General features: G+C 34.1%; 4 protein-coding genes across 5 annotated transcripts in view; 1 reads left to right on the top strand and 3 right to left on the bottom strand.

Annotated features, from left to right (window-relative positions):
- Positions 1-645, bottom strand: part of LOC130625167 (uncharacterized) — a 1,254-nt gene extending 609 nt beyond the window's left edge. The window contains exon 1 of the mRNA XM_057440234.1: positions 1-645. This exon is cut by the window's left edge and continues 609 nt beyond it. Within this exon, the coding sequence (XP_057296217.1) occupies positions 1-645 (645 nt within the window).
- Positions 646-11,226: 10,581 nt separating this feature from the next.
- On the top strand, positions 11,227-11,733 carry LOC130625165 (uncharacterized). The gene has a single exon (XM_057440233.1). The coding sequence runs from the start codon at positions 11,227-11,229 to the stop codon at positions 11,731-11,733; it is 507 nt and encodes a 168-aa protein (XP_057296216.1).
- Positions 11,734-25,036: 13,303 nt separating this feature from the next.
- Positions 25,037-49,630, bottom strand: LOC130624945 (uncharacterized). 2 transcript variants are annotated; one of them, XM_057440006.1, is made up of 29 exons: positions 47,900-49,630; positions 45,752-47,819; positions 44,948-45,105; positions 44,113-44,330; positions 43,486-43,710; positions 42,693-42,807; positions 42,140-42,326; positions 40,941-41,223; positions 39,503-39,857; positions 38,427-38,724; positions 37,469-37,716; positions 37,229-37,344; positions 36,685-36,901; positions 35,689-36,000; positions 35,159-35,311; positions 34,185-34,436; positions 33,704-33,936; positions 32,953-33,135; positions 31,892-32,168; positions 31,469-31,647; positions 30,964-31,148; positions 30,231-30,412; positions 29,669-29,775; positions 29,115-29,289; positions 28,388-28,516; positions 27,334-27,510; positions 27,000-27,068; positions 26,596-26,825; positions 25,037-25,377 (listed from the first exon to the last, which is right to left on the bottom strand). In XM_057440006.1, the coding sequence occupies exons 3-29, from the start codon at positions 45,096-45,098 to the stop codon at positions 25,255-25,257; spliced, it is 5,379 nt and encodes a 1,792-aa protein (XP_057295989.1). In that variant the 5' UTR covers positions 45,099-45,105; positions 45,752-47,819; positions 47,900-49,630; the 3' UTR covers positions 25,037-25,254. The 2 variants fall into 2 exon arrangements, with proteins under 2 accessions (XP_057295989.1, XP_057295990.1); XM_057440007.1 differs by lacking the exon at positions 47,900-49,630 and having other exon boundaries at positions 45,752-47,821.
- A 44-nt stretch (positions 49,631-49,674) lies between these two features.
- Positions 49,675-67,966, bottom strand: LOC130624946 (uncharacterized). Its single transcript, XM_057440008.1, has 14 exons — positions 67,610-67,966; positions 57,411-57,557; positions 57,030-57,239; positions 56,039-56,707; positions 55,615-55,827; positions 54,754-54,930; positions 54,165-54,278; positions 53,802-53,912; positions 53,125-53,148; positions 52,909-53,022; positions 51,760-51,837; positions 51,187-51,414; positions 50,813-50,932; positions 49,675-49,817 (listed from the first exon to the last, which is right to left on the bottom strand). Coding segments are annotated over exons 1-14 (2,274 nt in total). The 5' UTR covers positions 67,677-67,966; the 3' UTR covers positions 49,675-49,815.
- Between the last annotated feature and the right edge of the window lie 4,123 nt (positions 67,967-72,089).

The raw sequence follows: 72,089 nt of genomic DNA, 5'->3' as shown, positions 1-72,089 counted from the left end.
TGGTACCAGTTTCTCGACCTTTTTAATTACCATCCGTTCCGGTAAAAACAGGAACTCGTTATGGGTGTCGTGTAGCCTCTCGGGGTAGTCGATGTCAACCTCTAAAATGTATCCATACTTGTTCTTTTCAACGAGCTTCTCGATTCGCGTTTCTGTAAATGCCTCGGTATTGGACACCCGTTTAAAACTATCTGTTGGTAGATCTTGACGCATGGCCCACCCATAGAGGTTGTTCGCATCCAAATACTGCAGGTAGGATGATTCAACCTCTGGATCGTACTGCTCTCCCATGTACTTATTATTAGCCCTCGCATAACAGTGTACAGCCTGGGTTATACCTCCCCTGGTACCCTTCTCAAACATCAATAGCATGTCGGGGTCTGTGAGGAGCTCTAACCTAATTCCAGTATACTTGAGTACTGCCTTCCATGCCAGGCCAGGTGCACCGTAAAAGTGCGCGGGATCAAGCTTGTAGTTCGTCAGGCACACGTCTCGAAACGTTTCATAAACGTCGGCCAATAGCAGGACGTCTATGGTGAGGTAGATGTCATGGTAGTCGCCCATGGTGACGTCATCACCCTCTGGGGTAATACAGTTCCATACCTTTCTAGCATAGGTATAGTCATTATCGCTGATGCCCTTCATATTCAGCTTGCTGTAGAATGCCTCCTTGGGAGGCAACCCAATCTCCTCAAATCGTTGTCAATCATCCATGTATTCATACGGGTACACGCCTTTTCGAAGCATCAGCCTGAAAACATCATCTTTGTCGATGAATTTTGCCATTGATGGTACGTTTGCCTTTACCTGGTCCCGATTAATGTGCTTCGTGGTAGTATTCAAATGGCAGTTTTTACACCAGAATTTTGACAGGAATGCGAAAACTTCGAAAGGTCTTTGCATAGCATGCTGATGTTCTTGAGGGGTATAGTCTTGCCCCGGCTGATCATATAGATTTTTGATATCTGGTAGATAGTCTTCCTCGGCCTCTTTTTCCACCTCTTCGTGAAGCGTAGGTCTCGCGTTGGCTGTTCTATAGAGATCCATCACCTTACGCTTGAATGTCACATATGTTTTCTTGACCCCCTCCTTTATAGGCTTGGCAACAGCGTCCACCAGCCAATTATACCATCCTCGCGATAATTATATAATTATTGTTGTTCAGAGAGGTCCATCTCAGATGGGGGTAATAACCAATTGTGCCATTCCCTAATTTTACCCCGTTTAGTTGGACGGATCTTCGCCATCTCCTGAGTCTCAAAGAGGTCCATATCCTCAGACGTTATAGGTCTAACTGGTCGTATGGCCTTCCTGGATGGCATTTGTTGTATGTCCTCCAATAAAGAAATCAATTCAGCCTTGCGTAGCCTGTAATACCCGGTTAAACCACGACCTTTTTCAAAATCTCGTAGTTGTTTCACAGTGTATGTATTCATTTCTTTATTGCAGATAGCTTTTTAATTTGTCAGACGATTTCATCTTGCTCAACTAGCGCATCTTTACTGCGCATGCGTTTATTTTTGATGACGTCGTTATTATGTAGGGGTATTCCCCTACTAGGTGTGCTTGAACTCTTTTTACTCGTTTTTGTATGATAGGGACTTTACCTCCGTTATGCATGACTCAACAAGGTATATTAGGGACTTACCTCTTGAATTCCATGGCTAAAGCACCGCATGGTATTGGATGATCGAGGACTTGTTGGGTTTAACCATGCGTGCGCGTGTGCGCGATGTGCAACTGCACCAGAAGGAAAAATTCTCTCTCTCTGGCTGCAAAAAGGCCACATCACAGCCTTTAAAGACCTGTAAGCTTAGTTCACGGTGTTATAAGGTAGTGGCGCAATAGAAAACAATTTGCGACGTCGTAGTGCGTTGAGATTGGAAGGACTTGACCGTTTGGAACATGCGCAGGCACGTGGAATCATGTGTTTTACGTGTAAGGTCTTCATTAAGCGGCAAAAGGCCACATCACAGCCTTTGATGGTGTGTAAGCGTACTTCACGGCGTTATAAGGCAGTGACGCAATAGAAAACAATTTGAGAGGTCGTAGTCCGTTGGGATTGGAAGGACTAGATCGTTTGGAACATGCGCATGGCCGTGGAATTACGTGATTTACCTATAAATCCCTAATTGGGCGGCAAAGGCCATAGTACGGTCTTTAGAGGCCTGTACAAGTAGTTAAAGGTTTTATAAGGCCATGGCGCACTGGAAAACGAATTGAGACGTCGTAGCACCTTAAGAGTGGAAGGACTAGACCATTGCAAATCGGCGCAGGCACGTGGAACCACTTGATTTACGTATAAGGCATTTATTAGGCGGCAAAAAGGCCATATCACAAACTTTAAAGGTCTTTAAGCGTAGTTCACGGTGTTATAAGGCAGTGGTGCACTGGAAAACGACTTCGGACGTCGTAGATCATTGAGATTGGAGGAACTACTCTGTTTGTAACCAGTGCAAGCACGTGGAACCACATGATTTACTTGTAAGACCTTAATTGGGCCACCAGGCCGGATCACGGTCTTTACAGGCCTGTACGCGTACTTGAGGGTGTTATCAGGCAATGGCGCAATGGAAGACGACTTGGGACGCCGTAGTCCATTGAGAGTGGAAGGCCTAGATTGTTGGGAAGCTGTGGAAGCACGTGGAACTACCTGTTTTACGTGAAAGGCCCTTATTAGGCGGAAAAAGGCCACATCAGAGCCAAGGTCTGTAAGCGTTGTTGACGGTCTTATAAGGCAATGGCGCAACAGTAAACGATTTCGGACGTCGTAGTCCGCTGAGATTGGAAGGAATAGAGCGTTGGGAACCTGCGGAGGCACGTAGAACCGCATGTTTTGCGTGCAAGACCTTTATTAGGCGGCAAAATGCCACACCAGAGCCTTTAAAGGCCTGTAAGCGTATTTCACGGTCTGATAAGGCAGTGGCGCAATAGAAAACGATTTTGGACGTCGTAGTCCGCTGAGATTGAAAGGACTAGACTCTTGGCAACCTGCGCAGGCACGTGGAACCACGTGACTTATGTAAAGTTGTGTTGTATGTCTCGATTTGTCTCGATTTTTTTACAGACCGTTCGGTATTTTTATCAAAAATAATCCCGTAGGGAAATAAAAATTTAATTGTATGCTTATATAATATGGTTAACGATCTATTTTTCTACGCATTCGAATTCAACGTTTGACACAAGTGAGAAGCCAGAGTGAGCTTTAAAAACAACAACAATTTACTCAACTTTTAAATCAAAAAATCAAGGCGTTGACGTATTTTTATCAGAAGATTGTGCTCAATTTTCAACTTTCAAGTTTTTTCAATCACACGTTCAAGTTTTACACGCTGTTTATTTTTGCTGTGGCAAGCTGGTATGTTTATACAATTTATTACGCTTGAATCTCAATCTATAAATTTCATTCTAAATTGTAAATATTTATTTGTTTAGTTTGAACAACATCATTTGTGTTACAACATCCGCAGCAAATTTGTGTTTAACTTGTGTGTAAGGTCCTAGGTACTCGTGAAACCTAACATTCAAACAGCACGAAACTACTTGCGTTTGTATTAATTATCCGAAATTTTGTAATGAATGAGGCGAAGTGACCGTTTAAGCGCTAAACCAAAACTCAACTTTAAAACGTTTTCGCAAACTGGTGAGAAAGTGTCAACAAGTAGAAATGACTTATCTAAGTTAATGCGTAGCATTAAACTTGAAGATATGACGGAGTCTGAAATTTCATTTAAAAAAATCATTACGACATAATTAATTAGCGTCAGATATAGACGGTTTTATTGATGAAAATGCGCTTAACGAATTATCCTCTGCTAACGACATTGAATGATCTATTGAAAAAATCGATGAATTACGATCAAAATATCGCCTTCAAAATTTAGAAATGAAATCAATCTCTAAGGATTATGATGAAACCTTTGGGAAAGAATTTGGTGCGTTTGTATATAATATAAAACGATTCAAGCAAGCGGCAAATTTATTAAAATCTAATTTGCGACTCAGAGAAACAAACAACAAATTGGCTTTTTCTAAATTTAACGAAAGAAAGTTTTCATTCATGTTGACCGATGTTAATAGGATGATTAGTATTATTGAAGATATTATTTTGGTTTGTCTGTTCAGTATTCATTTTACTGTGGAAAGTTTATCATTTCTTAAACATGATAGTTTAGTAGGCAACGTTTCGGGAGATCCTTCTCCCATCATCGGGCAAAGTAAAATGATGTTGCGCATGTATTTATATAATTGCAGAGGATCGAAATTCATAAAAGTTAACCAATCAGAAACGAGCTGATAATTACAGTTAATTACGGTAATTAACATTTTCGGACCTGGATGTAGGCAACTACTTCTTCTGTAGGGCTGGTAACCAAATCTCAGGAAGTTGATACGAGATGCTGTTTATGTGTTTGTTACGTTCTACACTGTTAATGGTTTCTTTAATCTTCCTGGCCCTTGTTCTAAATTCTCTGTCAATGATTTTCTTCTCATCCCAATTAAACTGATGACTTCTGCTCCAGCTGTGGTCCGCAATTTCGTTTTTCTTCACATCTCCGTTTCTCACTGCGCGCATATGTTCTTGTACTCGTTGCTTAAACTTTCTTTTTGTTTCGCCTATATACACTGCATCACAATCTTTACACGGGATTTCGTAAACAACATTGCTTTGTTCTTCCAGGTTTATTTTGTCTTTTGGTTTAGACAAAGTGCTTCTTAGGGTGTCTTTAGAGGTAAGAATGCATTTGATCTTGTGTTGCCTTAAAACTCGACGAAGGATCTCGCTGGTACCTGGTACGAAGGGTAAGATTGATTTTATTCTTTCCAACAGGAAACACTCTCTCATGCATACAGGAGCGGCTGTAACTGGGTTGAGTGATTATCATTCCTTAGTTTATACAATGCTTAAAACACAATATGTCAAACTACCACCACTTAAAATTAGTTACCGGTGCTATAAGAATTTTGATGAAACTTATTTTTTAGAGGATATATCTCGGTCTATGACCAATATCTGAAATTATGATGATTTTCATAGTATATTTACATCTTTATTAGATAGGCATGCTCCATTGAAAACCAAGTTTCTCAGGGCAAATAATAGGCCCCATGTCTCTAAAACTCTCAGAAAGGCGATCATGAAACGTTCGCGTCTTAAAAGGGTAGCTAACACTTCCGGGAAAGACGATGATGTGAGAGCATTTAAAAAACAAAGAAACTTGGTGGTCAATATAAATAGGCAGGACAAGAAAACTTTCTTTTCCAACTTTGGCCGAAGTAATATGAGTAAAGGTTTTTGGAAATCGGTAAAACCTTTGTTTAATGAAAAAGCCAAATATGGTAAAAAAAGAATTACTCTTGTTGACAAAGATATAATATATAATAATGATAGGGATATTGCAAACATATTTAATGAATATTTTAATAAAAATACTGACAACCTTAACATGCCACACATTCCTCAAGCTCTTTCATCCGAGTTTGATGCTGTTCTTGCTGCAGTTGAGAAGTATGCGTCTCACCCTAGTGTCCTCTTCATTTAATCGAAGAAACAGAGATACATACTTTTGAGTTGTCTCCAATTTGTGAGGATGTCATGTTTAAGGAAATTCTTGCGTTAGATGATAGCAAGAAAGTCAGTGGTTCGATTCCAACGAAGATGCTTAATTTAGCTGCTAGATATTGTGTTCCAGTACTTACAAAATGTTTTAACAGTTCTATTATTGACAGTTCTGTTTTTCCTAGTCTTTTATCTTTGGCAGAGATAATCCCTTTATATAAAAAGGGTAGCTCCACAGACAAGGTAAATTATAGACCTATCAGTTTGTTACCAACTGTTTCCAAAGTTTTTGAGAGAATTTTAGCCAAACAACTGTTACCATTCTTCAACACCTTTTTGTCTAAATATCTTTGTGGATTTCGAAAGAGTTACAGCTGTCAGTATGCTATTTTAAACATGCTTCAAAAGTGGCAAAAATGTCTCTCAAAATCTGGAAAAGTCGGTGCAGTTTTGATGGATTTATCCAAAGCGTGTGATTGTCTCCCTTTTGGTCTTTTAATTGCAAAACTGGAGGCATATGGCGTTGGATATAATACATTAAAGCTTGTACGGAGCTATCTATCAAACAGGAAACATCGAGTGAGGTTAGGCTCCTCGGTTAGTGAGTGGTTAGAAATTTTGTTAGGAGTTCCTCAAGGCTCTGTCCTAGGACCGATATTATTCAATGTGTTTATTAATGATTTGTTGTTCCTGTTATTAGAGGGTGATATCTGCAACTTTGCCTACGACAACACCATTTTTAGTTGTAAGAGTAGCATTACTGCTGTTCTAGAAGGTTTGCACTCTGACATAGTCAAAGTGGTAAACTGGTTCAAATCAAATCGTATGGTTGCAAATCCAAGCAAGTTTCAGATGATAATTCTGGGAGATGATGTTGGCAATATCAGCGTTCAGATTGGCTCATCTTCTATTGCTCCATCAAAACAAGTCAAGTTACTAGGTATTACTCTGGATGAAAAACTTTCATTTTACCCTCACGTAAAAGGGATGTGCAAAAGTGCTTCCTCAAAGCCAAAAGCACTCCTGAGGATACGAAATTTTCTCAAACAGGATCAGATTGATTTATTATTTAACTCTTTTATTTTACCTTGTTTCAATTATTGCCCCCTTGTATGGATGTTCTGCAGCAAACAGACACACAATCTCATTTCGGCAACCCATAAAAGAGCGTTGTGTGCAAAAACTGGTCTGGTGCAGAAAACCTATACAGAAATACTGGAAATATCTAGTATGATGCCTATCCATGATAGAAATCTGAAAAGCCTTGTAACTGAAGTTTATAAGTGTCTTCATGGATTGAACCCTGAACTAATGTGGGATATTTTTCGAAAGAAGGAGACTACTTACAGTCTTAGGCGTGGTACTGTACTGGTCATTCCACCTTCTAAAAGCAGTATCGGGCAGAATTCTTTTCAATTTCGCGCTAGCCTAGCCTGGAATTACCTAACTGCGTGTGTCAAAAATGTGACAGATCTAAAAGAATTCAAATCTGTTATCAGGCACGTTGAAATATACTGCCAATGTAAACTCTGTGCTGCTCATTCGGGGATCAATCGATGATTTATTTTAGTATTTTATTTGTATTTTTATCACTTAGAATTTACATGTTTTAATTTGATAGTTGGTGTAAATTAGTACCTTGTAACTATATTGGATCCAACTTTAAATAAAGAAATAAATAAATAAAATAAAATAAAGGAATGCTGATGCGATAAATTGCTCTGATGTTTCCTTGTTGTCTCCGTTGCATCTTCTCTTCATTTTATTTTCTACTTGCGTGATGACTTTATGACTGTATCCATTTGTGATTAATGCATTTCTTACACGTCGAATTTCTATTTTTCTCTCCTGTTTGTCACTGACTACACTGTTGGCACGATTCAGTAATGAAGATATGACACTTTCTTTGCAAGATTTCTGATGGTTTGATTCGAAGTTAGGGTACTGGTCAGTGTGTGTTGGTTTACGATACACTGAAACTGAAATGGAACCATTCTTGCGTTTGACCAAAGTGTCCAGGAAAGCGATACTTCCATCGTGTTCAAGCTCAACAGTGACACTAATGACAACAGCATTAGTCACATCAGACAGACGTCCAAAGGTTTGGAAAAGATTTGTTGACGACGTATTCGCCATAATCAAAAGATCTCATCTAGAAGAGTTCCATGAACACATCAACGGCCTACATCGACAAATCAAATTCACTGTTCAGCTTGAACACGATGGAAGTAACGCTTTTCTGGACACTTTAGTCAAACGCAAGAATGGTTCCATTTCAGTTTCAGTGTATTGTAAACCAACACACACTGACCAGTACCTTAACTTCGAATCAAACCATCAAAAATCTTGCAATGAAAGTGTCATATCTTCATTACTGAATCGTGCCAACAGTGTAGTCAGTGACAAACAGGAGAGAAAAATAGAAATTCGACGTGTAAGAGATGCATTAATCGCAAATGGATACAGTCAAGTCATCACGCAAGTAGAAAATAAAATAAAGAGAAGATGCAACGGAGACAACAAGGAAAAAACAGAGGATTTTATCGCATCAGCATTCTTACCCTTCGTACCAGATACCAGCGAGATCCTTCGTCGAGTTTTAAGGCAACACAAGATCAAATGCATTTTTACCTCTAAAGACACCCTAAGAAGCACTTTGTCTAAACCAAAAGACAAAATAAACCTGGAAGAACAAAGCAATGTTGTTTACAAAATCCCGTGTAAAGATTGTGATGCAGTGTATATAGGCGAAACAAAAGGAAAGTTTAAGCAACGAGTACAAGAACCTATGCGCGAAGTAAGAAACGGAGATGTGAAGAAAAACGAAATTGCGGACCACAGCTGGAGCAGAAGTCATCAGTTTAATTGGGATGAGAAGAAAATCATTGACAGAGAATCCAGAACAACGGCCAGGAAGATTAAAGAAACCATCAACAGTGTAGAACGTAACAAACACATAAACAGCATCTCGTATCAACTTCCTGAGATTTGGTTACCGGCCCTACAGAAGAAGTAGTTACCTACATCCAGGTCCGAAAATGTTAATTACCGTAATTAACTGTAATTATCAGCTCGTTTCTGATTGGTTAAATTTTATGAATTTCGATCCTCTGCAATTATATAAATACATGCGCAACATCATTTTACTTTGCCCGATGATGGGAGAAGGATCTCCCGAAACGTCGCCTACTAAACTATCATTTCAAGAAATGATAAACTTTCCACAGTAGGATGATTAGTGACATGTTCCAGCAAGTTGATGTTGAGCAATGTAGCATATCAGACTCGGAGTTGCTTCAAAGAAAGGATGAACTTCTAGAGATTCGCAAGAGAATAGATAGAATCACAAGCCAGTTTCAAGAATTATTAACGCAGGAGGAATTAAAAACCACAGAAGCAAGTTATGTGAAAATTCCACATTCTATAAACTTAACCGACATGTTAAAAAAGGAGCTGGAGGCTCGACATTTAGAAAAACAGAAACTGTTTAATACAAGTCAACTTAACATTACATTAGCTAAGTTCGGAGGTTATAATTCTGCGATGGATATCTACACTTTTCAAAAAAAATTTGAGAAACTGTATTTATGTGCCATACCTAAAAACTATGTACCTGATTTTCTTAAGAATAATCATCTGGATTAACCAGCTCTTTCATTAGTTAAGGACCTGGAATGTATCGATCAAATATGGGAAAGACTTAAAGCTGCATATGGAAACGCAAAGTCATTATTGGATCGTAAGATTGATGAGGTCACTAATCTTTATGCCCTTTGCAAAGCGAAGGATCCTGAAAAGTTGATTGAAGGTTTAAGTAAGCAATCGCTTTAGCCGAAACTCATCACATCGAAAACAAATTATATCATAAAAATGGTATTGAAAAGGTGTACAAACTTTTGGGTAACGAAAGAATGACCCGGTGGATTTGTAAAACATGTGAGGACGATCTGGACGGAGAAGATTGCTGGAAGCAATTGATTATATTTTTGGAAAAGGACATCAAAGTCCAGCAACAAAAACTGATGATTCAAGAAACAAGAGATAAGAAAGAAACAAAAGCTGACATACAAAGCAAGAAAGACGGTGAAAGATACAACAAACGTGGAACTCACTACGGTGAGAGAGTCGATCAAAGCAAATGTTCTATTTGTGGTGAGACTGACCATATATCAACAAAAGGACCAAACGGTATGAGATTAATACAGTATTTTTTTGCAAAAAGTAGGCTGAAATGACCCCATACAAGCGTTTTTCAGAACTAAGGAGAAAGGGATTCTGCATACAGTGTTTATTTCCTGGGGCTTTTCAATCAGAAGGTAAACATAAGAATGGTGCCTGTCAAATTGACTTTACATGCAAACATATTAGCCATCAGAAATACCCTACGAAAAAGCACGATTTAGTATGTCACGAACATAGGGAAAGTAATGAAAATGAAAATTTACTAATTGAGTATCGAAACAAATGCATTCTTCGTCAGCCTGTTGACCTCCCTGTATATTCAAAAGAAATTAAACTTACATTTCATGCATCTTGTAAACCAAATCAATTTTATAAGGTAGATCAAGTTCCAAATGATGCAATTACTGATTCAACAGTTTACATGCTTCAAACTATCAAAGTTAATGGTGAACGATTTAACCTGTTTTATGATACCGGATGTGGAGATCTAGTTTCAAGATATGATGTGGTTCAAAGGATTGGGAATCGAGCTGTTCAAGAATTCGCTGGTCCTATACAATTAGGAGGTGTTGCAGAAGTGAAAACACAATCGAATTACGGTATATATAGTGTAAAAATACCGCTACACAATGGTACTGAAGCATTAATGTCTGGAGTATGTTTACCAAAAATAACAACATTTCCAAAGTATCCTCTGCAAGGTAAAATGGAAGATGATATACGTGCCTGTTATGTGGAAAGTGGTGGTGATGTAAGAAAGCTGCTAAAACTTCCCCAAGTTTGTTGGTGGAAACACAGATTTCATGATAGGAGCCAAATACTTAAGGTATCATCCTTTATTAACATTTTAACTCCCATCAGGACTGTCTATATATCGTTCCTTCTTCAGAAATGCAGACGGTGGAAGAGGTGTAATAGGAGGTCCCCATGAAGTGTTTACTAAAATAGAGTCAACGTTTGGCAACTCAAATCAGCTTTGTAATTTTCTAACTGAACAGTACCAACTTTATAAATCTGGTTACCATGTTACCTTAGATAACAGCCTGCTAGGAAATAAATGCAGTAAAGAATTCTTTAATGATTCAATGCTTGATGTGATAGATAACGAAGATGACAGATATTCGTACAACATGTCAACGGTCAAAAGGTTGAAATTATTCAATACGGTGGAAAGTACCGTGATTACCTACAGGTGCATAGAGTGTCGAAACTGCAAAAAATGCAAAATCCACGACGATATCACACCAATGACCATAAAAGAGGACATCGAGCAAGATGTGATAAATAAGTCTGTTACAGTCGATATCGTCAACAAAGTCACCTCAGCGTATCTACCCTTACTACACAAGCCAGAAGTTAAACTTGCCCCAAACAAGCATCATGATCTTCGCGTATATCAACAGCAAATAAAGAATTTGGATAAAAATCCTCAAAGCAAAGCCGACATATTAGAATCGGAGAACAAAATGTAATCGTTGGGATTTATGGAGTATGTGAAAAATCTAACTTATGAGCAGCAAAAACAGCTGAAAGATAATCCAAATCAAAATTTTATACCTTGGCGTGTAGTATGGAAGCCCAACTCAGTAACAACTCCATGCCGATTAGTATTCGACGCATCACGACCAACCGATACCGGAATTAGTCTGAACGACATACTCGCCAAAGCATCAAACAATATGAATAAGTTGGTCGAAATCGTTATTCGGCGGATGTCACACAAAATTGCATTTCATACTGACATCAGGAAAATGTACAACACAGTGCGTCTTCACGAATCTCATTGGTGTCTTCAACGCTACATCTGGCAACAGGATTTAGACATTACCAAGATACCTGAAGAAAAGATCATCAAAACACTAATCTATGGTGTCAAGTCTAGCGGAAACCAATCGGAGAGAGCTTTACGAGAAACTGCAAAATTATCTGCAGACGAATACCCGGAAGTCAACCAAATTGTGCAAAGGATATATATGTTGATGACTGCATAACCGGTGCCAAAACTCAGGAATTAGCCTTCAAAAGAGCAGATGAGTTAGAAATCGTTCTAAATCGTGGTGGATTTATATTAAAGGGAGTATCATTTTCCAATAGTAAACCACCAGAGAATCTTTCAGATGATGGTGACCAAATCAGCATTGCTGGAATGAAATGGACCCCGAAGGATGACACAATATCTTGGTGAATTAAATTTTTCTAAAAAATCACGTGGGAAAAAGTCATCATCCGAATCAAGCAAAACCATTCCATACCGATTAACAAGACGTCATTGTGTCGCCAAAGTAGCTGAAGTATTCGACCCGACGGGAAAGATCACTCCGATAACATTTGCTATGAAAATCGATCTCCATGAATTAGTTAGAAGAAAGATGAAATGGGATGAGGTCATACCAGACGATCTGCATCACATATGGATCTCTCATTTTGAAATGATGGGAGAAAATTATTTCAATCAAATACAAACGAGCAGTTGTACCAGAAGATGCTATCAACTTGAATATATCAACAATTGACACTGGTGACGCAAGTAAGATTGTAGCGTGCGCAGCGATATATGCTCGATTTAAAAGAAAAGATGGTACCTATTCGTATCAACTTGTATTCAGCAGATCTAAGCTTGTACCAGAAGAGATGACCTTACCAAGAGCCGAATTACTTGCTGCAACATTAAATGTACATACTGGTGAAGTAGTAAAAAGATCATTCCAACAACTTCATAAAAAACATTACAAATTCACCGATAGTCAAATAACGTTGCATTGGATTCACTCCAATCAAAAGCCTTTGAAGCAGTGGGTGAAAAATAGAGTCATCGAGATCAGGAGATTTTTCCAACCACAGGATTGGAAGTTTGTGCAGAGCGAAAATATGATTGCAGACATCGGAACTCGGAAAGGTGCGAAAATAAAAGATGTGGACCAAAATAAATCAGTAGAAGAAGTGAAATTGGACAATAACGAAAGTCCGATTTACGGAAATAAATGATTTTATCCTCGGATATAATTCAATTCCCATATTCTGATTTAGATAATGGTGTTGTTGAGAGGAAAACTGAAGTTTTTAATTCAAAGCTGATAGCAAAAAGAAATGTACCAACTGAAGTGCTGGAGAGGTATAAGTTCTCTGATTACCTTTTAGATCCAAACTTCACGAGATTCAATACCGTTATAAGAATTGTTGCTTATGTCATAAGATTCATTCGAAATTTGAAGGAAAAGATGAGAAGTAAGGTAATACAAAATAAATCGATTCTTCTTTCTAATGAAGAAATTAAAGAATCAAAGAATTATTTCCTCAGAAAGGTTACACTTGAAGTAAAAGAGTTAAGGAATCAAGGTACAGAAAGATAGCTAAGGAAAGAGGAGGTATCTTGTATTATGTCGGTCGAATGCTTCCTTCTGAAAACGCGAATAGTGTTGGAACACTCCCGAATGTCATGAAAGATTTAAGCACTGCTACATTCTGTGTGCCTATCATAAATAAACATTCACCTCTAGGGTATAGTATTGTGAATGAAGTACATTGGTATAGTGACGTTGCAAAACATTCTGGAATTGAAACTCTGTACCGCTATGTTTTAAAATTTAGCTATATTTTATATGGCAGGTATTTGATAAAATTGTTTCGAAAACAATGTGAGAGATGCCGATTGCTGAATAAGAAATCCATCGACGTTGCCATGGGCCCAATCTCAAACGCAAACATCACAATTGCGCCTGCATTTTATGTTACACAGGTAGATTTAGCAGGACCATTTCCGTCTTACTCAACACATCACAAGAGACAGTAAAAATTTGGATGGCAGTATTTTGCTGCGCTACAACATAGCCGTTAAGATCAAGGTAATGGATGACTATAGTGCGGAAAGTTTTATACAAAGCTTCGTAAGGTTTGCATGCGAAGTAGGATAACTCGAAATTTCTACTACCGGACGAGGGTAGCCAAATTTTCAGCAGCTGTTCGTCCATGAAACTTAACTTTACGGACATAAAGAATGCGTTGCACTTGAAGATGAATGTTCAATTCAAGACGTGTCCAGTAGGTGGTCATAACTTTCACGGGAAAGTTGAGAGGAAAATCAAAGAAATTAAAGCTTCCATCGAGAAAAATGCTCACAATGAGAGATTATCAATTTTACAGTGGGAAACCTTATCGTCAATCATCTCAAACACGATCAATGATTTACCACTTGCGCTAGGAAATTTCGTTTCCGACTTCGAGCAGATGGATTTAATCACACCAAACCTACTGTTATTAGGCCGAAATAATGACCGCAGTCCAACCGGAGGATTTGACTTGGTATCAAAACCTAAGAAATTGTTAAGAGAAAATCAAAAGGTGTTCGAAGGGTGGTTAATATCACACGTGCCCAAATTAATGCATCAACCAAAGTGGTTCAATAGCGATCATTGTATAAAAGTCGGCGACATAGTGCTATTCCTGAAGCAGGAAAATCCCCTATGTTGTACTTATCAATACGGAATGGTGACGTCAGTTACAGTCGATAAAGATGGAAAGGTCCGTAGATGCGACGTGAAATATCGAAATTTTAGCGAAAATGTAAACCGTACAACACAGAGATCTGTTAGAGACTTAGTATTAATCCATGCTATCGACAAATTAAGCGTAATGGAGGAATTAGCAGAGTTATCCCATACGGCCATGTTAAAATCGTTAATTGTATCAACAAATCGAGCAATTCCGTTGGCGGAGTGTAAAGCTGTGTTGTATGTCTCAATTTGTCTCGATTTTTTCACAGACCGTTCGGTATTTTTATCAAAAATAATCCCGTAGGGAAATAAAAATTTAATTGTATGCTTATATAATATGGTTAACGATCTATTTTTCTACGCATTCGAATTCAACGTTTGACACAAGTGAGAAGCCAGAGTGAGCTTTAAAAACAACAACAATTTACTCAACTTTTAAATCAAAAAATCAAGGCGTTGACGTATTTTTATCAGAAGATTTTGTTCAATTTTCAACTTTCAAGTTTTTTCAATCACACGTTCAAGTTTTACACGCTGTTTATTTTTGCTGTGGCAAGCTGGTATGTTTATATAATTTATTACGCTTGAATCTCAATCTATAAATTTCATTCTAAATTGTAAATATTTATTTGTTTAGTTTGAACAAAATCATTCGTGTTACAACATGCGCAGCAAATTTGTGTTTAACTTGTGTGTAAGGTCCTAGGTACCCGTGAAACCTAACAACTTTCGTGTAAGGTCTTAATTGGGCGGCAAAAGGCCGTATTACAGCCTCTGAGGAGGGGCGAGTGTGAGATATATTAGTTGTTAAACCTTGTTCCACTTTCTTCTAGCTGGATACCATTTTGTTTTGGTTAAGTCTACACCAGTTGAGTCTGGTACCCAGCTGTCCTCAGTTCCTATCAAGTGCATTTTAGTATTCTGTGCCTAATTGAGCTCACATCAGGGAGGCTAGGCCCAAGTAAGGAAACCTATATATAGAGGCACAGTAAGCAGTGCAGGCTGGTTGGTTGTAACAAAGCAATGTGTGTCAAGAAAGTATAGATGACAGGAAAGTAGTCTTTTATTTGGACACACCCTCTAACACTTTACAGTATGGTCAAGTCTGTTCAAGGAAATTTTCATTAAGGCAGTGACAAATTTGGTGAAAGTGCTGGTACTCAGTGTGTACTATGATGTGTAGCAAATGCCATGCATGCTATCATTTGATCAACTATTCGCAAAGCTTCACTCTGGACTGATTGGGATTTAGACCATATTTTGGATAACGGTGATTGTTATATAAGTCACTTCTTACAACTGGTGCTATTTTTTTTGATCAACTCCCAAACTCAATTTCTATATAGGGAACTTAATTTATTATATTTGTGTGGTATGCAATAGGTGCTTGTACAAAAAAAATTTCTCGTATTTATTTTTATTGTGAAGTCATATGCCCGGATTAATATATTTATCAAAACAGATCGTTTGTACAAGCACCTATTGCATACCAGACAAATGTAATATGGTCCTTCCTTAATCATATTCTTAAAAATGCTTTACTGGATCGTTCTTTGAATTTCTCACTATTATTTGCATACATTTCTTTTCTTTTTGACAACACATTGTCACGCTAACTCTCGTAATACTCTTTTCGTTTTAATTTTATGTTTTCAGAGTTTAGAATGTAGTGCTTTTTCTGCTCATTTTAATTATTTCACATTCATCTGCATAGTGCTCTTTCCTTTTTAATTTTATTTGCTCCTGTCCCACTGAATAATATTCTTTCCTTTTCAGTTTTATTTGCTCCTGTTCCGTGGCATAGTATTCCTTATTCTGTTTTCGTTTTCTAGATTTAAAGTTTTGGTAGTAGCATATTGCTCTCTTAACCTTTGTGTAACTTGCTCCTTTGAATTTTGGTATTTTTCTCTCCTCTTTTTTCTTTTAATAGAAGCGGAAATCTGAGTCAATTGTTTTTCACTTATATGAACCTTAACAGGTTGTAACTCATATTGAAGAGAAGACTTGCTTTGTTTCGTCAAATAAGAGTCCTTGATGTAGCTCTCCACATCAGTAATATTTTTAAACTTTAACAACACAGAATAACCATCTGCAGTAAATGAACCATCATTTCCACGACTATGGGAGTCAAATATAGAAAAGCAGGACTTGTTATATAAAATTGATGTTGTAAAACCATCTATCATAAACATCATCCTACTACATTCTGCAAAGTTCAAAAACTTATTTTGGAACCAAGTTAGTTCACCATGTAAATTGTCTATAAAGGTTACAGATAATTGAGTGCCCTCTATAGCAATTGAGTTTGGGAGTTGATCAAAAAAAATAGCACCAGTTGTAAGAAGTGACTTATATAAACAATCACCGTTATCCAAAATATGGTCTAAATCCTAATCAGTCCAGAGTGAAGCTTTGCGAATAGTTGATCAAATGATAGCATGAATGGTAATTGCTACACATCATAGTACACACTGAGTACCAGCACTTTCACCAAATTTGTCACTGCCTTGATGAAAATTTCCTTGAACAGACTTGACAATACTGTAAAGTGTTAGAAGGTGTGTCCAAATAAAAGATTACTTTCTTGTCATCTATACTTTCTACTCTCTGCAGGAGACACCTCCTTGGGAGTGTTCATACTAAATTGTGACAATATAAACGAGAGGGTAGCTAGCTAACTAATAATGTAGCCTATGTTGATGTACTAAAAATATGTACAGCTATATATACTGTAGTCTATGCTGACAGAAACCTACTGAAACAACACAATGGTATAAACTATGTAAGATTTTGCTAATTAAAGTGTTTAAATAATTCTTTCTTTATCAAGTTTCGGTTATGTAGTTTCAATATGTATTTTCTTTCAATATGTATTTCCCTTTAATGTGTTCTTTCTTTCAATAAGTATTCAGTAATTTTCTTTGGTCAGCTTGGGGCAAACTGACAGAAAGGAAAAGATCTTGTGCCCCACCTGAAACACAACGAAATTCAGAAGACCCCTGGCAAAAGAAAGGGGTTTAAGAAAGCCGCTTGGCAAAACTAGACACAATGAAGAGAATATCTTATTGAGCAGTTGAATAATTATACTAACCCAACCAAATATTTTTCTTCGCTTCAAAAAAAAAATTTCGCTTGGCTTTGCAGCGTGGTGAACAAGCTGGAGTATAATCAATATGGCGCGCTTGAACACGGTCACTTAAAACAACGATTGACTCCTGGAGCTCGGTTAAGTTGAATATATTCCGTCTCGTTACAAAACATAACTGGAAATAAAAAATTTGAAGAAGTATCTAGCATAGCTCATCAAAAAATATTTAATATCAACTTTGTAACGCAGTTTTCATTTTTTCCCAATTTTACGAATATCAAGATACGCACGCAGCCGGCGTAAGAAGAAGAAAAAAAAGACCGCCCGTTTTAATAAGATCTCGGATGTAATCCGAAATCTTAATAACTCGATAGATAAAACATGTCCTAGGTTTAGGACCGAATGCTTTATCCAGCCCACAGAAATAAACATAACATATATAGCTCTTTGTACTTTAAACAGTTATTTTAGAACAAATGTGCCCCTGCAGCGCTGGCATGTTACTACTTTCTGGATTCTAAGACAAGATAACTAATTTCGATGTTCAGAGTGGACTTCGTGCTGACATCAGCTTAGTCACTTTTCACGAATTCTGGGGCCTATTTCGGTGTGCAGCCGTGCTAGAGAATGTGACTAGAACCTTTTCAACGCTGTCTGCCTGGCCTACATTTGTGCGAAAGGACCAACTTTGAAGTCTGCCGGATGGAGCGCAGTGACTTTTGTCTATATTTGAAAAATGAGAAAAAAACTACCTTTGTCCCAATATTTTTGTCCAAGGTTGCAGGTGGCTCAAAATCACAAAATAAATGTTATATTAAAATGTGACCATCCCCTATCCTCAGATATCAGAAGGTATTATCTACCTAAAAAACCTGTACATCTATTTAAAAAAAAATGTTTCTTCCTTCACTTGTATGGTATTTCTTTGCATTGTCTCCAGTTCCAGATTTCTTAACTAACCATGAAGTTCAATTGCGTCGCTTTCACAGTTTCAGCGCTAGCCAATATTATGGACAACGTCGAAGAGTCCTGGGTAATTTCGAAAAAAATGTGGTTTTACCTTAGATTTTTAGATTTCTGCTGCTGATATTAGCATATTTTAGTCCTCGAGTGTCGAATTTACCAAGCAAAATAGTCCTGCAGTCTAACAAAAATTTTTTACTTCTTTATTCTAAATAAATAACCTATGAATAAATAGTTTAAATATATAATAACATAACACAGTTTAGTAAACATGTAAAGAGATCATCAACAGTTAAAATGCAATAATTTATAATATATTTATATATCTCTTCTAATATAATAAGAACGAATAAATATGCAATAAATAAAACAATAATAAATAGTATGAAACGTTTCTTAACATTAATGGCCTGCAAAAGTATCTATGTTTCGATGGGTCTTTCCTAAGTTTTTTCGAATACACAGATCGGCAGGTTCGAATTCCTGAATAGACGAGCTAAAGCGATATTTCCCATTGGTACACTACCTTCTATTTCTATTTCTTGTTAGAAAATGTCCCAATGGTGAATTAAGATGTGAAATTTTTAACACATATTTTGATATTACAAGAAATAATTTTTCAAGCATCAAAAAATTACCTCCAGTAAAGTCCACTTTGCAGGTGGTACTTTATACAATAGTTTACCTTTATATATATGTGATATTAGCTACCAATACCTTAGATTTTTAAAATCCTGTTTCCACATTCTTCAGCTGATGTTTTACCTTAATATGTAATGTATTTTATTTTATTGACCACAGTGTTTTTCTTTTTGTGACACAATGGTTATTCCGATTCATTTATTTTTCCTTCACACTATCATTAAATGTCATCGCCACTCCATTTTTCACTTTCTACGTTCTCAGTTTGATTTTAACTAATTTTACTAACTTTTTATCATATATTTAGTTTCACAATATTTATTATCAACAGGAAGAACGTTAGTAGCAATTTTACTGTACATATTGTTTGTATATATGACTGAAGTTTCTATTCTGTGTAAATAATAATAAAATAAAAATAAAACTGGTATATGATTATAAAGTGATACACTTCAAATGAAGCCTCATTAACATCGCTGGCATCCTTGATACCGCCCTTCAAGACTTGTCAGATGACTCACGCAACTTATAGCTTCTAGAAGACGCATTGCATCCTCTATACCTCCTCAGTATGCAACAACTTTAAACACTTTATTTTACCAACACCGTACTGCTCATGCTGTCGCAACCTGACAACAAACACAACTCGAAATTTTGCTACACATTTTTTTTTAGAAGATAGCATTGTCAGCAAACGTGAAAAGGGTGGGTGGGAGCTTTCGGAACAGTACCATTCCATCAAATTTCGGTGGAGTGGTTTCAGGACATTTATTGACAACTGTGACAGAGTTAGGCAACTTAGTAAACAATTTTGAGTTAACTGTTTTCGACAGACATGCGTCAGCATTTGCCAATGAAAGTGATGGTTTCAACTAAAACGTAAAGGTGTCCCTTATGCTAACCTGATTTTCGGCCATGTGAAATGGATTTGACCGGTTATATATGACCTCGCAGCAATCCTGGACTATACTTTTGTCTTACAGCTCCCTTGACTTACCACAGCAAAGTTACAACGTTGAAACTCGGTGTGAATGCCAGGCACTGCTTCTGTGAGATTCTTAAGAAGAAATGACATGCTAAGAAGTGAAATGCCAAGCCTAATTTATCTTGCTACTCATAAGCAGAAAACAGTCAGCATTTCTAGTTGACTTAATGTAATCCAAGAAAATCTTTACTGATCCCATAAAAAGAGCGTCAAATAAAATTTGATAATTAAAAACTTTATAGAATATTAAATGTTATGTTAAATAATTAAATAAAAAAAAGCGTTTAATTATCACACGTAGTGTTGTTTCAGAAGAAGACTCGTTCGTTATTACTTCGTAACAGCTGATTTCTTAGTGCAATTTTAAATTGTTTTGTAGATGGAATGCTTTTTATTTCATCATTTAGAAGCATGCTCCAGAGTTTTGTGCCTCGGTTTGATATTGAAAATTTTGTTACATTAGATATGATTTTTGGCCGAAGAAAATTGTTACCTGAAAATCTAGTTGGATATTTATGTTGAACTTTCTTAAATAATGTTATAAATATATTTAGTGCTATTAAATTTTCAATCCTACACATGAAAATAAGGACTTGAAAAATGTTTAGCTGACATACAACCCAGTTCTTTTAGCAATGGTCTAGAATGGGAACATTTGTTCTGTCGTAATATAATCCTACTGGCATGTTTTTGCTGAGTGTGCAGTTTTTTTAATTTTGTTATATTAGTGCTACCCCATGCAATGTTTGCATAATTTAAATAGCAGTGTATAAAGGAAAAATATATGCTTCTTAAGCAGTTCTTATTCAAAGCGAAACTGGCTTTATATAAGATTCCTAAGCTTTTGGAAACTTTGTTTTCCACTAATTTAATATATTCTCTCCAAGTTAATTTTTTGTCCAGGAGAACCCCAAGAAATTTCATTGAATATTCTCTTCTTATGTGTACATGATCAATAACTAATCCAGGTAACCTAAGAGGTATTTCATCATTTTTACTAAGTTTGTGAAAAACGGTATATCTAGTTTTAAAAGTGTTAAGGGATAATTTAATCGCTTTAAACCAATCAGCCAATTTAGTCAATTCTATGTTAGTAGTTTGAAAAAGTACGTTTATATCTTTATGAGTAAACAATAAATTCGTATCATCAGCAAATAAAATTAATTTTAAGAGACTAGATGCTCTAAATATATTATTGATATAAATAAGAAACAAGAAGCCCGGGCTTTAAGATTTCCGTCATTAGCCTGAAAGATTTTGAACTTTGAAGTAGACCTTAAAAACAGAGAGTTATGGGGTAAACAAATCACGGTTATCACAATTCTCAACTATTTTTGTAACTAACCTGTTAGTTAAAATACAACTCAATAAATAAAAAATAAAAATTTTACATAGCTATATGAAATATTCTAAAATAACAGTTAAAACTTTAACTGGATATTTTTAAAAGTGATCAGGAAAATTCTGGAAGTTCCAGAATACAAATGTAGAAACTTGACGATTCGAATACAATAACTTCTGAACGAGCTCAATTTGAATTATGAAGTAGTTCATTGTTTATTAATTCAGCAATAAATACATATTAGCATTTAAATATTTCAGTATCTAGGCCTTCAAAATTTACTCTCTTGTTTAAAATTTTTTGAAAATGCTGATGGTGCATGGTTTGATAACAGCTGATCTGAAAAAGAAAGTACGTTTTAAAAATAAGAAACAAGAATACAATTTTACCATAAACTGCATTAAAAACAGGTTGTTTAAATATTGTCTCTTTAACCTCTCTTTGCCTCTTTGATTAAAAAGGGAATTTAATACAAAGATACAAATCCATGCGATGTGATGCACAGGTATATTATATATATAAATATGTATATAAATTTAATCAGGCCGGCTTTTAATATCTTTGTTAAACAAGTAACATATTAAGCAGGCGATGCATGATTTTGAAACCTGTGGACAATACAGGATTTATTTTGTTGATATCGATTTATTGAATTCAACTGATTGTTTATTATTCTTTTTTGATTCGAATTCTCAAATTTAAATTTCTTTCGGGAAGTCTGATTAGTTGCAAGTTTTTATTCTGAGGAAACTGATCGGTCATTGTTTCGTTTGACAAATTGACAAATTGAAATCACCAAGTTGAAGCATAATAATTTTGCGGATTTGAATAATCGAAGGTCCTTTTTAGTGAGATTTTTAAAAATTAAGTCATTTCCCAGAAATCTTAGAAAAATATTTTGTGATACTTTGGGTGAGTTCAAGAAAGATTTTCAAGCAAATTAGGCACAAGGAGAACTGATAATTAGCCAGTAACAGAATAGTTAGCCGTTTTCAATGGCGCAATAGCTTGGTGGTTATAACTCTGGTACTTTGTGCGGGAGAACGGGGTCCGATTCCGCTTGGCGGCAATTCAATATTGGTGAGTAAATGCTACCATAGCACCGGGTTAGCCCGGGTTATATTGTTACAAGTTAATTATCAGTTCACCGACTGCTCAGTGCAAGCAACTATAAACTTTTGTCACGTTTCGACAACTTTTCTCTGCAAAAAATATAAAAAAAATCCTGTGTGAATACATATATCTTTTTATCTGATAGAAGTAGTCCAACAAAGTGTCATTTGGAAGTTATTTTTAGCCCCCTTTTTTCTCATAAGAACAGGAGTTGGGTGTCCAGTCATGGAAGAACTACGCAAGGCAGGATAAAGGTTTTTTCTCTCTCTCTCTCTCTCTCTCTCTCTCTCTCTCTCTCTCTCTCTCTCTCTCTCTCTCTCTCTCTCTCTCTCTCTCTCTCTCTCTCTCTCTCTCTATCTCTCTCTCTATCTCTCTCTCTATCTCTCTCTCTATCTCTTATCTATCTAGACGATTTTAAAGATTCCGCCTTCGCCGGCGGAAATTAATAGTAAACAACTAAATATAAATACATGATAACCCAACCATGAGCACAAACAAACTAGCGTACGTTTGTCTCGCAACGATGTTTAAAACGTTTTAAGATAGATTTATAAAAACCATTAATAGATGACTGCATGTGTAACTGAACTATCAAAAAATAGTTTTAATACCTTTATTTTGTTATTGCCATAAATGTGTGTAGACGATGTATTGAAGAAAAAAAATAATAACAAAGAACGTTGTAGTTCAATTATTGTAAAGGCTTGAACCTCCTAGATGTTTTTTCAAAACTAAAAAAAAAAAAAACACTTATTCAATTATTAATGTTTTTAATTTTATTCTTATACTTATTCTTATTAAGACTAGTTGTTAATACCTGTGGAAAAAACCACTGAGGCATAACTGTCTGTCCGAGAACAAGTTGGTTAATCCATTTTATGAAATCGATCCCATCTCGGTCCTAGGAAGTCCCTAAGTAACCCGCGCAAACTGACGTCAGGACCCTGTTTGCGAGTAATTTGGCCTTTAAGTTACTAGGAACGAACTATTGCTAACTTTTGTGTGTTTTACCATATAGAAATGGTTCCATTTTGTAAATTTGCCATCTCCCTGGCTCTACTTGTAAAGTAGCTTTGTCATATGATTTACACAAAAACAATTTCAGGAACTCACTCTAAACTAAAATATATTGCAAAAGTTTTTTGAAATCCTGGGAAAATGTTTTCGTTTGATGTGAAAAGGTGAGATGAGAGTAATCTATGGAAAGTCAAGGATGCTAGCTTTTTTAACAGAGCTATCTACGTATTTTCTCCAAACAGATATCGAATGCTCAGATGTATGCAGTGCATAGACGTTGGTGTTGATTTCGGGAATATGGTCAGTTTTATCCGAACCATGACCTGTTCCACTGATTTCATTTGGCGTTTCCTTTTTATTTTTAAAGACTTTTATGTCCTGCGTGCGATAAATTATGTGTTGTATATTTGCGTAGATATTAAGGAGGGTGATTAAGAGTATTTTTAACATCATATCTTGTGTTGAAATGCCGAAATACAATGGTACCAAGTCGCTAGATTTGAATAGTTAGATGCGAAAGCTAGCTACTTTAAACAATCTCCTTTTATCAAAACTAACTTGCCTCACATGCGTATAAAGCTGCGCCATGTAACTCCTCTTTACAAATAATTATTAGCGATCTTTTTTTGACAAAATATTTGTTAAGTCATCATTTACTAAGGGAAATTGCTATTGACCGGTGAATGTTGACCAGAAATTAATAAACAAAGTCAGACTTTGTTTGGGAAATTTCTTAAAATATTCTTGATTTTCGTGGCTTTTAATTTCCTTTACGTACCCTTCTTTATGATACTTTATAATTTAACACAACTGTCCAATTTTGTATAAACTTGTCATTCAACAGTCTTCTTCCCGAAAGTTGGAAAAAAAAGAGAAGTTAGAAAAAGGGAAAGGGAGACAGAAAAACGTCATTTCAACACATTAGAATTTTAATTTTTGAAAAATATATGTGATATAAAATTATGTAAACTTATATAACGTTTCTTCAAACCTTTACCTTAAAACGGTGTTGAGTTATTTCAACTTTCAAATGTAAGTTTCACAACAAAAAAAAAACAATGAGCACACTTGTATTATTGTTGCGTATTGAGCGATAACTTGTAATAGAACATACAAATTGTGATATCGGTTCTTGGTGGGTGAGTATAAAAGCTTATGGCACTGGTTCGAAGGGATTTGTATCTATTTACATTGATATGCTTGGTTTGTGTAAAAACAGAGAAAAATGTGTTAGAAATTCCGAACATACAAGCAGATAAAAAATATTATCCAACTTGTCGCATTCATTTATAAGAAGATGAATTCTTTTTGTTATCCGTTCAATTAACTGCCTATATATGTGTGTAGCATAAATGTTTAAATCACATAAGGTAACAATGATAAATATTATCAAATAAAATGATATCATAAAACTTATCTGCATAAATATTATGTGTTATGTTTACAAAAAGAAAATTCTTCATAAAATTAATTGCGTTTGTTCTCTTTTAGTCCGCGAACGTAAAATATAACAAAATAATCTGAAAATCTTTTTATCTATATGTGAGAATCCTGAATCAACTAAGGCTTAGCTGTTGCAATTACCTTTCTGCTTTAGAAATTTACCATAAGAGTTTTCGCCCACGGACAACTCTCGTCAAACACAAAGTTTGCTTTTAAAATTACCGCGATGGGATGGCGAAACAAATCTGTAAATAAAACAAAGTATTTTGTAGACGATTCAGAATTCACAAGCATTATAGGTTTTAATAATTCAAATCTTCATCAAAATCATTAACCATTTTCCGCGTTACACGATTGTAAAGGATTATGATGAAGACCTGATAAATATCAAATATACGCCGTTGCAATTTGTAAAAAAAGCTTTGACGTTTATGCACTTCGGCAGTGATTGGTGTATGAAATCACGGAACGGATGTTTCCACGAACGTCGTGCAATTTTTCATTCATATCGCCAAGTGACTGCTCATCGCTAGTAACAATAGATACCAGATCCTGAATTGAAAATATTTTTGTAGGTAAAAAGAAAAAGCAAATAACTTCAAACAGAATAAAAATTTTTAAATAAAAATTTTTAAATAAAAAAGTTTAATAAAAGTAAATAAAATAAATATCACGTTGCAACCGCTAAAATCAGTGCCGTAACCACAATTATAATATGGGGGGGGGGGGGGGGGGGTCTATATAGAAAAATTTCATATATAAAGTTCGCTTTATATAGTGGCTACCCGAGGCGCCCCCATGGTGGGCGCCGAGTATGAAATTTTTAAATTTTACATCTCTAGATTGGCGGAAAATGCCCTTCCAGACGTCAACGATCTCATGGTTGAATGTTAAAAATCAAAATGAATGTTTCGATATTTTAGTAATTTAGGAAAGCTGCATTGTTTAATTGGCATCAAAATTTAGATAAAAATTTTCATCAGAAACCAAAAGGTAGAAAGAGATTTATACATATTTACATTACACGACTACAATAATATATAAAATGATAAGAACACTAGAAATTTTAAGGGTGCTGGCACTTTTTAGAAAATGCGATTCAAAGCTTAAAAACATGGTTCGCTAACAGCATTTGTAGCAGGCATTACTAACATCAGTTTTCCCACTTTTATAACGACAAACAAAAGTAGTTTTCTTGGGTTATCTAACTTTTGGAGAAATGACACTAAATCTCTCTCTTTTTTTCTTTCTTTCTTCCTTTCTTTCTTTTTGTCTCTATTTCTTTCTTTTTCTCTGTCTTTCTTTCTTTCTTTCTTTTTTTTCAGTAGGAAAATTATTAGGGGGGGGGCTGTGCCCCCTGGCCCTCCGGCGGTTACGGCACTGTAAAAGGTTATATTACTTACGGAAGCATTCTTCTAACTACAATATTATTTCATTTAGGGGATAATTTTCATGTGCATTGTCTTTTTAACAGAAAAATCAGGATTAAATATTTCTACCCCTCTACATATCTCAATTAGTAGCATTCGCATTAAACAAGTACAACATCTAACAACTACCAAATACAGCGTTTGTAGCGATGAAAGTCCCATTAAAGCAAGTACCTAACAACTACCAAATACAGCGTTTGTAGCCATATGTAATAACATTTTCATCTACAACAATACGTTAGATTACCGAAGCCTAAATCTGAAAGATTATCACCCTTCTAATCTAGAAATAAATTATTTCAAGATCATCATAGCTTGCTGTAGTATGGTATTGACTTACTCGTTTGATCGCAATAAGTTTCTTCTCAACGTTTACATCCCGTGGAGTTGGAATAGATGATCGTTTGTAGCCTTTCATTGCATTGTAATGCATCAAATCAGTAAAGTCGTTGAACGTGCTGCCTTTCTCTTTCATTAACATATGATTGAGTTGCCTCCTGATTATTGGAATGGCATATGATTCTTGTTTGGCCAAAGCAATTTCAGAACGTGAGGTAAAATCTTCGAAGCCTAAAATGATGTATTTACGCATTTTATAATAGAAAGATTGAGATTGTTAGGCTCATAAACTAGCAATTTATGTTATTTTTATTCTCTGTTTGGAATACTTAAGGTATCTGAAGAGTAACTCAATATATTCTAGGATGATTGATGTATGTTGATATAATGAAGTACAATGCTTACCTTTGTTGACCTTATTGTACCAGAAATATGCATCTTTCCTGTCTTGGTCAGTCAAGTTGTGATGTGATTCTGCGCAAGAAAATAAGCAAATTATCTGTAGTAAAAGTATTCGTCTAATACTACTCGACTTGTGACGAAACCTTCTTTTAAATCCCACTAAATGAGTCAGTTAAAAAAAGTAACCGTAATCAATGTACAGACATTTCTTTTAAAAGTTAAAGCCAAAAATTCCAGCTGACACAAGCAACGAACGAGCAGTTAGTTTTCTTAAACACTATTTCTTTATCCGCTACATTCTTCTCGTAGCAGTTACAATAGCTGTCGTGGTATTTACCTAAATGGTTGATGTCTTCCTGCAACTTCAAAATTCTGTTCTGATCATGGATCTTGTCCTTTTTGTAGTTATCACTTTGTTCAGCCAGTGATTGCGAAGATGATAGTAATCCGTCTGCAAGATCTGAATAACTCTTCAAAGCTCTTCTCATACGTTCGCATGGACTCATTGCAGATTCTGAAAATCCGAAGAAAGAATGAATGTTAGAGTGTTTAAAAATATTGTATTTGTTATAAAATTATTTATTACAAGTATCTTGTTTACCAGGTGGTTATCAAGGGGTTGCTAAGGACATAAAGCGGTGCTAGGGATACAACGCAGACCAGATTTGAAGGAACTAATAATTTAGCGAAATGACGTCTTTTCTGATCCCAATAATGTCATTATATTGTTTTCCTAACCTTGAGCCGTTGTTAAATTCAATATTCTACATAACGGATTTCTTTATCTGTATTGTCAAAATAGCAAACTTTCTTGCAGATATGACGTCATTTTTTATACCAATGACGTCATTAAAACTAATTTTTTGGTACACAGTTCACAAGTCTACCGAAGGTTTCAGCATTTGTAACACGCAAAAAATTAAAGTATATATGAAAATAGGATGGCATATTTAGGTATGTTTGACGTCATCTCTGATCCACGTGACGCCATTAAATTATTTTTCTACCTATAAAACATTGTACAATTATACTAAGCTTCATCACTTAAGCGTAAGTAGTTTGGTAGTTTTGACCCGCAGGTACTTTGTGCCCCTGCCCAGGCTTATATGGTCCCGAAAAGCTCAGTATAAACGGTTTTGATACTGTATCAATTTAAATGAAATGACTGTATAATTAAGAAAGTTTTATCAACCATTGCATCTTTGGCCAATTAAAAGAGCCCTTTTAGGCTGTTAACAATTTTGAACGAAATAACTTTACTCCTTATCTCTCTGCCATTCTATTGCCATGTTGTACTACTGCATTAGATGACATTCAAGTATAACTCTACGAAAATCTCTCGAGCCGTAAGAAGGTCTACAACTCTATTAAATAGAAGTATATCAACATACCGAAATCAAGTTCTCTCTTTGATCCTGTTTCAGTTTTATCTTTTATTGGTAAGGAGTCCAATCCAGCTGGTGATATATCTTTATGAGTAAACCATGGTGCTGAATTAAAAGCTGATACTGTTTCTTCACCTATGATTACAAATTAAAACATTATCTTTGTAAATCCAACTTCAATTATATCTACCTTAACTGAATTCAAAAAAGGCGTTTAATTTGGCATTGACGCAAATACCACAAAGCCTTTTAACTCAACTACTCTTTTATAACAAAATAATTTTTTACACTTCGCCCCAAATATTTTCAAGTTGCTTAGGGAAATACTCACCCAAAATTGTTTTTTCATTGTTTACCTCGGTAAGTTAAAAAAAGCGCATTGTTTATTTACAAAGCATTCAATTCGTTTATACAACTATCATTTACCATTTATTCGCCACAGTCAAATTGCTTAGCAACTGTTTATGTTTCGGCTATTTTGGGGCGGAGTTTAAATTTATGCTTGTTTTTTAAAAACTAAATTAAAGATTCTAATTATAATTTTAGAATTGATGCATGCACAAAAAGAAATTATAATTAGATAACATGTAAAATTAATTAATGCATTTAAAAAATCGCAGTTTAACTTCACATTTTTTCAAAAAACTATGTCCTCGCTGTAACCATCTATTGCACCACATTCATATCCGCTGCATGCATATACTTTCCTTAAAAATGTATCAATATAAATTACTTTTAATGTATTCCGGTAGAGGTTCGTTGGCAGCTTGAATGTATTTCATCTCCTCTTCTGTTGGGACAGTGGTACGCTTTGGTAGTTTTTCTAACAATGCAAGCATTTCAGGTCTGGGAATCGATGATCTCCTGCTCATTTCTTCGTCGTAGTTCTTAGCAACTTCTTTGCTAATCTAATGCCAGCAAAAAAATTAATTACTGCATAAAAATTATGTTCTTTAATCGTAAAACAAATTACTTGCCTAAAGAACAGGTGATACGTATGAAGTTAACTTTTTAATGACCAATCAGGACACGTGAATATAACCAGCAAGACGTGTGCAGAGCAAAGGAGACAAATTATGAGCAAGAAAAACTAACGCAAAAGGCGTAAGTGCAAGGATGAACAGGCAGGAAACAAAATGAGAAGGTATAACATGTGTTTATTTTTTTTTTTTTATCAACGCACAACCCCCTTTTTTTGGCTAACAGATTGTAAATTTCTTTGCTTTTGGTCTGATTAAATTCTTTATTCAGCAATTATCGGACAGCGAGACATCCAGATTCACATACCTTGCTATCTGCGTCCTTCTTGTCTTTTTCCAGTTTAGTTTCTGCGTCTTTAATGGAATCAAATTTGCCTTCTGCTTCCTCCAATTTTTGCGACGTTTTAGAAATTCCTACCGGAAATAACAACAAAGAATTTAAGGTGTGAGATTTTAGACTACGGGTGAATTAACATGCACATACAAATTTTAAGGCCGAATTTTTTAAGACTTTGTTTTGGTGTTCTTCTTAGAGTTACGAACGATGGTGAATATTTTTGGGGAATTGGAAGGCAGAACTTATCTTGTTAGAAGTTATTTAATTGTAGAAGGGTACACGTGTACTAGTAAACGAAATAAGAAACTGCTCGGAAATAATTGTTTCTTAGTAATTCTAGACTTGTGCTCGTTTTATTTTATTCTTACAATCTATTGAAGAATTTAGGCTAAAAACTTTCTTAATATGCTTTAATGTCTGGCAAAATCTCTGCCCCAACGTTCTTATAAAAAACATATACTTGAGACGTAATTTAAATTTTAAATTCTAAATTTTCCCCGTTTAGATTTTCTGTGAAGATATTTTTTTTTACCTTTTAACTCTGAAGGCGAGTCTTTACTATCAGTTACACCGTTAACCAATGATTTCAGGAACTTTCCACTTAAACATGCTTCTCCTTTGCTCTTGACAACAAAACCAAACAGTTTACAATCAATGTCATATCCCACACAAGCGTTAAAATCTTGATCCAAACTGGCTTTGAGCTGCAATTTGCTGAACGGAAAATATACTACAATATAAATGCATGCTAATAAAGGAATACATTTTGCTGTCAATATGTTTGTCGATGAAAAGAAAAAAAACTACTTTATTGCACTAATTTGTGCGGCCTGATAATTTCGCAGATCAAAAATTTTCGCGAAAGAAATGAAAATGTTATAGAACACTTTTTGAAAAAAAGTGTTGCTACTTTTTGCTTATTTTGAATTTTAGAGAGCACTGTTAAACCTTAGAATAGAAAAAGACTTTCTAAGGCTACAAATTGTATAAAAGCTCCTGAAGTGAGCTGTTTTTAAAAACTAAAAAAAGTGACTTGAGCTATAGCAATATTAAATTTCAGCGAGTCCGACACAATAAAGTTCTTTCGCTAGAATTTATTTATGTGAAAGGCTGCTTTACGATAAGATATATTTTAAAATTGAATTGAAACATGATAAAATCTCACGAAAATTTCTTCTCGTGTATATTATTTCACTTTAAGCATACTAAAATAATATAAGATAAACCGAATTTTCATCAAATACAGTATTTGCTAATCTACTTACTTTAACCAGAAGATGTTGGCTGCTTTTTCGACCAGCCATTTCAATCCCTTCAAGGCACCTTGTACAGCTGTGCCAACGAAGTTTTTCACATCTTGTGCAAAACTGAGAACAGATCGCGCAGCAGATAAAATGCCAGATGCCATATCTGCAAGGCCTTTTGCTACGTCTCCTAATGCCAATTGAATCTAAAGGTTATACTACCATTTTAACCATTAATTTAACGGGACTCTATGTAATCGGGATTTTCTAGGACATCTAAATACTGAACTTTAACTTGATAACACTAGGTGGAGTATCATGACCGTGACACTTGGCACAGTATCTACCCATACAAAAGAAAAGTCATTATTATATGCTGACGTCATCATTCTTTTCAAATGTCCTAAATTTCTAGGATATACCTCATATGTCTTGGATTATTATTAAATATAAACTAATTAGGGTTGTAAAACTAACAAAATGGCGAACGCAAGTGCTAACTGGAAGTGCAGGTGATATTCCTCACCTTTATTCCAACTTGTTCAACCCAAATCATAAATTTCTTAGCTAATTTTGACAATTCACAACCAGCCAAACATATAATATCGTCAATTTTGCTGTAACAGCTATTCCATCTTGGACAACCACACCAATGACCCCAAATTTTCCAGCATCTTGAGTTCCATTCCAAAAATCCAAAACATACTAAAACAAAAGATAAGTCCGGTTGGTCCATGAAAGTATCAATTTAATTACAACGGCCGATATTTGTTAGAATAACAGTACATAAGATTTTAATTCTTAAATTATAATTAAAATCCTCTTCACGGGAGGTAATTTTCTTTCGGTTGAACGATACAGTGATCCACGTAAAAATTATTATTTTCAGAAGTTTTACCTTAACGAAATTAAATTGGGAAAATTATTTACTTTAAGGTAGCGTTCTCACCTTTTGGACATTTAGATTTGCAACTTGTATTCATTGCTTTCTTTTTTTTTTCCAATTCTCTGTTCCTGGCTCTTAATCTTTCTTGCCATGCAGAGATATCATTTCTCCATTTCTTTACTTTCTTATCAGCTTCTAAAACATCATTATTCGCCTTAGCAAAGGCAGCATCAGCTCTTTCAAACGCAGCTTTGGCCGCTTTTCCTGCTGAATCGCAGAAATCAATAATGGCTTGTTTTAGTTTAACCATAAACTTGCTTGTTTCCACGTCAACTGTTATCTAGAGGGTTTAAGTATAGTCTAAATGTCTAAATAACATAATAAATTAACGCTAATTTGCTAAGAGAATCTAAATTTTGCTAAAATTACAAGGAATAAATTATAGCTTTTATTATAAAAACACCGATGAACGCAAAATGTTTATTTTTGCGTTTTTGGAAATATACTCCAACTATGATTGCAATGGATTAAATCATATTCTTATTTGTCTTTTTAGAAAAAAAATTGGAAAAATTATTTTCTTGCACTCCTCTACCTTACACGCTCTCCCTATCCAGACTGAGATAGAGTACCTTATGGGGAAGAAATTTTTACAGAAAAAAATTATTTTTTGCATAAAAATAAAGTTGAAGGGACCCGGTACAAATGAATTATCCGAAGAAGAGATTTTCAAACAATAGAATGGTGTAAAACCCTATTTAAGTTTAAAGACCATCTTGTGTTTCATCTTCATGTGTTTTGATTATGCGAGTGATGAGGACACGAGGCAATTTTTTAGTTATAATTTCAATTTTATGACAATCGTCCAAATAATTGATGTTTCGCCACACATCTGTGCAACAGGTAACATTCCATCAGAACAAGAAAAATTGAATGTAAATGCGCATGTTAACAGGTGTGAGCATCATTCTATGTAAATATTCCTTCACATAATGGGGACCCTTAATGTATACATTCAAAATACAGGACCATCATTAGTAGCAGTAGTTTAAACACAGAAGTAGCTTTCCAGTAGAAATAAATACAAATAATAAAAAATAAATAATGATTACTAAAAGACTTACTGCAAATGACATGGTGTTCAGGTTACCATAGGTTGCAATGAGATGAACACCAGCATCAAAGATTCCCGGCCACATGGTACCCTTAACTCTGAATTCAAATTTAGTTTCAGAAACCTCAATCTTGACGAGACCATTTATGCCAAGAACTTCTGCGTAACCTTCGATATTTACCCGGAAATATGTCTAAATTAACAGCATTGTGACTTTTAGATGTAAATTGAGAAAAATTATGCTAATGCGTCAATAGTAACTATTGGTAAGATCGAATTTGTTTGTTGTTTGAAAAAATTAAATATCAGGAAAAACAAACAAAAATTTGTAGAGAACTGGTGGACAAATCCAATTTGTAATATGTAGAAGAGACTTTTGCCACCAGAATTTTTCGGGAAATATACTTTTGCGAATAAAGGGTCCAAAAATTCCGAATTTTTCGGTATGAAATTTTTTCGTTTTTGAGTTCAATCATAAATGCATATTTTGCAGAAAAATTTTTTCGCGAATCAGTTCGTTTTATGTCGCTCAAAAGAGCGTGTACTTCATCAATGCTTGAGAAAGTCCTGGTTATTCTAAACTCCTTGATATGTGATCGGCAACGGTTACCTCTCTCACATTCTGCTAGAAAATTCGTGTAACGAAATTTCAACAAAAGTGTAATGATTTCATTTAGATGATGCGGGGAAAATTATTTTGTTGGTAGGTTAGACATAAAGAGCCGCGATATCGTTCAAAAATTTGATTTCACTGTCCCTACCTTGCTTGCTCTTATAAAGCAAATTGGTCCTTCTTTGCTGTTCTCATCATTTCGCTGCACTTTGATGAGACCATTGACCCAATTGATTGGTGCCATTTTGATATCAACTTCAAATGTGCTAGTTTCAGGTTGGACGATTATCTTGCCCCATGCTTCAATATCAAATATTTTTATCTTACCACTGATAAAGAAGCCGGCAGGGACGAACAAACCAATGGTAGGTATGCTTTTAGCTAAAATAAGATGAAAAATTGCCTTTATTCTTGCGATTTCGCAAATTATATTTTGAAAATTTGCCCGGCAAATCCTAAAAAAACTTGTTGCAAAATTCTTTACCATAAAATCGTAGAAATATTTGATGTTTAGAGAATGTGGTCTGCTTTTTCAGGCCATAATTTTCTTTTCGTGTGTTTTCATGAGAGCGAAAACATTACTCCAGGGGAAAATTACTTAGAGGGCATACAAAAAAACGAAGATATACCTGCTTTTGCGTATGAGAGGGTCAAACCTTCCGGGAAACCTGATTCGGCGACGGATGCGGGGATGGAATCGCATTTCAATTGATATGCTTCACACACTCCCTTGATAGACAATTTATTGAATTTAGCATATACCCAGAAGTCTTGCGGCTTGTTTGGATCAATACCAAACGCTCCTTTGAATTTGATCACATGTTTGTTGTTATTAGGATCGTTAGCAATAAGTTTGCCAAGCCATACTTCCACTGCGAATTCTAAGAGATAATAACATATAGTTACGTTAAACTATCAGAAGACATGTGAAGCATATAACTAAGTATTTACCATAATGCTTTACATAAATTCTAAATGCTTTTTATCTATTTGTTAAAGAAGTTGTAAATAGTGTGAGAAAGACTGTGATCAATTTTACTTGTAAAGGTGCAATATATACACAACATATATCCGAATGGGTATTGCGTGCATTTTTTCGCGAATAATAAATAATAAGAACAATACTGCAAGAAAATTGCAGCAGTAAATGACTAACTGTCGTATGATATATTAAAGTTATACAAAAATTAAAGTTGTACAAATTTCACAAAGTTCACGAACATTGCAAATTTTAAATTCCTTTAATTTTTCTAAGCAAACTCTGAATTTCGAGAAAATGGCAAAAGTCAATATTTATCTTGCGCAAATAATAAATCCTGATTAAGTATTTTTAAAAGAGAAATCTCCACAAAACAAAAGTTGACTTTGATAAGAAATCTCTACAAAAGAGAAGTTGACTTTAATAAACGGGAAGCGCGTTCTTGCAGGTTACACAGTTTACTTGAAATAATGATAAGCCATATCAGGGGAAAATATTTGTTTATGTTATATCTTATATTCCACCACGAAATCTATTTAAATGCATTAAAGTGTATATTTAAGGCGCACAAATTTTATAAGTTAAGTCAAATAGGAGGGGTTTTATAACAAGTGAAAAACTTACGAAAACTTGGAAGTGGCACTGCTCCAAATGAATATCCAGCCGATAGAAAAATATTCCCAAAAGCTATGTAATCGTTGTCCCAAGGGCGTTTTATCATACCGCCCATAGCAAATTCTAAAACAAGTTTTCCTGTGAAGCCAATCTCAATTGCACCTGAAAGAAATAAACAAAGTTGTGACATTTGTTATTTTTTTGTGGAAAATTGGTATGACCATTTCAAGGGGAAATGCTGAGTTAAAAAATATGGCGTAATCTAGCGGAGATGGCTTTTGCGATAATATTTTTTCTCGAATAAAAGATATGAATGGTTTTGGCTGCTAAAAATATACTTTTTTATTTATCAAAAACAGAGTTTTTGAAAAGCAGTTAAATTAGAGTTAGACTCTGGAAAGCGTTGCAAAATTAAAAGAGTAAATTTCCTTTCTTAAAAGTTGCACGGGAAAGTGGACAGAAAGTTTCCCGGTTTAAAGATAAGAAATGAACATATCAAGTATGGCTTATCTATGTTCTGAAGAAGAACGCATACGTACCCATAAATGTCAATGTGTCGTCGGTCAAATCAGCATTGTTATACGCCATTCTTGCTTCAACGCGGATACCAGGATCGTTTAACCCGATTCTTAATCGGAATATCACGTTTGTTAACATCAATTTTTTCGGAGCAATCAACTCAATGTCAAAACCAATCTTGGCTGTGATCTCAACTCCTTTTTTGCCAATGTAACCAAGCAATTGAATGTGAAAACCCTGTCCCAAGTTCTTAACCATCCATTTGCACATGGCGCTTTCAAAACAATCTCTAGTCAGCATTGGAAGCTTGTAAGTTAGCAGGAAGGATAAACCTGTAATGAAGCGTAAAATCACAAAATCAGTGAATATGTTTAAAACGAATAAAAGGCATTTGTGCCCTTACATGCTTATGTGATCTTCAGGCCAATAAATGTTACAAGTTTGTTAATCCTAACATATATATGTGACGGGAAATATGATCCACTGGAAATTGTATTCGCCTATTTTCTTGTATAATGCTTTGGGGTTTTCGTTATTTTGCGTATTAACTGGTTATATTTTATATTTATCGCAATCTCTGTAACATACACACAAAGTGTTGAAAAATTCCACAAACAGCAATTCGATGCTATGACATAAGAAAAATTCTAAAATGTTAAACAAATAAATAATGTACAGATGATTACAAAAAAAAATTGTGAATAAATAATTGAATTAATAAATACAATTTACTACTAACATAAATATAAAAAGAAAAGAAAAAAAAACGAAATATAATAAAATTAAAAAATTGGAAGAAAATTATACTGTCAGTGTACTAACACAATCTTGCTTGTGTGTTGGAGAGGTGTTTCTCAAATCCTATATACGTTTCTTACTTACATGCCAATTGAAAAATTTGTATTGTTTTTAAGAATGAATCGATATTGCATATCATGATACAAGTAGATCATAACTGCAATATCTTTCATTTTTTAAAGACGTTAAAGTTTTTTTTTATTATTGTAAAAGTGTACCTGGACGAATTGCAGTAGCTGCTAGACCAGGTATGGTGAATACAATCTCGGGCTCAGCTGGTACTTTAACTTTTTCAGTTTCTCTCTTTGCTGATTGGAAGGCTGGAGATGTGTTTCGGCGAGTGCCATAATGACCTTTTTGAAGATATTGTCTTATTTTGTTCTTTATGCTGAAAGAATTAGTTGCAGCGTTTCTTCTGTATCGAAGGCCATTTACCTAAAAAGGATACATTGTTGTCACCATAATTTTATAACAGGCAGGTAATTTTTTAGTAATTTTTGCATAATGTAGCGAACAGAATTTTCTAATTTTAATAATGAGAAGATACCGTAAAAAAGAATTTGGAGAAAGGGAATTTATCCCCCAGTTTTATGCACAAGGAGAAAGAATGCAAATATGCTGATCATATGGTAATTATTTATGAAAACCAGGCTGATCAACTATTCTACCGGGCGTAGTTCCTTTCCTTAGTGTTTGTAGTGTTTGTAAAAATAAGAAATTAGATCTGCGTGGAGAATGCTTCGTAAGAGCTGGTATTTTTACCTCCTCGTTCATTTCTGGAATTTCCATTCTGGCTTCAGACTCAGTTGGTTCTTTTTCTACTTTCTTGTATGCATCTTTTCCTTTGACCACACCAACTGCGTTACTGATTGCAATTACTGAAAAAAATGACAAGTAAATATTTAAACCCCTAATTCTTTTACATATTTATTTTTTATTTCCATTGAGGTACTGCCCTATTCAATTTTCGTGGGTGTAGGTACATGTGAGAAAAGAGTGTACCTGCATTCATATTTGAAAACCACTTCACTGACGGTTTATTCGTCCCCATGATTTTTTCTAAGATCCAATCCAGATTTATCTTTTTAAACCACACTGCAAAAGCAAATGCATTTTTTGGTTGATCTGCTAATTGTTTTTCTCCTGTGTTTGGATTGTCCACGTAAACAGGGCCGGGTGTAGCCGGTTTCCAGTACATTCCTTCCAGATGAGCACCATCATATCCAAATAAAAGTGGATTTCCGCGTATTCTTTAACAAAAAGTTTATATTTCGTTTATTAGTGTTAAGATAAAAAAAAAATACAGGTGTATGACGAAACGCCTTATTGACAACAATTACGAGTTTCCATGGACACTTCTATGATTGTTTTGAGAATTGATTTTCTTTCTTTATATAACGTATACAATTTACATACAGAAAGAAGTGGAAAACTATAACTAGTCAACAAACACCTACGCCTTTAAACAACATATATTTGCGCATGCGCAAAAATAATTTTTCTAATTTTGCTGATGATTAATTACATTACCAATATATATGCTCAACACTCAAATCTTTCAAATTGTATGAAAAGGGAATCAGGCTTAATCGCTTCATCATATTCAACGTAATTTTAGTGTAAATCTTTTTCTTGACCTTTCATATATATTTTTCATGTTCATTATGTTATATACAACTTTTATGTCTCAGTATTGATGTTTCTCTTTGTTAGGGTTCTATTCACAGGTTGCATTACATGTACTTGTACTTGATTCTTGCTCTTGAGTTTTCTTATTACTGAATTGAAAAATGCATGTCAATAACAACTGTTTTCGTTACGACCACAACCAAACCCATTTTACTATCAAAAATTAGCCTAAGGTCCCATTTAGTATATAAATTTATTCATGTAACTTACATGATGTGTTCTACTAATACATTCTTTAGAATGAAAAAATTAATATTTTTGGGGTACTTACTTTAAAATAGTAGATTTTCCAAAGGTATATTCAAGCGCGAAATTTTTAATACCCCATCCATCCAAAGCAGTTACTCCAGTGGATTTCGTTTTCAAATTATCAGTAAATATCTCCTTGATTTGTTGGAAGGTCAACGAAGGTACTTGTAAAACAAATTTCCAATCAGGAGCACCTAGCATTTTTCCAAGCTGGACATGTGCTGAAACTCCGCTGGATAAGGTGACAGTCGTCAGTGCAATGATATCCCAACCCGGCTTAGCTTTGTTCGTTTGGACGTGCATTTTAAATGGGCCAAATCCTAAAATCAATTTTTTTTATTTATTTAACGAACTGGACTTTAAAAATTAGGAGAGCCAAATCCGTCACGAAGTGCATCCTTCTGCACTATTTAATCAATAAGATGTCTAAGTGCTTGTGTAACAAAGTGTGGTTGCTAGCAGAGATTTTCCAAGAGTTTATTAAAAACTTAACCAAAGCAGGCGTTATAACAAACTCTAGGAAGGAAATCATCTTCTAAAAAATTCGGAAATTGCAACAGGCTTTCGAAAGGAATGATATCTTAAAAACTAAACAAGTTGAATCCATTAACATAGTAAATGCCTAAAGTATTAATATAACATATATTGGAAAATGGATTTAAAACAACTTTGCATGATCAATTCTTTTCATAGGGCTTCAAATGAATTGGCAATATGACGGTTGTTTTCTACTTCAAGAAAATTTTCAGCGGAACGGGACGGACAAGAACAGAACAGAATAAATAATTTTTTGCTATTTCATAATATTGCGCATGTTTTAATACAGAGAGTATACACACTTTGTGTAGTTCTCAATAAATAAAATAACCTGATTGGCTATCTGATTTTCTACCTGTTGTTTCCATGCACAACGCAAAGAAAAAGTTGAACTTGATCCTACTTTCTCCGGAAGAAAATAGACAAGAAAATTTCCCATTCAAATGATATAAACATACGCATGCTTAGAAGCTTTTGTATTTCGTTCCGTACCTCGGAAAATTTTCCAAAATGAAAAACAGCCTTAACTCATTGGTATTACCCTACACAAGCCTTTCTTACCAACGTTTGTATTTGGGATAGTTCTGTATTTCTTGGGTAGAGTTAAGACAAATGTCACCCTGAAGTACATCCTTGATCCTTCGATCTTTTCATTCCTTGGTGTGAATGAAAATTCCTGAATTTGTAAAAGTGGTTCTTTTCCGTCCTCGTTAAATAGGTTGAATGGAATATCAGACAACGCTTCAGCTCCCATGCATTTAATTGTAGCTTTTAGTGGGGTACTGTATTCAGCAGGAAAGCTAAATTTAACAGCTTGTTGGGTCATGGCAGCATCAAGGGCAGCAATCTTTGGTAGGGCAGCAATTTGTTCTTCAGTGGCTTGACAGTCATCTCGCAATGTTTCTGCTAATTTCACCTAAAAAACATAGTTCACAATCTAACCAAAAAAGTTCTTGTCTGATTGCGTTGTAAAATTTGTTAGTTTATAAGCATTGTTCTTGAATGTCATTTTAGAAAAAGATGCTTTACTATCTCCATGTCCACAAACGTAGCAGTTACGTTATTACAAAAGGATGAAATTCTACCAAATTAGTCTATAAACCTAAAGTTTTAGGGATTGCCGGCATTCCGCTCTCGTCAATTATTATTCTAAAAAGCAATGTGTTTATATAAATAATTTTTGTCCCGAGAAAATTTCGTCCCGTCTGGGTCCCGCTTGTGCTAGCAGGATACATGCTTATGTATTTCGAATCATCTAGGTATGTCAGAATTCGCTCGGATTACACTTGGAGGAAAGAATACGGATAAAGCTCATGTAATCTGTATTTTTTCCTCCAAGGATTACATCAGCTTTATCGGCTAAATTTGAACAAAAAAATAAGTAAAGATTTTTACACGTTGCAACAAGCTATAAGTAACATTACGAGGTATTTTTGTAAAAATCATTTATCTTTTTAACAATTAACTTTACATTTTATTACTGTCAGTATTAAGTCAGCAATAGAAAATTGTTTCATTCTGTCAAATCTTTTTTTAAATACGTAACAACATTCGAATCTCAAGATCCGAATTGAGAAAAATCCTAACCTTGCAATATTCGAAATACATGATAAAAAATACGACCGGACGACCTAAGAATCTGTTTGACTTGTTCTGATTTTTCAAATTATGAAAGTTCGAATTAAAGGAGTATTCTTGAAAGGGTTTACTAGTAAATTCTGAAGGGAGATAAGAATCTGTTCAATTTAAGTGATTTTCCGAATTATAGAAACTTGGAATTAAATGAGTTTAGCACACACTGTCCCGGGAAGAACGAGATCACTTTTGCATATTTCAGTTTCAAGAAGAAACATCCCAGTAAAATTTTTTTCGTATCACAACGGGACAAACTCCTCTAGGCAAACTTATTATCCCGGTAATCGTCCCGTCGTCCCTTTAATGTGAATATCCCCTTAAATATAAAAAATATGTTTCGCCAGCAAAAGAAACAAGATAATACCTGAATTTTCAGATTGAAACCAGGTTTGATTTCTTGCTTGTTTCCTTCTGGGAAACAGAATTTCATGGCTGTTTTAATCTTAGCTGTATCCATGAATTTGCCGCCTTTTGCCGATATCATTATGCACCAATCTCTGTCAGCAAATCTTCGAAGCATGGGTAGCGCTCGTAAATTGGGGAATGTAAGAAGAGGCGTAACAACTTCCAGCATGTTTTTATTGGATGGCATTTTTACCATAAATGTACCAAATATTGGCTGAGGTTCATTTTTGGCGTTGTTGAACCTAAGGTGAAAATAAAGAACGCAACTAACTGACCCCTCCTCCCGCAGCCTTTCTTGGTGGTAACTATGTTAAGGAGTACATAAACATCACGTTAAATGTGAAGGAGACCTAAGCAGCAAGAATCTATACGCCAGTTCTGTGTCTCTGTAACAGGCTAAGTGGATATGTTCATTTTCCTTTGAGTTTACCGAAATTTTCTTTGAAGTAACCGAAAAATGCATGTCTAAAATGTTAAATTTTCTGACGTTACAGCGCGAGGCCAAATAACTTGGAAACGAGGTGGTGACGTCAATGATTTTTCACCGCGTGGGTAACTAGGGACCACCTGGTATCAATTTGGGTAAGTTTCCCAAACCCGGATCACCGAATCCGTTTCGGAATGGACGGGTTAATGACGTCATCAAAAAACTTTTGAATCCTAATATCTCTGCATCCGTTTTGTCAAAAGCACATGATCCTATACGTTTTCTTGATCAGCGTTTCAAGACCTATACGATGAAGGCAAAAGGTATACAAGGGGTTTTGACGGGCCATTGCTGACGTCAGCAAAATTTTAAAACCGTTATATCTCATTAACCGCTCCTCAAAAGCACATGATCATATAGATTCTCTTGATGAGCAGTTTAAGCCCTACACAATTGAGGCAACGTGAAAACAAGGTGTTAATTCTTTTCGTGGCTGGGTTGCTGACGTCATCAAACTTCAAATTTTTCATTTTTAGGTTTTTTTGTTTTTGTTTTTATTCTGCCTCAGTGGATTTATCGACTAGTATAAAGAATAATACTGATAAGTAGTTTTTATTGCGCATTTTTTAGTATTTTTTGCATTTACGAAGAAAGATTGTGTAAAATCTCAATACAGTATCTGCTTCCTTATCCGACGTCAACTGCAAACTAAAAAAATGCTATTTTTCTACCTGCTAATTATGAGTTTCATCCAAATTCCAGCAAATCCGAAGGGCTGTGTATGCCCTTCTTTTGTCTGATGCTCAAATATCAGTTGAAACTCATCATTGATATTAAACGCACCATAGCCTATCATATCTCGCCATGTCAGGCTACCAACACTACCGTACTTGAAGTTATCCTCTTCGCGAGCCAATCCTAGTTAAAGATGATTAAGAAATAAAAAATTATGTTTGATGTATTTATTTTTTATTTATTTAGATTTTATTTGCATAATGTTCAATAAAAATGGAGGGGGTGCTACCTTGACAGACCAAACTAATGTCGCGAAAGGTATTTGAAGGTTTCTCTTGGCAACGAATATTTTGAGCAATAAAAAAATTATGCATAACAAACGTTTTGTACAATAATCTAATCCGGAAAGGTAACGTAATAACTGCAGAGTAAGGTTAAGGCCAAAAGTGCTTTTTCGCGTGCGTTGAAAGTTGCTATATGTCTCAAAGGAAAAGAAATTTAGGAATACATCCTGTAGTAGCAAAGAAGTAAAAATTAAAAAAAAATCACCTGGTGGATACACTGCGAATTTCTTGGCAAGTTCGAACACTTGAATTTGGGCTGACTTGGTATCTAGTTTAACAATTTCAAACAACGTCTTGCCGCTTGGTTTCACAATTTCAGTCTATAATTATAAAACCGCGAAATAATCAGGAAAACCTTGTTTGTAATTGTTTTTTTGCCGCAGTCCTCGACCAAATGTTGTAATATATTGGAAGAAGCAATTTACACTTTCTCTTCTTCATTGTTTTTCGCATTTAAGCTGTTTTCAATTTTTGCCACATTAATTTTACAAATTTTGAGGAAAAAATCAACTTTATCGCTTGACGCGGTAAGCTGGTGCTTGCGAGATTCATTTGTGAGTTTATATAAAATTTAAGCAAATATTTTTATAATACTTTCTTTTGATTTGCGGTTAAAAGCCTTTATAGGACTTAGAGGAAATATAGCTTCGCTAGTTCCAGAAAATCTAAAACTGCGGTAGTTCTTTCCACAACAGTGACGTAAACATAGTTTTTGGGGGATCAAAACAGTTGTTCGAATCCTGATTGGATTTAGTATAAGGCATATAAAACTGAAATTCTGCAGTACAAATCTATATTATAATGCCCGTATACGTCTGTCTGTCTGTATGACTGTCACGCAAAATGGTAGCTTAGCTGCGACGGGCGAATTCGTGGATTTTCCACGGGCTAACGACTAGTATTATAATATTCTGCGGAATAAAGATGACGTTTTACAGAAGATATAGGAGTTGATGAATATTACTTGAACACTCTTCATTCTGAGAAAGATTACTTACTTCTGCCTTCCACGATCCCAAAGCAGCAGCACCTGTTATCTTGATGTCAAGATTTGTCAACGTCATCGTTTCAGTTGAAGGCCAGGTGATGTCCATAGCAGTAGGTGGTGAATCAAACCCGCCCATATTCAAGTAGAGAAAAAAGAGAATAGGTAGGTGTTGCGCACGCGCATTCGTCTTCAAAGTGATAGAGTTTGCACTTTTATCAACTTCAATTGATTCAACCTAAGAAAAGATTAAATATAATTTACTTTAATTAACGAGAAAATTAAATTCTGACAGAGTGACACCTATGACATAAAGCACTATTGTAGTATGACACAAAAGGAATAAATTAGCATGAATATCTTTGCTGACGTAATAATTTTTGCGTGACATTATTAACAGTTTTATAATCAGCGTTCGGGCCGAGATTTTGAATATTTTGTTTCGTCCCTTATCTCATACTAAGTAGGGCTAAGGTAGAATTGGGTTCAAAACTTAAGAAAATGAACTAATTATGCTATATACCAGAAAATTTTAGACCATTTTTATAACCAGAAGTTGGGTAAAAATGGTAAATTCAGTAACCAAGATTATTTTTTTTAGAAATAAATGTGTTTTTTTTAAAGTTATTTTTACCCTTACCTCAAAAAATTCTCCATCTATAACTTTTAGAGTAGCTTTTAAATTGTTTCCAGCGAATTGCGAATCCAAGACCATTTTAATTGATGGTGGACTGCACCCTCCACTTTTATCTGCAGTAGCTGTCACTTTGCTACCTGCTACTTCCACATTCATGGAGCAGAAACTTCCGAACGACAGCTTTCCTGAACTCATTGACATTATGTTGGAACGAGAAGTAGCTATAAATTGAAAAATAATTTTTTAGTTTTTCGTTATTTAATTTTGATATTAAATATTTATTTTACTGTCATTGATGTTTTCTTGCATTGAACATATTACGTATATTGGATTTTTATTCTTCTTTTGAACTTCCTTTTACTTGCGCTTTATGTATTGAAACACCAAAGCAAATAATTCCACTTTTAGCATTTTAGCAGAAAAGCCAATGTATTCACATCGCAGTTTTACTTTTTATACGTCATTTAAATAAAAGGGGTAAAAATCAACAATTACACCTTATTTACGAAAAACATGATAGTGTCAGTTATCCAAACTCATGGACAGGGTAAATTATAATGATCAATAAACAATTGGTCAAACAAGCGTGTTTTAATGATTTAAAACACAGGATGTTTAGACTTTGTAAAATTCTTTACAGAAAATTTAAAGAAAGTACAGAGATTCTCAAGCTTCGTGCAATAGCGTTTTGACCTTTATGTAACCCAATATTAAACTTTTGATTTAGGTAGCTAGAGTAGGTGAATTCCACGTGTTAAAATTCGAAAATAAATTGATGTGTTATAAAAACGATGTATTAAGTAACTGTGGAATTATTAAAAAATTATAATTTTTTTACCTTTCAAATCTTCTTCGACAGATTTAAAGAAGTCAACATGATCAACAATGTCACTTCTTCTTGTCTCGTCATCAAAAAAGTAAATTGCATTTGTCTGATGCGACAAAACAAGGATCTGCAATATTCCCAGCAGCCATTGCAAAGCTCTCATTTTGGCACTAAAAATAGATATAAATCCACAAGTCTAAGTAGCATCTTTAAACAAACAATATTTACTAAGATTCTAATTATTACCTGACTGATACAAAGAACCGGTTAGTATGAAAAAATCCGATGATTTGATTGGTTTACGGCTGATTAAAACAAGGCTTTGTATGGAGCCATACTAACTAGTTTGGGAAGCCATTATTAAAATCGTAACATAAAACCGTAAATAAATAAAAACATTTCCATAGCACACAAAAAATATAAACGTAGGTCACCTAAAACCATCTTTTCGTTTCAATTCATATAAACAATGATTCGAATTTGTTTTGTGAACTTACAAAAGTTTAAAATCAAACGATCTTAAATTCCAAAAGTGTAAAAATCGAACATGCGTTTTTATTCCTTCTTGGTGGCTTGGGAATAGCAACTTAAAAAAAACTCTTGTTTTTTGTTCACAAAGGAATGTTTATTTTCAGATAAAATGCAGCCAGGTAATAAAACGGATACTGACCGGTTTTGATGTTGCACTGTAAAATGCAAAGCCCTCGGACAGGGCACAGACCTCGTAAGCTCGGTCTGTACTTTTGACCTTGGGCTTTGTATTACACAGTACAACATCAAAACCGGTCAGTATCCGTTTATTACAAATATATTTACCTATTCGAAATTTCTTTTCTTTCTACCCCTTCTTGTGTTTATCAAGTTATTTATAAAATATGTTTGTTTTTTACTTTTCTTTCTCTTCTTCTGTCTTAAAAATATGTCAGAATTCCACAGTTGAATTGCCATATCTGACACTAACTTCACAGTTGAACAGACGAGTAAACATGGTGTAAACAATATTCATGAACAAAACCAGCATTGCGCATAATTCTGAAATTAGAAGTAAACATAGTTACTCTACACCTGTATTGGTTTTCAGACAAATTGAGTATAATTATACTGATTTGAGCGGTTTTAATGTGAATGGGCACTTTTCTATTTCAAAGAAACTATTTGGATTGACGCTACCATTTTTAAAATCATAACGAAAGTGTTACAGCTCTAACCGTGGTCTTTTTTAAAAAGCAACCAATGTTTTTAAATTTGTAGAAATTGGTACAGTAGACAAAAATGTATTTTAAACATAATGGGAGTGGAAGTATTATTATTTTATTTCTAACAGCATGTATAGACAATATAAATTTAGGTCTGTAAAGGAATAAGGTGTTTTTAATTCAGTTGTAACAAAGCTTCTTAAGTTGACGACAGATTAACAATAGAGGAGTACAACGCGACAAAATAAAATTAAAGTTTAGTTTAAAAACTTAAAACTTTACTTTACCGTTACTTCCTTCTTCAAATCGTCTTTTTACAAAAAGAGGCCAAGAGCAAAATCAAAAGTAACGTTGAATGAAGGAATGAAGCTCTAACTGTATAAAATATCAATCATTTCTGCCGGCTTTTTTTTTACGGATCAGTCACTCCTACCGATCTTTTCTTACCGATCAGTCACTTCTACCAACTTTATCTTCTGACCAATTTTTAGTTGACATTCTCGCATAAAAGAGAAAATCCTTTTGCATGTATTTTATGCAATATAAACTTAACAAAAAGTTAGTTGGTTTATAAAATTTAGTCGGTGAAAAGTGATATATCTTGCCAAAGTGACTAAAATCCTAGCCAATTTTTCACTGATAGAGTATTGTTTAATGAAATAAAACTTTACGTTGATATAACTTTTTATTTTGTTTTATTTGTTTTATTTGTTGTCAATTTCATGTTGAATTTAATCATTCAAATCGCTTTTGTTTTAAAGTTAATTACTATACCTGATTGGTTAAAAGTATTCTAAAAAGGTTATCGCGGGAATTTGCGGACATCTACAAATGCATTTTCATTATGTTAGCACAGAAAATTATTTCGAAAGGATACCAACAGCGACCAGTAAACGACTAGTAAACGAACGCTCTTCCTTGAATATCTATTCCACTGGACCGCGCCTCGTGAAACATTACTTTACCTTTAGTAAAAAAAAACTTGTTATTATATGGTTGACTTTTGCTCGCACTTTTATTGGCTAATCTTTACAAAATACCTTGTACGCGACCCTAATTTAACGGCCCTTACAAGCCAAAATTTTGACTTACAGCCATTAAGGGCCACATTTGACGCCACAAAAATGAAAACCGGAATAATCAAGAAAAAACGCACGAATTTTAATCATTTTGATCAATTATATTTATTTCATTATTTTGTTCAACGTTATCTTCTTTATCATCTTCATCATGTTGTATTTCAGCTACGATATCTTCCGAAATGTTATCGCCTTCATATTCATCATCATCACTAAAGTTCAACTCAAAATTATCCTCCAACCGACATAATTGCTTTCCAAAATGTGTTTCTATCTTTTGTGAGATACGCTTGACTATCTACTGGATTCATTTTCTGTTACTTTTTCCGGAAATTGTTACTGCACACCAATATGGATCCACTCGAAGAGAAATTGCGTTTGTTTCTTTTATTACTACAACTGCTTGGTGGCTGGCTTTTTCAAAAATTAGAATCTCACTTATTTTTTCATGTTCAATTTCAACATCAACATTATCTTTGTAATGTAAAATGTAAATATTAACATCTTTAAATATTGGAGCCTAACACGCCGACGCTGGGGATTTCCTTTTTTCTAATTTTTGTAGGATTTTGAGGTTTTTGAAGCTCATTTTCCAATAAAATTTCCTTCCTATGAAAAAAACGTTTATTCAAAATACAAAATTTGATCATAAATTATATTACACGATCACATATACTATTTTAAAATACCTTTATTCACAACTTTATGAACCATGACTGAAAATGCTCGATTTATATGATAGACCACAAACCTAGACAAAAATATTCACACAAAAGCAGTTTTTGTCATTCTTCAAACATATAATTTTACACTGTATATGCTCCGCAGCCGGCAGGCTGCAAGTCGCTACATTTGCACACACGTAAGTCAAGCAGACAGCGTATAAAATGTGATAGTCGCAATTTTTAGCACTCCCTCACTACGAAATAATCCACGTTGGGGCACGAGAGGACCTTTTTCAGATTAACTCATTTAACAACCGTGATTATAAAAGTTTTAAATTAGATTTTGCATAATAGCTAAGTTGAAATTCTCTGATCACCTCGAATGTTTCTTAATAGGCACCAAGCAGCTAGCTAGCTAGTAATTAACAAACTTTGGAGGATTTTTATTAAGGAAAGGCTGAACAGGCGTATCCGCAATATCTTGACGCTGAGACTGCATAATCGCCCCTATTTAACTTGGTAAAATAAAATTGGCAAAAACATTGAAGGAAAGGCAATTTTCAGAGTGCGTGTCTTTTCTATAAAAACATTAGCAGATATTTCTCCCTTGAAAATATTTTCTTCTCTTTAAACATCACATTTTGTAAACGAAAATAAAAATTCAAACCACTTTAAAAAAATATTTTTGATTGTTCAATGCAGACGGGATTGTTCAGTTTGGACGAAATGCAACCTTTTCAAAATGATAACGAAGATGACACACCCTTCGTGTCACACGTATTAAAAGGGTAAAACAAAGTATTTTTTAAATCGAAGTTGCTCAATTTTCATCTTGAATAGGTCAAGTCAGTTTAAATATTTTATTTAACGTCAATCATATTTCACAGGAGCAAGAAAAAGAGCATCTCTTAATTGTCTTAGAAAAAGTCTACTACTTCCTTTTTAACACACCTGAACGTTTGTTTACATTAGTTTTCTCTGTGTAGGTTCGTGTCACTCCCCTTTGTACCGTCGTCTCAGTTATGACGCAAGAAAGAAATAATTAATTTAAACTTCTTATATATTTCATGAGCAAATATATACAACTAAAATAGATTTATTTTTTCATAAACACGTTAGTTTCACGTTGATTACACGCATAGAGTGTGGTTGCTAAAACAGTGTTTCTTGTTGTAAACAAAAATATTCTAAGTAAACGGTTTTGTAACATAGGGGTGGGTTTGATTAAGCCATGCTGTTTCTTGAACAAACTTCACGTAAATGTAACACGTGATCTTGCTAAACACAAGTAGTGTACCAGCTGTTTTAAATATATCGTTTATACAATATAAGATAAAAAGTATGTAAAGAAAATGGTTAAAACTTTTATTTTTTAAAGTCTAGTTACGAACAAACTGTGGTTTTCATGCCGACTAACCTCCATGTTGGCAAATTACTTCGCCTGCTCTATGTGATATTTCGCATGCTTATAATGATACCAAGAACTCTTTAAGTGGTTCAAAATATTTGTTCTTCTATTGTTTCAAGGTTGTAGTAACATGAAGCAGAGCTAAATTTCCTAGCAACTGACAGTAAAAAAACAAAGGGGAATTGGTTTATTCGAATTTGATATACAGGTGAATTAAATTGAGGTTAATAAATTAAATTCTATAAAAATAAAATGTTTTTTCTTTTCATTAAACTACTTTAAACGTAACATGTAATCGACACACTTCATATAATGACAACCTCCATCCGTACCGAAGCAAATAAAGCGTCAATTCAAATATAATTGCCACGAGATAATAAATATAGTAATCTTTTCTATATCTTGTCGTATCATGGCTGTTTTTGTCTCTCCAATGTGTGGACAGCAGTAAAGTGCCAAACGTGCAAAAATTACAACCATGAAGGAAAGAAATAATAAGACAAAATAACGTTCATCATTTCTTTCGGTTGAACTCTGAAACGATAAGGAATGGTTTTTTAATTGTGAGGTAGATACGTATTAACTTTTTAAGCCTTTCGTTAGTTGCTTTAACCCTATTTGGTATAGGCTTTTTTGACCCTTGTAAGTATGGGGGGATAAAGAGCCCGCGGGCTGCAACTTTTGTTCTGTTTGGTTTTAAGTGACGAAACTTGGCACAATCTAATTGTCTTGATTGAGTACTTACTGACATAAATGCGCATAGATATACCAAGTTTTAACACTACTAACACCAAGGTTCTCAAATTTCGAATTTCGATTTTTCAAAAAATTATTTCTTGAAGATTTAAATTCTGATCAATTCCTATTTTCTCCTTAGAGAAATCCTTTGTTTTCATAACACCTGTAAATGTTCCTAGTAATATCTTACATTCTGATATCACTTTTTAATGACTAGTACTGTGAAAAGTATTAAAAAAGATAAAAAATCAAGAATTTTCAAAAAAGACATATTTTCTTCGACCATTGTTTCATTATGACGTCATCACTTCCTGTGATGACATGTCGCACTAAATATTTTGTCACTAATTAAGTCACAACATATTGATGCTTCTTTGTGCCACGTTTCGTCACTTAAAATCAAACAGAACAAAAGTTACAGCCCGCGGGCACTTTATCCCCCCCTCCATACTTACAAGGGTAAAAAAGCCCATACCAAATAGGGTTAAGGGTTATGGTGATTCTAAGTATAGCTTTTGAAATTATTCTTTATGTTACATATGTTATTGTGCAAAATTCCATCAAAATGCTTGGTGCATTTTGATGGAATTCAATTTGTGCTATTGCTGTGGTCACCGAAATAAAAACCGCTGTATGTTATAACGGGGTAAGAAAAAAAGCGTGTGGAATAATTTGTTAACGGTTATGTTTCTGAAAGCTCTAGTACGATATCAAACGGTAGCACAGTAACAAACACCTATAGTATCAATTATGTACCAGCAATAAAATAGATCATGCAAGGAAATACTTACAGCACATTTTACAAGTTTTGGGACAATATTTGTGCAGTGATTTTGCCAAACTGCCAGAACTTGTGCAATCGTCACCAAATCGTGCACAAAGCACTGTGAAACGTTTGTCATCAGAACATTCTAAAATAGAAAAGCACAAAGGTTGGCAAATGTTGACCAAGTTTGTACACCGTGATACGTAAATGCATCATGTCTTTATGTATCAAGAACTGAAACCAAAAAATGCACAAATGATCAATTACCTCACCAGGCTTAGATAACCACCAAATATTCAATCCAAGAATTTCAAGGGGAAAGCTTATTTCAAGCTAAAAACCATCATTTTTGAAATACATTATGTAATAGATATTATAACGTTCAAAATTACACTGTACCTGGACAATCGCTCCCGTTTGCATCTCTTTTAGCTGTCTTCTTGTCCCAACAGCAACCATGTGGTGTTTCGTTACACTTCTGACTTTGTGGAAGCTTAGTTGGTGCGACGTAGTTACACCTGCAGGTGTCATCACAGTTCTTACGGATTCTGTCGTACTTCTCACACCACCCCAAATGTGAGTAATAGTTACAACGTTCTGCTCCATATGCGTCACTGCATCCCATAACTGATATATAAGCATTAAATTAAGTTCCAAATTGGAGAAATAAATAGCATAAGTTGTTCAAGAAACTTAAGTTAACCTCAACACAAATTTAAAAGAAACTCAACTTGCTTATTGTTGACAAACGTTTAGACAAATAATAAAATATATGAAGAAATAGGCCATTATCTGGTTAGTATAATGATTTAGATCATTCTGAATCCGAACCTGAGCGATATACCAAAGAAGAATTAAGTTAAGCTAAACTAATTATTCCCACCGCATTGTCTTTGAACTACAACTCCATTATTTTCACAATGCCTACGAAAAAGGGCATTAAGATCATGCTCAATAAGTACAAATATTTACCTCTACGCCGGGTTGTTTTGGGTGCTGTTGGTGCGGTGGTTGTTGCCGAAACCGCTGCGGAAGCGCCATTTCCTGGAGCTAAATATATACTAAAGTTGTTAGAATTCGTAAGTTGAATACATATTTTTTCCCCTGCAATTAGTGCATAAATTTCAAAAACATTTCTAAACAATTTTACTAATAGTTTAAGACAACTCTTCATAGCTTTTAGCATCAGCCTTATTGGATTTTGGCCAAACTTAGCGTTATAAAAACTCACCATAAACAGTGCTGTAACCACAATTTTAATATTAAGGGGGCGTATATAGAAAAATTTCATATATAAAGTTCGCTTTATATAGTGGCTACCCGAGGCGCCCCCATGGTGGGCGCCGAGCTTGAAATTTTGAAAATTTACATCTCTAGATTGGCGGAAAATACCCTTCCAGACGTCAACGATCTCATGGTTGAATGTTAAAAATCACGATGAATGTTTCGATATTTTAGTAATTTAGAAAAGCTGCATTGTTTCATTGGCATCAAAATTTAGATAAAAATTTCCATCAGAAACCAAAAGGTAGAAAGAGATTTATACATATTTACATTACACGACTACAATAATATATAAAATGATAAGAACACTAGAAATTTTAAGGGTGCTGGCACTTTTTAGAAAATGCGATTTAAAGCTGAGAAACATCTTTCGCTAACAGCATTTGTAGCAGGCATAACTAACATCAGTTTTCCCAGTTTTATAACGTCAAACAAAAGTAGAGATTTTTGAGATATGACACTAAATCTGTCTCTCTTTTTCTCTCTTTCTTCCTGTCTTTCTTTTTTTCCCCTCTTTTTCTTTCTTTTTCTCTCTTTTTCTTTCTTTTTTTTTCATTAGGAAAATTATTAGGGGCCTGTGCCCCACTGCACCCCCCCCAAGCTGTTACGGCACTGATAAAAAAATGCGTAAAAAACAAGGCTGCACCACTGGAATAACAAAAGCACCTGTCAAAACTGTAATACAGATGAAAAGTCTATAATAGTTACTTTTTGTACCAGAAAATTAGGTGAAGGTTAGAAGACACTGAATATTCCCAGCTGAACCTTCACCACCTCCCCTGTAGTAGGCTTTGTAAAAGTTGCATTTACAAAATGGCTGTACTCGTAAAGGCTTACTGCAAAATCCGCAAGTTCCTGGACACAGCTTTTTCATGGTAGCTTTTCTACTCTTACAGAAGCCAATTTTCTTCATTTTTTGGCAACCTGCGTTTTTGTCTTTGCATGATTCACCTGTAACAACAATAATATGCATTTTATTTGTAAAATAAAAAAGAAAGCATACAAAAAGTCGAGGCATAATTAAACACAAACAGAAAATTTTAGATTACGTACCCTTTGGTTTAGCTGGTACCATACCTGAAAAAATGTAAAAGGAAGTGAAATAATGACAAAAATCCCTAGTTGATCAGTTGACCACATACATAGATACATTCAATCTACCTAAAAATGGTGTGATTGATCATCCAGCGAAAGTAATAGAATTTCTGCTGTAAAATATTTACATCTAGCAAGGGTTTTAATAGCAAGAACCACGCACACAGCTACTTGTGCAACTTTCTTTTTAACATACTACAACTGCATGAAGAAGCCATTTTCAAATTAGATGACTGCGGCTAGTAAACAGTATCATGTCGACTTAGTTCTATGTAACTGTCCGACCTGTTTAATATTCTGTTTCTTATGTTCGTAGAACTTGTCTTACGAAAGTAATTCCATTGCTAAACACTTCACATAAATTCGGTAATGAATAAGGTCAATTTTCATAAAAATATCAAAAGAAACCAAAGCCAATAATAAGTGATTTTTTTTATAACTTTCGTAGCATTTCTATTGTTAATTTTCTATAGACGAAGGATGTTGATATTACAAAAATCTAAAATTGCGCAGAATCCTGTACAATTATTTCTATTTTTTTTTTTGCTATTGTAACTTTTTTCAGATGTGACAGACTCTTTGGAATATGTTACATCTTCATTTAAGACTTTAAGAAATACACATTCGGCACTTACTACATAAGCCGCAAGTCCTTGGACACACGCCAACCATTAGTGGTTTCTTAGTTTCACACCATCCATTTGACTTGTATTTAAAACAATCAGGACGTGAGTCTGAGCATGGAGCTATAAAACAGTAGAATGATATAGGTATCGGTTATACTGGACATTGTTAACTTTGGCTAATCATTACCATGCTGAAGGTCGATTAATTCAACTGGAGCAATGTGCAAAAAACATTGGGAACATTTTTTTGCATTTAGTTTTTCTTTTCTTCACATCGTATTTTGAATAATAAGAACTAAATTGCAGCTTTAAGATTTCTAATGCAAAGCTGGCATGTTATGTCACCAATCACTGAGAACGTATTATATTTACCACAGAAGCCGCATGTTTTTCTGCATCTTGTTTCGAAAGCCGACTTTCGTCTTGTACACCATCCTCGCTTCTTAATAAAGCTGCAACCTTCCATTTTGTCTTCACATACGGGAACTAAAATAGATGTAATCAAATACTTAAGTGTGTCCTTGTGAATCAACATTGTATCCATGTAATTAATTTATTGATTGCCTATTATAAGGTCATTGTCCTTTTCAGTTGCTCATCACAACAAGATACAACAAAACAACTTTTACAGACGTATCAACACACAACACTAAGAACTATAATATTTCTGCAAATAGCTGTCTGGCTGCGGAAGTATAAGCGCTTGTCAGACAAATAAGTACCACTCTGTCTACTATGGAAGTTCACAAGGGTATTGAACTACGATACTGTTAAAAAAACATAAATACATGTGTAGTACCTATATGCTTTTCACCAAAAAGTTTGTTATATATTAAAAGAAAACGATGACAGGTAATAAAGTAATGCAATATAGTATTTAAACATGTTGTAACGTCATACATGCATGAATTTGTTTAAATGAGATGCTGCCTTTCAATCAACATCGACGGTCCTTATTTACCTCTGGGTGTTGCCGGGACTTCTGGTGGAGCGAATGTGATTTCTTTTTTTTTCTTTGCAACGCATGCATTGCAAGTAACAGCGCAAACTTTCTCCATTACACTTCTTTTACTTACACACCAGCCAAATTCATTACTTAGTCTCGCGCAATCATCTCTGGTATCTGTACAGTCTGTAGCTGAAATTTCAAAAATGCATAGTACAAACATCTGGGTAAATGCAGACTGATGTGATGAACGAAGTGTTATGTGCGTATTAGTGCAGTAATTCATCTGTTATCTGGATTAGAGTGTGATAAACCAAACTTGTGCTGATTCCCAGTGCAATATAAAGTGTGTTATGTCGATTATAGTGCAATAAGTGCATTTTTTCAATTATCGTGCAAAAAACTAAGCTAATAATTCTTGCCAGTGCGTTATAAAGTGCGCTATCTTAAATGTAGTGCGATGAACCAAATTGTTTTAATATGCTGGTGCAATAATGTGTAATAAAGTCGAATACAGTGCGATAAACCACGTAATGGTTAGAGGTAATCGTTATCGTTAGAGAAGAAGAAGAAGAAGAAGAAGAAGAAGAAGAAGAAGAAGAAGAAGAAGAAGAAGAAGAAGAAGAAGAAGAAGAAGAAGAAGAAGAAGAAGAAGAAGAAGAAGAAGAAGAAGAAGAAGAAGAAGAAGAAGAAGAAGAAGAAGAAGAAGAAGAAGAAGAAGAAGAAGAAGAAGAAGAAGAAGAAGAAGAAGAAGAAGAAGAAGAAGAAGAAGAAGAAGAAGAAGAAGAAGAAGAAGAAGAAGAAGAAGAAATAATGTATCTGGGTTAGATAGGAGGTCAGCTCGTTATTGAAATCCATCTATGAGTTACAAAATACCTGTATTTTCAGCTGTAGTTGGTACAACTTTTGTGGTCGTTGTCCTTGTGGTAAGTTTTGTAGTTGTCGCTTTAGTTGGTTTCTTATTGTGACGATGACAGTAATTGCAAGTCCGAGCACAAAGTAGTTGCATTGCACTTCTTTTTGCAACACACCATTTAAAGACATGCGCAAGCCTGTGACAGTCAGTTCTTTTGTCAAAACAGTTAGATGCTAAATGTATATAAGACAAAGATTCTTAATCATGCATGCTATTTTCCTTCTTTATATTTTATATTAATTCCAATTAATTTGTTTATGAGAATGCCAAAAAAATGTGTATTTGATGGGTTGAAATTAGAAAAAGATGGCGTTGAAAATAATGAAACGCTTAAGTTGCTATTATGCTACCTCTCTAATTTTAGTTATATTTTATAACATTTACCTGGTTTTAATTTGGTGGGTGCAATTTGTTTTGTTGTTGTTATAGTTGCTGGTGGTATTGTTGTCTTACTATTAGTTAATAGTGTGGTCGTTGGTTTTTCTTTACCGTTATTTCTGCAAAATTGGCATGATGCAGAACAATATTTCAACATCGCCGCTTTCTGAATATTACACCAGTTTAATAATATTCCGATTCTATGGCAATCGGATCTTGTGTCGTGGCAACTTTTATGACTACTAAGAGTAATTGCCGTTGTACCTGTTAATAGTGATGTGCTTGTTAATGTCTTAGCAGTTGCCTGACTTTCTGTATTTTTATATGTATCACAAAGATTGCAGGTGTATGGACACACTTGCTTCATTAAAATCTTTCGTCTTCTACACCAACCAAACTGTATGCCAAGTCTTTTACAATCACCTCTATAATCTTTACATCTTAAAGCACGTTTTGCTGCTGCTGTAGATTTTGTTGTTGAGATTGTTCTTAATGTTTTCGACAACATTTTTCTTTTTGAAGGAGCACTGGTAATATCTTTATTGACAGTTTTTCGAGGACAATAATTACATGTCACTGGACATACAACTTTCATTGCTGCTTTTCTAGTGACACACATGCCAAATACAGTGGCTAGTTTTTTGCAATCAGAGCGGCTATCTCGACAATAATATGCTAAAATGGGATAATATATTGCGCATTTTTTAAAATTTCTTTCAGGTTTTTCTTTTTGGCCCTGTTTCTGTTTATATCTAACTTTTGGGTTTTATTTATTTGTGTTGCAATAGCATGCATGAATGATTTACGTGTGAAGTGCATAAAAAATTGGTGCAGTACATGCAGATAAATAAAATATATAAACAAACAAACGAAAAAGCAAACAAACAAATAAACAAACACAGGACACACAAATGTGAGGCAGGCATTTATGATTTCAAGTCTTTAAAATCTGTGCATGAAAAAGAAATTCCAGTGACGTTATTATTAAACCACCTACGTTGGGTTATTGGTGCTCTTGTTGTTATTGTTCTTGCACCTATCGTAACTGAAACAACATTCTCATTGCTCTCTTCACAAAACCCACATGCAGGACCACATAATTGAGACATCAATGACTGTCTCAGTTGGCACCATCCTGCTTCTGAAAGCAAGGAGCAATCAGTACGATGATTTTTACATGCATTTATTGTTATTTTTCTTCTTGGTTCTATAAAGAAGGACAACATATAAATGTAGTGCTTTCATGAAAAGTAAAAAGTAAACCTATTGGTTGGAAATTGGTCAAAGAAGTCAAAATATTAAAATATTAATGCAATACAACTAGGAAATACAACATAATCATTTACAAAATAATGGATTAGAAAAAAATATCACAAACCTGTTGGCTTCTTTGCGCTTATTTTCTTTCCACATAAGCCACATGTTTTTCCACATACCCCTTGCATCATGGCTGATTCCTTGTCACAATAACCAATCTTTTGAAGTGTTTCACAATCTCCTCTCATATCATAACAGGAAGAAGAATCTAAAAAAATTGAGTTTACGTTTCGTAGTAAATTTATATTGCTAATTTTTGCATAGATGATTCTTTTTATTTCACACAACTTTAAAAAGTCATCAGTCTTTTTAAGATGAGCGAAATTTATCGGCAATTAGGCATGAATAACACGCCATACTCTTTAACTTCCATGTCGTGATTTTGTTGCGTTGTTTTATAGTTTTATTTTTTTTTTAAATATAACCCACAAATTTAAAAAAGTACTTTTGCATAGCTTAATTTGTTTTAGTAGGATAAATCTTACTTTGCTTTTCGAGGTTTATGTCCCTCAGAAAATAAACGTCACAAAATTTTAGAGGGGTGTAGTCAGTTGGAGGGAGGCGATGGTATACTCACCAGACTAAAAATGGCCGCTTTATATACAATTTGTTGTTATTTTTTTGCCTACATCGTAACAATGTCATTTGTCAGTCCTAAAATTTCTAAAGCATTTTAACAATATTAGAGAGGTAAAATTTCAACAATTTTCTGCTCCAAGCGCGATAATGGGCTCTCCTTAGTCACTTAATACAACAAACAGTCTATAAATTTGCAGTCTTGCCCCTTAAACTTACAAACTGTTTGGCTACGCCTTTGGACAATGTTCACAAATGCAAATAAAGCAAAAACAATTTTTCAGCATTTTTGCATGGTTGATAAAACAAGCGACAACTCTCTGACGCCATGGCTTACTGGACTGAAATATAGAGATAACTTGTATTGTTATTAATAACATTGTGTTTTTAACCTTTTCTTAAATATTGAAACATTGACCGGTACAAAATCTTTGTACCATGTGTGAAAGATTTTACTGCGCAGCTGAACAGCTATTATTTTGGATTTTTAAGACAATTTCGTGCATCCTTAGCACAATTGCATTACTCTACGTGGAGATCTCGAATAAAGCTCCGCGGAACCATTTTGACCATACAAAATAAGAAAAAAAATGCATGCGTTGCCATATTTGGTAACAGTACAATTTTGTGAGCCTACTTGGGCGTTTGGATATGTTTTAGCAAAACTTCGTGTAGTTAAATATAATCTTAATGATAATAAAACTTTTAATTCTTAAACACACTTTGTTTTAGACAGATTTTTGTGTTTAGAATTAGCTGTGGCTATATTTTTATACGAGAAAGAATAGTTTTACAACTAGTAGGTCAACTTTGTTATGTTTAATGTCATCGCCTCCCTCCTCCTTCCTTAAGATAGTTTTATAAACAATTTATCTACTTTGCTTTATACTCACCAGAAAAAATTCTAAAAACAATTTCAATGCAATATTGGAGATAGGAATTGATTGGATCCAGGAAGACAACAAGCGCAAAAGAAGTACATAATTATTCTAAATAAATGTCCATAAATAAAAAGCAAAAGTTGGAATGTTTAAATCGTGGCGGACATTTTTTGTTTGTTTTTCATTTTTGTTTGTTTTTCTCAACGTTACAGGAATTAGCGGTTCATTTGATTATTGTTTTTCTTCTACAAACTTTCATTGCACGACTTAGCGACAGTAAACTTTAACAAGGTAACACAGTGTGGCCAGATTAAATTTGGAAGGGAAGATTTTCATTGAGATTTACAAAAAATAACACTTTGGTCCATTAAAAGATTGTTTTAATGGCAAAAGGCTGTGTTATAAAGATTACAGAAATTAACTTTTCGCTGAGACGGAAATGAAAAACTAACTAAGAAATAGATTTTAAGTAAACATGAGAGTACATACATTCAACCCAACCTATCAATCATTTAGTCAATCAAGTAAAGGTGGAACTTTCACTCCAAAATTTGAGCAATAATATCATATGGCGTTTTAAATGATACAAATCAATTTCCTTAAACTTGCCGTGCCGTGTTATTTTGTGCTTCCAGCAGGTTTGTTTTTCATTCTTGAGTCGGAAATAAACCCTCTGTGCCTGGTACTGGCTAATACCTGAATCATTATTTTTGTTTTAAAAATTGGACAGCCGTCTTTGACATTCACAAAATAAAAAAAGTTCTTTTCAATTAATAATTGGAAAGGACCGATATCAGGGAAAACCTTCGTGAACGCTTTTACATGACGAACTACAACATATTTGTGATTCTCCATAGTGATAACAAATTCAATCAATTTCATTAATTCTTAAATTATCCTGTACCTAGGATAGCTTCTTCAGTTCCTACTGGTACTACTATCAACTAGGGTCATGCGAAGGTGGTCCTAGCGCATTTAAAGCTCCCATCTGAGCTACGACAGTCGGACACACATAGAAATCGCTCAACTAGGCAACCGACTAAGATATCAATCCTAATTTCATGCTACACCCTAGCAGAAACGATAGATTCATACTTTGATAATCTCTGGCATGCTTATCTGCGAGTACGCCCAATGAAAGGTATGGGATATATGATAACCCAAGTTTCCTTTTTAATTTATAATTTTAACTGCCTAGAGAATATCAACACTTTCCAAAAATAGACAGCCTTTTGTATAGTTATACAGTGCATAAAGTATATTTTTATTAAACAATCGTACAAAAGTCATGTTTCTGAAATTTTTGTGTGTATATAGAGTATACGAATACATTTTTCCATGTTATTTAGGGATGCAGCTAATTCCTTCTTAATATTTTTGTTCTTTTATATTTAAAACCTCTTTCCGACATAACAAGAATTATGTTTGTAAATGCAGCACGAGATTCTGTAGGGCTGCCACGTAGTTCAACATATAGAATACGGATGAGGGAACATAGAGAATTTCTTTTTACCAAACATACTTTTTCGGCTTTGCTACCTTCATTTGTGTTAAGAGCTGTAATTGAATAACTTTTTTTTATACGACGTCATTAGAACACTGTTGAAAAACGTTACCAGACCATAATAATGCCGCTTGAATAAAGACGCCCACTTAATCATGAAGTTTGTAATCACCACAAACTATTTTTTTTTTTTAATCCATTATCTTTTTTTTACAGAAGAACTAGCTGACTAACTGTAGCTAACTAACTTTAGCTACATACCTCTTAACCCTTGTAACATTTTCATATTTACGTTGCAGACATAATACTCATCACAAACTAAAAAAGACGAAAGCCGTGATTAATTACCGACTTCAGCAGAAATTCAAAAGTTGTGAAATATTGTTTTCTACGTTTTCCAGGAAAGATCTGAACCGTGTCGAAGAACTTCTACAGAAAATGATTTATCAGACTTAAAGTCTTTCAGCTTATTTTCAAGCTTTATGTAGCTTAATCGGGCGCAAAAGTGAATGTATTTCTATTTAAAGTTAATACAGTTGTTTAACATGAAAATTGGATGAAGAAACATTTCAAAGAATGTTTGTTTCTACACGCTTTTGATCATAAAACCAAAAAACAGTGGTAAAGTAACCAGGAAGAAATGTTGTCAAAAGTTTATAACAAAGAACGAAATTGGCGACCTACTTTTGGCAACATTTAATAGTGTTTCGCTAATCAATGCTAATAATTTAATCAACAATCACCAAAACAAAAACACTAGAGAATGGTCATTGTATAAGTTGTGCCGTTCCGAACTGAGCTCGTAAAATATTCGGCTCAGTTCGGTGCATCGTTTTATAAGAGTCAAGCCGAAGCAAGCCGAGCCGGACTTTTTTCCACCAAAATCCCCAAGATGGTGGCTGTATGTAACATCTTATTTATAAATAAGGGGTAGGCATTTATAAAATGAAGCTACGTTATGCCAATTGTGCGCACAGCTAGGCTAGCTGTTTGACACGGTTCAGTTCGGCACGGGTCCTCCGGCACGCCCTGGAGTTTGTACAGGTTTTGTGAGTTCAGTTCAGTAAAGCATAATTTATATATTTAGACCTAACCGCCTTTTTAGAGTGAACACACCCGAATCGAAGCATAGCGTATTGTTTGAGGATACATTCATTGAACTTGTCTCCATGCATAATACAACCGTAGATCAATTCTAAACGAGTGGTAGCGTAAAGGACTATAAACAACTATGAAGGTTGTGTATTATTTGTAAAGATTGTTTATGAAGTTTTTCATGCGTCATGAGGATTATTACACTACCTTGTAGACGACTATAACAACGATTTTAACTGTACTTGAAAACATTTGTTAAAATTAATTGCTTGCTTTCCCACCGAAACCGTTAAAAAATCAACACATAGACGGTTCTTGTTTAAACATGGACTCGCATATTTAGAATATGTCAAAATAATGTTTTTCACGCGTGACGAACTCGAGGTTTGACGCAATAACGTGTAGCGTTTTATTTATGTAGGTGTTGGAGTTTTTTACTTTATTATCGGTGCTTTCTCAAAATAAACATTAAGAATCGTTTCTGTGCGTGATATTCGATTGTAATTAGTTACGATTATATCAAAGTTAAGAAATTCTTCGCAGTTTTTTTTTTTTTTTTTTTTTGTCACAATTCGCGGATAACTGTCTTGGATAGCATACCGGTCCACTTCCCCTCAGTAAGAAAGTGAGTCTTTTTGCTGATGAGTTGTTAAGAAGGAAATAGTTAAAATACTTTTTCATTTCATCTGCTATCATATCAGAAAACTGAACAGAAAAACAAATCAGATTACATCATTTTCTTTTCTGTTTGCATCATTTTATTTTAAAGTGAGCCGTATTTCCCAGAATTTGATTTTTTTTTCTTTCGATATTTATTTTCTGCGTTGGTACAACAGAAAACATACTAGTATAGGCTGTCGTAATCTAAGAAATTTAATTTCCAAAAAATAATTAAGTAGTTGTATTACCACCGAAAAAATCCGCTGTATAAGCAGTAAAAAATAAAAGAATCTAATTAGTTAATGTATGATTCATAAACAAGGTCGTTAAATTTGTGTTGTCTTTGTAAAAAATTTTTTTGTAATTTTGTTGTAAATAAAAGGAAGAGGGGGTGGGATCAAAACTTTTTTGAATGAAATAAAAAATGACTGATTTCTCTTTAGTAAAGTCAATCACGCATGACCAACAAAGAAATAAAATAGACAAAAGAAACGAACAATTAAAGTAAATGTGGCATTTGAATAATAATTTAAGTTAGTGTCGATTTTTTTAAAAATGGTAAAATACCATCTTTCTAGGAAATCGTAGGCAATCAAATTCTGCATCGGTATTCCGTGCATTCTTGTTCTTCTGTAAGCATGTGGTATTAAAATGTTTTTGCAGAAGACACAAAATAAAGATGCGGCGTAACTATTTTCTAATATTAAATGAAAATCCACTGGAGTTTGCCCTGCACAGCAAAGTCCATAAAACTATATTGCATTGTCATCTGTAGCGTCAAAATGGATAAGTCTATGGGTGGATAAGTGGATAAGTCTACGGGTTTTTCCGTCCTCTATACAACGCATGCCATGTATCTCGTTACCATTTTATGTAGTACCATTTTGACAAGGCTATTATTATAGAGACTGGTCGTTAACTCATTATATTCCTCGTTATTTCACCTGTAGCACGAAGTTTTTCTCGCTAGAAAGCGGATGGAAATATATTGCATTTGTTATTTCGTGTTTCCGTAGCACGACGTTTTTCACATGCAGGCAGTTATAATATGGGTATTATTATTATAGAGATGATAATGTATCAATGAACTTAAAAAAAGGTTTTTGCAATAATGTAGTGACTTTTGAAATTCAGTTAATCATCTCTTTAATATTTTTTGCTATTTTTTTCAATTTTTGCTATTTATCATTATTTATTCTTCTCCTGCTTTATAAATTATTATTTTAGTAATTTAATATATTTTTTTTCATGTCGTTGTTTTTCTGTTGTGGATTTATATTTTCCATCCCATTTGAAGATTTTAACCAACAACAAGAAAAAAAAATTAGCAGTAAAAGGAAAATTCGAAACTAACTATGTCTGATACTATAATTCCATTTCCTATTCTTTCCTCAAGCGTGAACTTTAGGCGGGCTTTAAATTTGTTATTTTTTTAAAAAAAACATATGCTCTTTTATTTTTTCAGTCTGAATAAAAAGCGGGTTTCATATTTGCAGATGGTTCGAAAACACGAAATAGTATTTCATTTCACGACTTTATATGAATAATTAAATGATCATTTGATTTTAAAAAATTCACCTTTTTGAATATACATAATTTTGGAAGGATTATAGTGAGAAAAATTATCGGATTACTCCCATATTTGACCGTTGTTGTTGTTGTTTGGTGAAAGATATTTACGGTAGCACTTTAATTAGCTCATTTGGCAGAATCATGTATTTTCCCAAAAAATTACATATTGTCCCAAAAATTATGTATTCCTGTACTAAAATAATCTGCCTCATCAAAGGGTGATAACTCAACGATCAATAAATTTCTTAAGAATACATAGCCTTCAAGTTGTAAGTCCATGAGTGATAGGAAGAAGTAAAATTTTTTGAGCAAATGAAGAATTTTTTATTTTGCGAGAGGAATAAAGTTAGCAGAAATATTAAAATGATTCGTTATTTACATCTGCATGCGATGTTCTATTATAAACGTACTAAATTGATTGTACTAAATTGGTGGCCGCTTGTTGAGCAAAGTGGATTTGTAATGCTCATAAAAAAATGTTTTTTTGCACAAAAACATAATATTTCATTAATTCAAAAAAGTAAAAAGTTGCCTTAAATTAAACTCATTAGACATTTTTATTACTGTCTTTGATTAATCAAATTATTCAAATCAAATTCTCTCTTTAATTTTTGTCAAAAGGATTTTGAAACAAAATTTCGAGATATTTTCGTTTGGATTCGTATTGGGAATTTATTTACACATTATATATGTAAATAAGATATATGTTTAAAAATAAATAAGAAAAACAAGAATATTAATTTCACTATAGCAGGTTTTTCTTTTTTTTAAACTTCAGAACAATAAACAAGTTTTAGTTCAAAAGAAATAAAACCATTAGAATATACTGGAAATTCCGCAGCTGAATAAGCAACAATAATAAACAAAATTATGCAAAAAATAAAGGGATTGATATAAAAAAAAATCTCAAAATAACGAATGCAAGTAAAAATCCCATCCCACGCAGAATGACGAAAATTGACAAGCGAAATGGTCATAGATTGTGTTCTAAATTTAGATCTTATTTATTTTTGTTCTTATTGTGAATGTTTTTTACTTGAGATAAAATTAAGTTAAATAATTTCTGCAGAATTTTTTGAGCACGTACGATATCCTATGATTGATGTCTATAGTTTAATCGCCCTTCATTTGCTTTCAAATCAGTTTCTTTTTATTTCCTTGTCCAGGCGACATATTTTTTATTACCAACACTGTGTACAGTCATGCAATATTCATGTAGCGTGTCTGGCAACTTCTTAATACTTGTTGTTGTTTTTGTCACCAGACAACTTTTAAGGTTTGTTGTTAATAAAATATATTTGAAGTATACCATAATAACACATGCATCAATAGAATGTTTTTTATTGTTAAGTAGACTTCAAATTTACAAAAGCAAAAAGTTATTTTTGGCAGCATTGAGGCAAGACTGTCTGAGGATGTCACAAGTCAATGTGAAATAGCAAATATTTTTTATTAAAAGAGCCAATAAGTGAATGAACGTGACGAATTTTTCTGTCCAGCTTTAAGCACAAAACATACCGAAAACTGATTAAATGTGATTTTCATCTGACATTCATTGGTGTTAATTTAGGTTGATTTGCAGATTTCCCTATAATGCGCATTTTTAGTTCAAAACAAGGAATTAAGTAAAAAAATCTGAACAACGACAATTAATTTCTATGAGCATTTCAAATTGTTTTAAGTGACAATTTTTTTATCTGTGAAGCAGATGAAAGAGGGTTTTTCGCGACAAAGGTATCAGTTTTTTCTTCTTGCGTAGGCCCGATGTTGTTAAAAAAACATTCTCAGGAATTTTTAAGTCAGCGGGGAGTGAAATATGTAAGGAAAAAAACAAGAAATTCTATAAAAATAATGATAAAACAAACAATTAAAGTATTTTCACTAAATATGAAAAAGTCATTCATACGATGGGAAAAATAATTCGACTTTTTTATTTCGTTTTAATTCACCTAGCTTAAAAACTTTGCTATGTTCACCTCCTCTTCCATACAGGTGGGATTTCAAAAAAAATTTTCATTGAAATAATATTATCACTATGTAGCAAATATAGCTGGATTCTGGAGATTAACCTAATTATCTTAAATTTTCTTTGCTAGTTGTTTTTAAACCAACTTTTAACTGGGTCAGTCTAAACGATCATAGGGTAATAGCGACTATCTCAGTAACAATATGTAATGTTTAGAAAATTCAGTACGAAAATACCCCGCCGTGATTTTTTGTAGAATTAATTGTTATTCCGGTTTATGACTTTAAAAAATATTTTTTTTTAAATAATAAACTTGAAATTTTGTTAGTTCCTATTATTGTTTTAACTGCGGATCTACTGAAATGAAAACATTAAAATTTGAAAAGTAATTTTGATAAACACACATTATACAGGATATAAAAAAAAAAGATTGCATTTTCAGCCAATGTATGGAATACCAACTACTTAAGTGAAAATCTTAGTATAACTTTAAAAGTTAGACTAAGATTTTTGTCTTGAAAAGAATTGCTTGAAATTCTATTCTTAATTTTATTTTCATCATAATAAATTTTAAGTTCATTCGTTCATTACAATTCTCTGTATTTTTCTTTTGATTAAAAAAGTGCATATATACATTTTCTAATTATCTTATCTGCAGATAATTATGCATAGAACTTCCTTATACTTTTTTTCTGACCACCAGCAACTTATTTATGTATTTTTATATATTACGAAATCATAGTGAAAAATTAAGTAGCTATCATAAATAGATAGTTCACGGTTAAAGCACGGCTAAAGCTTGTATTTGCTGTGTTTTTAGAATGCGACATTTTTCTAATTGTAATACAGCTATGTGGAACTTCAATAAAACGTTGCAGCATTTTAGCAGTAAAAATTAAGTACAGTTAAACCCTATAGCGTTCTGAAGATGCAGTCAATCGATTTATGTTGGAAGAAAAGGAAAATAACAAAAGAAATAAGCGCAAAGTTTTTGTTCGTCCCTCTTTGTACAAGTGTTCGGACAATCCAACGTTACTGTGTGAACCTTGGAGAAATCTTAGTTAGTAAATTTACGTATGTTTATGTCCGCAGCCGCGGTTGAAATTATACTGAACAATTACCGCATTATGAGTTGTAAACAGTCTACGCATATACGTGAAGTAAACTTCTCAAGATGACAGACTCGATTGATTAATGTCCGTTATGTAGTTTCTCATATAAGTGTGTCATCCCATATTTCCGTTATTTCCGGATGTTAGAAAGAAATTAAATAAATAAAAATTACATACTATTTCACAAACAAAAAATTATTGGAAAGAATAAAAAAAATCATCGCGTTTTCATTCTGTAGCTATACTTAAAATTAATAACGTTTCTCTGTTTGGATTTCTTTTTAGGTCGTTTTATATTTACCACGGAATGTCTCGGTTCATGTACAGAAATAAGTTTTCGTCAATAAGAACTCGTCATCTGATAAACATTTAGGATATAAATATAATTCGTATAGCACTTTCTTTTCACATATATGCGGTTTGATAATCTATCTTGTAAAAAAAAACTTTCGCATCTTAATTCGTCGCGTTTTTCCCAGATTACGAAATAGAACGGTATTGTGGAAATTCCGTTAGCCTTAAGTTAATTCGTTTACAATGAGAAAAACATTTGAATCGATTTATTTCGCTTCGATTTCTTCCATATTATTGACTACTTTATTAGGATTTTAATGAGGAGACGATGTGTAGAAATATTTCTTAAAGAGCCCATCAAAGTCGAATCGCAGATGTGTATTTTATCAGCCGATACTCTCACATTTATTTATGACCTAAGCAAGTTCGGCAATATTCGCAGTGCAATATTTCTTTTAGCAACGCGGTTGGTTATCACAAGCATTCCTGTTCACGCTTTTCATGATTGGGTATGTTACCGACGACACATAGGAACAATCAAGTTCAAAGAAAACAACTAAACAAATAAACAAATAAACAAACAAACAAGCGACATCATACCTGCATAGATATCACGCAAAATAACTCCACTGCCAAGCCACAATATAATCATGGTGTCGAAATACATATTGTCTTTAATTTCTCTTCGCCAGTAATTTAAAAAAGAGTGTAGAAGTCTTTGTTCACGTTTACGTTTATGTCTTATGATCAAGTATTTTCTATCTAAACTTGTGCGACACGTCCAAGTTGAAAGTTTCTTGTTTCTGATTTCAATCGTAGATAAGCTGTATGTGTTATTACATCAATCGCACTGTTGAATTAGGTTGCTTAATCAAATAAAGACGTTTTTTCTTTCCTCTATTGTATTATATATGTCTTCTTTCTTTCTTCTTTCTTTCTTTCTTTCTTTCTTTATATTGTTCTGTATTTTTCTTCTTTAAAAATAAGAATTAACGATTTGAATAGGTTTTTTTTTTTTTTCTTGCGGAAGTAAATTAATACCCACCTAGAAAACTGCTCATTATTCAGCAAATTATTTCGCAAACAAGATTAAACAATTTTTCAAAACTTTTTCCCTTTGAGTATTTAGAGAAAAACCATCCTATTTCTGTAACTGTTTTCAATGTATTATTTGCTCTCCTATTTTGATGTCTAGCTATGGAAACATTTTTTGTTTTCCTGTATAAGCTGTTGATTCTTTTTCTTCACCGTTATATTGTTTTGTAATGGATGTGCTTTTGTAGTGTGAAGAGACAATTTACTATGTCATCAAGGGTGTCAGGAAACGCTGACAACGCGTCAATAACTAAAAAAATCGGTACAAAAATCCGAAAATAAGGTAAAAACATATCTTGGCTTATCGTATAAAGTAGACATTCATTCCCACACAGGCAGACAAAAGGCACACGGACAGACAGGTATGCATACAGCTAACTACAGATTTCAACAAATTGTAGAGTAATAGTTGTGGGGCATCACACATTAAACAAATACTGATAAAATACCGAAAAAAATACAATAAACACAAAAAATGTCGTCTTTCATTTGTTGTGCAAAATCACGTGACTTAACTGAACGAGAATAAATTAGAAGACACAAACAATAAATAAAAAAAATAAAACTCAAATAAATAAATAATACTAATCCTAATCTCAGGATGCTAATATAAAAAACATGACATGCAGATGGTACGCTTTCTATAAAACCCAACAAATCTCAAAATAATTATAATACAAATACACCACGCTAAAGAAACTTTGATAAGAAATAAATTAAGTGTGTTTATACATGTAATCTATATATCGGATGATAGAAATAAGCGCTAACAAGTACAATGTTTACAAAATTTATGCCGCTAATTACTAATGGAGACTTTGATTGCAAAAAAACTCGGATTAGTCCATTTAAAGTTGCAATAAAAATACTTTGATGACGTCATTGTGTTTTCACTTCACGCGAATGTCGTATTCTGTTTGTGTGATGTTACTCATCAAGGCATGAAAATGCCTCGCTTAGTGATTAGTAAAACCGGTGAAAATGAACAAGGAAAAGAAATTATGAGTTATTTATTAACTTTGAAATATCCAGATCAAAATTAGTCGGCATGCAATTCTCCTGAATAAATTTCATAGCTTGCGCGCTATATCTACCCTTGTCTTAAAAATCATTCAGAACTGAATGAGCTCTACATCTTTAACATTACCGATATTTAAAGTTGTCGGTTTCTTCGTTTTTGTTTTTTCATATTTCTGTGCCAACCAGCATTTTCTTTTTCACCATATACCGCCTTTATAAATATATTTGATAGCGCTTCTCCCAAATGCACTGCAGTCACTCAGGAGACCATTCCTAGAGGGGATTGTAAAAATACATAAACCTAGCTATACATTTTGCATGTAACCTTTCCACAGCATCGTGGAAATAAATATATCTTTCTTCCTTTACATATAGTCTTGGCTAAAAAACACTTTATACATTTTCTGTCAATAAAAAACACAATGTTTATATATACATACTGTTGTTAAGAGCTTTTACCACAGTGACCACAACGGACGACTCATTGAAATTGTAAACTTTATATTGTATAATTATAAAGAAAATACTACATGGAATGATATATATAGCTATATATATACATTGGGCAGTAATAACGTCAGCTTTTAACTATGTCAACAGGTACACACCCAGCTATGTAGTTAATCTCAGAACACAAGTGCCTCTGTAAGAAAAAGTTCATGTAACGTATCTCTTATTAATTTTGATGGAGGATTGGCTGAATATTCCATTACATATAGTTATGTCTTTGCGCGTTTTTATTAGAAAAACACCGAAGTGTGAAGCAAGTTTTGAACAGTTTTACATTTTCACACTTTAAAGGCTACACATGTTCAACAGACGTTAAAAAACGTGCGACCATATGCTTTACATTCTTCAAAAAGAAAAAGAGAAAATAACATTAAAGGTAATAAGCAATTATATGAATGGCTCTCATCTGTTTGTCTTTTCTTTCTTTTTTCTGTTGCTCTTTTCGGTGGGGGGTGGTGGAGAGGGTGGGTTGGAGGCAACAGATAATGATATTAACGACGGAAAAAAACTATTTACACGGAAAGATTACGTTGATAGTGCGAGATTCATCCCTGTTTTTCGTGTTATTGCTATTTGGATATAGCTCTTTAATTATTCTCACTATTCTGTGTTTGTTTATAGAATGCTGCCATTTTTAAATTTCTAACTTTCGTGATTATGCTTATTGTTTTATCAAAAGATCCTCGCTTCAGACATCAGCGTGTGGAGACTTTCACCGCTATACTTATTATCGTAACATATTTTTGTTAAGGGTCTCCTATTCAAGAATTGCTACAACATATAACAAAACAATAAGGACAGTCTCAGTCAGTTGTTTGGCTATTCTTGGAAACTATCAACACCATTAATTGGATAATAGTGTGCAGTTGGTATATTAAATTGAAAATTTCTTATTGTAGGAAAAAACCAAACGAAAATGAAAAATGGTCACGACAGATTTTTTAAAATAAAATAAAAACTCACGAACAAATGCACGAACGACCCAATGGGCTTGCATCACCGTGGATAATTTATTTCTTCAAGCATAGCTAGGTTGGATTTCCACTGTGTCCATTTTAAGTTGACGTCTCATGCAATAGGATCGTCCCATCCAAGTTTTATGTGACATTCTGTGACGTGATTTTTCGTCTGTTGACAAGAAATGAAGCCGCTAGACCAAGATCTTAGTGTTAGTGTATTATATTTCCTACCCACACAAGCTTTTTTTTAGTTTTCCTCGCTCTGTTTTGCACTCATGTTTTTGTGATGTTTTACGAGTATTTGCAGTTTTTGCTGCAAGAGCGTACAGTGGCATCCCACTTAGTTTTTAAAACATCATGCAAACTCATGGTGGAGTGCACGTGTAATTTAAGTCCCAATAGGTTGGTACTGGTAGTTGACATGTTGTTCCAACATTTTCAGTTGTCTTTCGTGTTCTGATTGTTGTTTTTCTGTTCGATTTTCTCTTTTTTTTTATGCGGTGTTTCTACTACATGTTGTTTCGACGTGGATTCTGTGTGAATTATCAAAACGTTTCCCAAGAAGCTGCTTTGCAAGTAGATACCCACTTTTAGAAGGCTTTTGGATGCACCCTTAGCTTCTCCGCGTGTGTACTTATTCAGTCTAGCAAGACGTCCACGTAAATCTTTGATTCTTTTCTTCTCCATTTCTTTAAATGATGCCATAAAATACTTCTAACTCAGAACTTTACAATCGAAGTAGTCTGACCTTACCTCAGGCGCTTCCTGTTTTATTGACAGATTTTGTAATGCTTCTACGAGGGAACGATCTTCACCTGCACGTCTTCGCAATAGTTTGATGTCTCTTGGTCGTTCAAATGATAATTTGTTGCTGCTAGATTGTTAACTGGAGCAGCATCCTGTGTTGGAGTATGACTCTGGCCATTAATGTTATAACAGATAAGAGAGTACGTACGTTTCCTCATCTCACAATGCTCAAACTCTGCCAGTGTCATTGAAATTGTAAAGATCCCGAGACCCTACTGCACGAACCTTTCTTGCTGGAGTTTTTTGCGTAACATATAATTTGTTGATATCATCATGTTGATCTGGAAAATAATTCATATGATGCTATCTTTGCTCATGTTTTCGCAATTTGCTTCTCTAACAAATGCTTGCTCTTATATCAAACATGAAAGTAAAAAATAATTCTACCTCCATGACCATACACATGTCCAATGTCTTTGTTTTCGTAGCTTGATATGGTGTTTCCACAGTAAATCCTTGTACTGTAACACTTTAGTGCAACTACTGTTACAGCCATAAAAGGCTCCTTTATGTATCGTTAAAAACACGTTCCGAATTTTCGTTAAACAATTTTAGTGGTTGTCTCAGGAATAATTACACACAAGGCACGCAAGTGTGTGCTAATTGCCATAGCAATAAACGACGAGATCTTTAAAAAATATTTCGTTTTCTTTTACATGGCATCAACAAAATTTGTAAGTAGAGATAAA

The sequence above is a fragment of the Hydractinia symbiolongicarpus genome, chromosome 14 (genome assembly GCF_029227915.1).
Source record: "Hydractinia symbiolongicarpus strain clone_291-10 chromosome 14, HSymV2.1, whole genome shotgun sequence".
NCBI classification, from domain to species: domain Eukaryota; kingdom Metazoa; phylum Cnidaria; class Hydrozoa; order Anthoathecata; family Hydractiniidae; genus Hydractinia; species Hydractinia symbiolongicarpus.
This window is presented reverse-complemented; position numbering and strand designations above follow the sequence as displayed.

Bases quoted from the DNA above. Each gene is read 5' to 3' on its own strand.
- LOC130625165 (XM_057440233.1), top strand. From the start codon at position 11,227: ATGGAGTATGTGAAAAATCTAACTTATGAGCAGCAAAAACAGCTGAAA.
- LOC130624945 (XM_057440006.1), bottom strand. From the start codon at position 45,098: ATGAGAGCTTTGCAATGGCTGCTGGGAATATTGCAGATCCTTGTTTTG. The intron at 39,858-40,940 runs GTATTATCTTGT...TATGTTTTTTAG, and splicing joins GTTTCAATCTGAAAATTCAG to GTGAAATTAGCAGAAACATT. The intron at 37,717-38,426 runs GTAAGTACCCCA...TTTTTGTTAAAG, and splicing joins GGAAAATCTACTATTTTAAA to AATACGCGGAAATCCACTTT.
- LOC130624946 (XM_057440008.1), bottom strand. From the start codon at position 67,676: ATGTATTTCGACACCATGATTATATTGTGGCTTGGCAGTGGAGTTATT. The intron at 53,023-53,124 runs GTACGTAATCTA...TTGTTGTTACAG, and splicing joins GGTACCAGCTAAACCAAAGG to GTGAATCATGCAAAGACAAA. The intron at 51,838-52,908 runs GTAAGCCTTTAC...GTATATATTTAG, and splicing joins AGGAACTTGCGGATTTTGCA to CTCCAGGAAATGGCGCTTCC.